The 60948-nt window shown below is 42.0% G+C and overlaps 1 protein-coding gene and 1 pseudogene across 1 annotated transcript; one reads left to right on the top strand and one right to left on the bottom strand.

Moving 5' to 3' along the window:
- The first annotated feature begins 11371 nt into the window (after window positions 1–11371).
- Window positions 11372–29639, top strand: MMGT1 (membrane magnesium transporter 1). Its single transcript, XM_049766642.1, has 4 exons — window positions 11372–11666; window positions 21368–21420; window positions 26205–26308; window positions 29120–29639. The coding sequence occupies exons 1-4, from the start codon at window positions 11588–11590 to the stop codon at window positions 29277–29279; spliced, it is 396 nt and encodes a 131-aa protein (XP_049622599.1). The 5' UTR covers window positions 11372–11587; the 3' UTR covers window positions 29280–29639.
- A 22493-nt stretch (window positions 29640–52132) lies between these two features.
- Window positions 52133–52262, bottom strand: LOC125999667 (uncharacterized; annotated as a pseudogene).
- Between the last annotated feature and the right edge of the window lie 8686 nt (window positions 52263–60948).

The following is a 60948-nucleotide window of genomic DNA, read 5'->3' as shown; positions in this document are numbered from 1 at the left end:
ACCCTCATCCTGCCTTCTTGTAAATTACAGAATGTCTGACATCTGAAACCTCACTCCACAGTATCCACAATGCTTGGGATTTCAGGACCACACAGCCTCATATGTAACCATACGACAATTTCAAACCTTTTAATACTGTTGTCCCAGTAGAAACACACTGATTTAGAGGCAATATGTATTTGAAGTCACTTAATGTTCAGAAACAAAAGAAGTTGCCGGCAAGGTGGCGCTAGAGATAAGGTGTCTGTCTTGCAAGCGCTAGCCAAGGAAGGACCGCGGTTCGATCCCCCGGCATTCCATATGGTCCCCCAAGCCAGGGGCAATTTCTGAGCGCTTAGCCAGAAGTAACCCCTGAGCATCAAATGGGTGTGGCTCGAAAAAAAAAACAAACAGAAACAAAAGAAGTTAACAGAAAGATCAACTAGAAACAAGAGCTTAGTAAACCTTCTGACAATGAGTTAATAACTTCACTGTGAGATGCAATCATTTTCACAAATGTTCCATTGATATACTCTTTTCTTCTTTCTTTTTTTTAAAATTTTATCTTATTGAAACCATTGTGATTTACAAAGTCTTTCATAGTTGGGTATCAGGCATACAATGAATCAGAGCCAATCCCACCATCAGTGTTGGCCTCCCTCCAACATGTTCCCAGAGTATATCCCAACCACTACACTTTGCCCTCCAGCCTGCCCGTATAACAGCCCATTTTAAGTTTAGATTGTCCAAGTTTGGGTCTCTTGATTTCACTGTTGTTGACTTTGTCTTGGATATTTAGTTTTGCTTTTTTTAACACTACCAATGCACCTGAGACCCCTTGGCCCCTGGCCCCCATCCTTTCATATTTGTGTTTCTCCTCTTCCACTCAGTTTCTTTCTTTCTCATCACTATACACTGGGGCCAAAGTTTTTCTTTTAATTTTTTTTTCATTCCACTTACCTGGAAACAAATATATTATGACAACTGTAATGCATGATCCTTAAATAAAGTAATTTACGTATTAAAAATAGGGGCTGGAGAGATGGCCTGGAGGTAAGGCATTTGCCTTGCAATCAGAAGATCGGTGGTTTGAATCCCACATCCCATATGGTACCCTGAGCCTGCCAGGAGTGATTTCTGAACCTGGAGCCAGGAGTAATCCCTGAGAGCTGCCGGGTGTGACCCCAAAATAAAATAAAATAAAATAATAAAATAAAGAGAAATGCTTCATTCCAGCCTGTGACCACAATTCCCTAAAAATTGGGTTGCTGGGGATCAAGTCCTGTGTGACTTTGATCGAGTGTACTCAGGTGTGGCTTAATAGCTGCCTAATAGGGCTGGTGGAATGCTAATGTCCAAGCTGGTCAGGTGTTGCTTATGGCAGATTTAACCTGTCCCCAGGCAAGCCCAGAGGAGAAAAGCGACAGTAGTTGGCAGCCAGTAGCTCTCTCGCTCTCTCTCTGTCTCTTCCCTTATCCTTCTCTCCTTTTCTCTTTCCTTTTCTCCCTTACCACCTCTCAATATCCTTTTTCTCAACTCCATCTCTCTCTCCCTCTTCTATTCTCTCTCTATTCTTCTCTCTCTCTCCTGCCTCTCATGCTTGTCACCTCTCCCAGGACTTTAGCACTAATAACCTTGCCTGATACAGTGGTTCTACAAATCATCCATCTGTAAAATAAATAGATTTATGTGTATATGTATATGTATAATATTATTTAAGGCAGGAGAGCTTGCTCAATGGACAGATGCACAGGCTTGTATGCAGGAAGTTCACATTTGATCCTTGGCACAGCACAGTTCTTTGAGCACTGTCATGTGTGGCCAGAAAACCAAAGAGGAAGAAGGTATCATCTACAAAAGCGTATAATATAAAGTACAGATGGGTCTTGGGATGTGGCTTAGTGGTACAATACATGCCTCACATATGTGAGGTTGTGAGTCCAATTCAGCACTTAAAGAACAGTGGATGGGAATGGAGCAATAGCACAGTGAGTAGGGTGTTTTCCTTGCATGCAGCTATCCTGGGTTCGATTCCTAGCCTCCCTATGGTCTGCCCCCATAGCCTGCCAGAAGTGATTTCTGAGCATAGAGCCTTCAGGACTAGTGCAAATGCTGCTGGGTTTGGCCTCCAAACCAAAAAACTAAAATAAAAGAGCAGTGGTTAAAAATGAAAAATGATTAAAACTGAAGTGAAACTCAGTTAACAAAATAATGCTGCATATGGCTGCCTTTTACTGGATTAAGAAAGGTGTTTGTGGGGCTGACGTGGTGGCGCTAGAGGTAAGGTGCCTGCCTTGCCTGCGCTAGCCTAGGACAAACCGCGGTTCGATCCCCCAGTTTCCCATATGGTCCCCCAAGCCAGGATCGATTTCTGAGCACATAGCCAGGAGTAACTCCTGAGCGTTACCGTTACCGGGTGTGGCCCACCCCCCCAAAAAAAAGGTGTTTGCTAAGGTTGTTTGTTTGTATTTTTGCTTTTTGGGCCACACCCTGTGATGCTCAGGGGTTACTCCTGGCTATGCACTCAGAAATCATTCCTTGCTTTAGGGACCATATGGGACACTGGAGGATTGAACCAAGGTCCATTCTAGATTGGCTGCGTGCAAGGCAAATACCCTACCATTTTGCTATCGCTCAGGTCCCTGCTAAGAGATTTTATACATTTTTCAATTATTACTTAGTCTCACTTATACTGCATGTACTATGTTTTATTAGTTTTTACATACATGGATAATTTTACTGAAATAATTTACTTATTAATGCAGATATTTAAGCATACTTAAGCAGTATCTATGATGTCATTGTTTTTGTTTGTTTTTTGGGGTTACACCCGGCAGTGCTCAGGGGTTACTCCTGGCTCCACGTTCAGAAATTGCTCCTGGCAGGCTCGGGGGACCATATGGGATGCCGGGATTCGAACCAATGACCTTCTGCATGAAAGGCTATCTCTCTGGTCCCTCCCCCCGATGTCATATTTTTAATATAAATCTAATATTCCTTTTCTTGGGATAAAACAAATATTTATACTTCCATAAGTTTCTTTAGGATATCCCATTTCATTTTCTTCTCTTCATACTTAATAAATTTTACATTTGTAGGCTTTACTGATTTAATGGAAACTATATCAGCATGAAATTTCAAAAAAATTATTAATGACAGGGAAGACATAATTACCACAATAATATCCAAGTACAAAATAAAAATTTTTTTACAAAATAAAATGTAATGTAATATATTTTAGATGCAAGAGTTGAAAACTTATTACTGTAAACGATAATAGGCATAGTATATTCAATTTCTGAGTTTATTTACATAGGCTAAATCATAATGCAATAAGTATATATTCACAAATTGACTTCTATTGATTTACTTTCTTTTTTTTTTTTAAAGATTCTTTTTTTTTTTTTTGGTTTTTGGGTCACACCCAGCGTTGCTCAGGGGTTACTCCTGGCTGTCTGCTCAGAAATAGCTCCTGGCAGGCACGGGGGACCATATGGGACACCGGGATTCGAACCAACCACCTTTGGTTGGTTGCTGGATCCTGGATCGGCTGCTTGCAAGGCAAACGTCGCTGTGCTATCTCTCCGGGCCCTTGATTTACTTTCTAATAATTCCACTTTGCATTACTTTAAGTTTAGTTGGCGCAAGCCCTATGAAGTAAATTTGTTTTATGCCTGCTTAGGGGACAGGCTGGGGGGGGTGGGTGGGAACCTGGGGTTGTATGTGGAGGGAAGTTCACATCGGTGGTGGGATTGGTGTTGGAACATTGTAGGCCTGAAACAATTGTATTCTGAACAACTTTGTAAATCACTGTGTTTTAATAAAAATAAATCCTTTACAAAGGCATACGGATGCTGGAGTAATAGTATAGTGGGTAGGGTGTTTGCTTTGTACTTTGTACTTGAGCTCCGTTCAATCTCTGGCATCCCAGGTGGTTTCCCAAGCATGATTCCTAAATGCAGAGCTAGGAAGAACGCCTGAGCACTGCCAGGTGTGGTCTAAAAGTAAAAGGAAAGGTACATGGGTTTGCATGGCAATGGAGCCATAGTAGTTTTTGAGTGGTTCCAAAAAGGGAGGGTAGAGAAAGAATTACCCTTAGGGCAGTAGTTAAGGGAACAGCTATTCTTTTGTATTTTTTGTGGAGTTACTGGAGATAGAACTCAGGGCCTCTTGCAGTCCAAGGGAACAGCTCTTCTGAGTATAGGTCTCAAGCATCAGTTAGACTCTTGTAGGATTATGTCGAACTATTCCATTTGTTTCCTGAACATATGAAACCAATGTGCTTCGGAAAAAAGACAGTTGGATCAGACAGGGCCAATCTCACCACCAGTGTTTACCTCCCTCCACTAAGTTCCCAGAGTGTATCCCAACTACCACCCTTAGCACCTCAGTCTGCTAGTATAACAGGCCCATTTAAAGTTTATATTGTTAGAGTCTGGGTCTCTTGATTCCTTTTTGTTGACTTTGGCTTGGTTATTTAGTACTTTTTTTTTCTGGGGCTAGAAAGATACCTCAATGGGCTGGAGAACATAATTTGCATGCAGGAGGCCCCGTTAGATCTCTGACACAGTATATAGTCCCCTAAGAATAGAAAGGAGTACCCCCTAAACTCAGCACCCAGAGACATCTTTGTGTGAGTGTGGCCCTCTTAACTCGACACACAAATATTTTGCTATCAGTTTTGGTGCTGATTTTTTTTTTAAAAAAAGAATAACTTGTAATAACCTCAGAAAGTCACCTAGGATACTTCATACAGATCTGGTAATAAAACCCCATGAGAGAGATTAATAGATCTGGAAATGAGCCAGAGAGAGCAATTAAAATAAAATAACAACAGCACCTACTGTTTTAGGAAAGACAAAAGGAATAAAGAGTCTCTTTAACTGACAGAAATAGCTGCTAGAGTCAACACAACAATAGCAATAATACAGGCTATACTTAGTGAGTACTCATTCCCTGTTTGCTTGAACCTTCTGCAACAAAGTTCTCTAGTAAACACCATTATCATGCCCACTTTACAGATAAGCAAATGAAAGCATGATAAAGTGCCGTGTCTGGTCTCTCAGACATGGTAATGGGAAGCCAGGAACCAGACCCAATCTGGTTCCGGTGTATATATTTTTGTTCTATGTGCACAGGGGTCCTCTCCTCTCCCCTCCCCTCCCCTCCCCTCCCCTCCCCTCCCCTCCCCTCCCCTCCCCTCCCCTCCCCTCCCCTCCCCTCCCCTCCCCTTGTCCTGGATTGGCTGCTTGCAAGGCAAATGCCGCTGTGCTATTTCTCCAGCCCCGGAGCAGATGTTCTTAAGTGGGAAACAGGTCTTTAAGATTTGACTTCAATGTAGGATATGCACAGAATCCAGGATCTTTAACTACAAAAACCTGACACCAACAACAGCAATTGTGCAAAAAATTTTTTTTACTGGAACCACAGAGAATGACTCAGGGGTTGGACAAACTAGTATGCCCAGATTTGGTCTTATGCCAGAAAACATCAGGGGTAAGATCTCCTTGTATTTAGGCCAAGGCTTTTTCTTTCTATTTCCCCCATATTTGCTGGGCCTATGCAAACAACAATTGCCACTCTCACACCTTTTTTTACTATATTTCTTTAAACTTTATTCTTAAGTAAAAGGAGAGCTCACTAAACCTTCCGCTGGTGTTTTTATGAGTTCATTGGTGATTCGATAATTTTCAAAAATATACTTGCTACTGCACATTTTCTTGTTTCCTTTCTCTTCCATCTCTTTAATTTTTCCTTCTCTTTTCTATATTTTTAAATAACTGTGCCTTTGGTTCCTGAAACAAAAGTATTATGATTAATTGTGCCAACTATGTGATGTATTTTCTTTAAATAAAAAATGATTTGAGTCACATAACCACAATCTTGTTTACTATCTGAAACTTGAAATGCTGTAAAAGAAATACATTGTTTTGGGGCCGGAGAGATAGCACGGAGGTAAAGTGTTTGCCTTGCATGCAGAAGGTCGGTGGTTCAAATCCTGGCATCCCATAAGGTCCCCTGAGCCTGCCAGGAGCGATTTCTGAGCATAGAGCCAGGAGTAACCCCTGAGCACTGCCAGGTGTGACCCCAAAACTAAAAAAAAAGGAAATATATTATTTTGCTGAATGTACTTTTTGTGGGCCATACCTGGCTGTATTTGGGGGATTTCTCAAAGATCACTTCTGGTGGGGTTCAGAGGGCTCTATGGGGTGCTGGGGATAAAATCAAGCAAGGAAAACACCTCACCTGTTGTACTGTATCACCATCCCTTGCTTGAACTTTCCACATTGAGCATATATCACTTCTATAGAGAGAGGAAAAAAAGAGGATACAATTTCAATATAAAAATGGAAAACAGGGGCCTGAGTGAAAGCACAGTGGTAGGGCATTTGGCTTGCATGTAGCTGACCCAGGACAGACCTCGGTTTGATCCCTGGCATCCCATATGGTTCCCCCTAGCCAGGAGCGATTTCTGAGAGCATAGCCAGGAGTAACCCCTGAGCATCACCAGGTGTGGTCCTAAAACAAACAAAACAAAGAAAGGAAACTGTGAGCTTATACAAGAGGTAACAAACTTCTCAAATGTGCTATTCAGGAAGGTTGTAATAAACAGTGAAGAAAGCCTTAGTACCACAAATAAGTGTCCACCTTTACAAAGACATAAAATAGCCAGAAACATGTCCCTAGGGAAAGACATAACTAGGTTGAAAAAAATGAGGGGCCAGAAAGATAATATGGGGGTTAAGGAACTCGCCTTGCACACAGGTGGTTCAATCCCTACACTTCCTGGTACTCCAAGCATCACCAAGAGTGACCACTGAGCACAGAGCCAAGAGTAAGCCTTAGACCTTACGCACAGTTGGGTGAGGCTTAAGCAACAAAAACAAACAAAAGAATGTGATAGAAAAATCTGCAAGAGAAATATACAAGGATGTGTATCATTCTCCTCCTGGAATGAATAGCATGAAACAAACTTAACTAATTGGAAAAAAATTTCTGGAATAACTTCCCTTTTCTAGTCAAAGGACCTTCCTAGGGAGTGCTGAGAGTGTTTGGCTTAGTGATCACAAGTACTTATAATAATTCGCACCATAATCATTGTCATAGCACAATTCCTATAGCCTGGTTTTGTATTTTTAGTCATACTGGCACAATTTATTATTTATTAATTTATTATTTTAAATTTATTAATGTATTATTTATTATTTGGGGGGCACACCCACTGGTATTCAGGGTTTTCTCCTAGCTCATGAATCACTCCTGGTGGGCTTGAGAAGTTATATGAGGTGCTAGAATTAAACTTGAGTTATTTGCATGCACAGCAGGTGCCCTGCTCCCTGTCCTAGCTCTTTGGCCTCTACAGTGCACAAGTTTTTTTTAAAAGCTTCATATCGCAATGTACTTCACTATTTTTTCCAAGATACTGTCAAGGAGTTAAAATGTGGTACCTTGCAAGAATGAGTCTGTAGGCCTGTGCTGTCCATATCTGCTAAGTGCCACATATGTGGCTCTAAGGTCTGTGGTCCCTGGTGAACAGCCAAAATAAAGATGTGTAAGCACACCAAACAGGAGTCCCTATGAGCACTATACCCAGAGTGTGTGAGCACCACAATGAAATGAGCAGATTCCATAGAGAACATTTTGTATACACTGCAACCAGATATGCAGCCCTCAGTCTGCACAACAGAGGGAAAGGACAGGCAAAATAAAAAGACAAACCCATGGACTGGTCCTCCTGGTTCTCCTGGCCCTCATCTCTATTGTCTCTGGCTATTAACATCATACTATCTTTTTATATCCACAAATGAGTTCAACCATTTAATGTCTATCCATCTCTCTCTGGCTCATTTTACTTAGCATAATACTCTCCATATCCATCTACGTATAAGCAAATTTCATGACTTCATTCTTCCTCACAGCTGTATAGTACACTATTGCATAGATGTACCACTGTTTTTTTAGCCACTCATCTGTTCTTGGACACTTGGGATGTTAGGGTGGATAAGGGACCACTAAGACAATGATAATTGGAACTGATCATGTTAGATAAGAACTGGGTAAGGAACAGAGACAAAGTAATAGGCACAGTATCCCTTGATTAACAATAGTGCACATCACAGTGTCTAAAAGAAAAAAAGAAAGTTTGGGGGGAGAGAAAGACAGGAATAAAAATGCCTTGCCTCAGAAGCAGGCAGGGGGGAGGGAAACTGGAGACATTGGTGGCAGGAAATGTGCACTGGTGGTGTACATTAAGAATGAAACCCTATGGGGGCCAGAGAGATAGCATGGATGTAGTGTGTTTGCCTTGCATGGAGAAGAATGGTGGTTGGAATCCCGGCATCCCATATAGTCCCCTGAGCCTGCTGGGGATGATTTCTGAGCGTAGAGCCAGGAGTAACCTCTGAGCGCTGCCAGGTGTGAGCCAAAAACAAAAACAAAAAAAAAAGTACTGAAACCCAATCATGAACAACGTTGACCATGTTGTATAAATAACAAGAGAAAAAAAAAAGGCAAACCAGGTGTTCTGGGTGGGGGAGGATGGGATGTGTCTTCACAAATCACTCCTCAGTAGGAAATGTTCTAGAGATCTCCTTCCCATACCATCCACTCATTGTGCAGAGGCAGCTTTCTGAGGAGAGAGAGCAGACACTCCCAGTGCCTTGGAGCAGTTTACAAGCTAGGTCTCTCAGGGTTGACTATTGTTCTAAGAGCTCATGAAAACACTAACACGCCCCCTTGAGATTAACTGCAATCTAGAGACTGCCAGAGTGGACCCAAAGTGTTTATTTGTCCTTTCAGCTTTGTTTTCCGGATATACTGGGGATCTCACACAAGGGGCCTCAAGCCTGCAAGGCTCGCCCTCTGCACTGAGTCACATCCCTAACCCCCAAGGGTTAACTGATTAATCCATTGATTGGGATACATTCCTTGGCTTCTTCAAATGGAAATCTCAAGAAAGATAAGATTCCACTGGCCCAGAGAGATAGCACAGCAGCGTTTGCCTTGCAAGCAGCCGATCCAGGACCAAAGGTGGTTGGTTCGAATCCCGGTGTACCATATGGTCCCCCGTGCCTGCCAGGAGCTATTTCTGAGCAGACAGTCAGGAGTAACCCCTGAGCATTGCCGGGTGTGGCCCAAAAACCAAAAAAAAATTCCACTAAGAGTTGATCTCTATTTTGAGAGCATCAGGAACTAGCCTCCTTGCTTCTGTACTCAGGACATGGAGGAAGATATTACTACAGCTTTTTAAGGGTGTATATGCATATAAACCCATGGATTTGTGTCTGTGATTCAGTGGAAAATTACATACATGTTAAACTTAGAATTGAGCGACTAGTCTTACCTGACTAGGATTTTTTTTGGTAGGAGGAAGGAAACCACCCCTGCAGTGTTCAGGCTTGGATCTCAGGGTCAATCCTGGCAGTGTTTGGGGGGGGGAAATCATACAGTTTGGGGGATCAAGCATGAATCTCTTTCATGTAAAACGTTCGCTCCAGCCCCTTTTGAGTTATTTCTTTGGACAGGTGTTTTGAACAGGATTTAAAAGAACAGAAACAATCTTTTTAGTGACCCTTACAAAAAAGATGTATTTTTCCTCCCTTCATTTCCAGCAGTTGTTCACTCCCAGTTCAACATCATTCTGCACATGACTGGAAAAAGCTCTAGGCATACATTTTTTTTTCTTTGGGTTTGGGGCCACACCTGGTAATGCTCATGGGTTCCTCCTGGCTCTGCCCTCAGGAATTACTCCTTGTCATGCTCAGGGGACTGTATGGGATACTGGCCGTTGAACTTATATCGACTGCTACAAGGCAAGCACCTTACCCTATGTAGTATCTCTTGAGATCCCTATAGAGATATATTTTTTGTAGCTCTGGGAATCAAATACAGGTAAAATCTGACTCATGCAAAGCAAGTGTTTCATTGCTGTCATCAGTTTTCCGTCCTAGGTATACATCTTTGTGTCCTAGGAACTTAAATTCTAGTGGAAGAAAAGATAAACTAAATAATAATGCAAAACATAATAAACTGGTAAATATGAACTATATTAGTTCTGGAGGAAGAGATCAGGAATGGTAAAAGTCTAAATTTAAAAGAAATGATTTGCTTGTGTGTGCATGAGGCTCTCCGTTCAACCCCTGGGTCCTTTTCACCCCCTTCAACAAGTAAAATCCATTGGTGGTCAGAATAGGCAGCATGGAACAAATGCGAGAGCTGTGAAATCGATGCAGTGAAAATTCAGGAATTCTGATACGGTCGAGGGGAAGGAACTGGTGATCTATTTAGCTTGTGATACAGTTTACAGAGCTGTGCCAAACAATCAAGGGACACTGGTGCAGGGGGGAAAAAGAATTTCATTTTGGCCACAGCAGGTTTGAAATGCCACAGTCTAGAACTAAAATGACGAGCCAGCAGTCTTTGGAAATGCAGGTCTGGAGCTAAGGACATATACTGGAGCTTGAGGTGTTGACTTGGAACGTATGTACGGATGAAAACTGGGAGTGAATAGGTGAGCTTGCGAAAAGAGACAGTAGAGTGACAAGACGTGAAGGGGGAGAACCTCACTATCAAAGTTCTCTGTTTTAGGTGATGGAAGACGAAGAAAAAAAAAAAGAGAAAGCCTTGGCTATTTTATTCTGATCAGACACAGGGTTCAAATCAGACTGGTCGGAAGGGGGAGCGATAGTACAGGAGGAAGGGCGTTTGCCTTGCACGCAGCCAAGTCAAGTTTGATCCTCAGCATCCCAAGGGGTCTTCTGAGCACCAGGAGTCATTCCTAAGTGCAGAGCCAGGAGTAACTCCAGAGCATAGCCAGGGGTCCGTCCCTCCCCCGAAAAAAACCCCTCAAACAGACAGGCTGGATCTATGTGTAAAAGCGCTGCTTCTTCCTTTTTACGTGAGCTCTGCGCTGAGCAGTCAGGACAAAACATCTCCGTCAAGCGACACCCCTCGGGGTGTGCATGTTGCCTAAAAACCTTTGGGAGGTCAGCAGAACCCACATTAACGGGGCAATCCTCCACGTGTCCAACTTTTCTCCCCCCCCCCATCCCCACCGCCTCCACATTTAGCATCCTCGCTTCGTTTCCTGGGGCAGGTTCTCAGCACAGGAAAGGCTGGCAGAAACCCTGAGGAGGTAACAGGAGGACGAAAACAATAGCCGCACTTAAAGCGCCAGATTCGGGGGGGGCCTCTGAGCCCCAGCCGCCCTTAACCGTCCTCTGACAGCACTCCACGCCGCCCCGCCCGAACCTGTCCGAGGGCTCCGCCCAATTCCCCGCCCCTGCCGCCAACTCCCGCGCTGATTGGCCGGATCCCTGCCATCCCATTGATGTGGTCTTAGCTTAGCCCCGCCCACCCTCGCCCGGCTTTGAGGCCTTGAAGCGCTCCGGGACCGGCTTTTAGATCTTGTTCGGTGCGGTTTCCCCCCTCTTCCCGTCATCCCTGTTTCCGCTTTCTCCAGCCTCTGTGGATTCCACCTCTGAAGCATTTCGCGCGGCTGGGGCTCGAGTGACGTCATTTCTCCGCGCCGCGAGGCCACCAGCCGGCGGAGGAAGGAACGGTTTAACCGCCCTTCGCTGCCTTTGTTGGGCTATTGCTCCTCCGGATCATGGCGCCGTCTCTATGGAAGGGGTTGGTGGGCATCGGCCTCTTCGCTCTGGCCCACGCGGCCTTCTCCGCCGCGCAGCGTAAGTGCCTTTGGAACAGGACCCGGAGGCGGTGTGTGGGTGCTCCCGAGTGTCACCCCATCAGAGCTGGTGTCCCGGGAACGATCTCGGAGACCTTAGAGTTTGGGTGACTATTATATTGAAGGCTCGTGGCTGTGGGGCTTGCAGTGTAAGTTTGAGTCAAGTCCAGCAAGCTTGGGAAAAGGGGGTGACTTGGATCCGGCTGGGGTGGAGAAAGATCTGGCCGGAAATCGTGGCTAGAGATGTCAGATCAGGCAAAGTGTCAGATTGAGCACCTCCAGGCACAGGGTCCTAGGACAAGTATATGGACAGCATCTTGGGCATTACGGGGTTGTCTAAAAGAGACAGATACAAGTGAAGTGACCGATTGTCCAGGGCAGACACTGTGGTCCGGAGGAAAGAGCCCTGAACGGGGGGTGGGGGTGAGATCTGACCAGCAGATTCTTAAAAACGTGCTTTGTGACCTTGGGCAAAGCATGGCTCTTTCCCGAGGCCACGTTGAAATGGATTCTAATTACTGCCCTTTCTCTGCCACAAAGCAAAAGTATGGTGCCATGTGCTCATGACAGTCCTGTCAAGACTAGACTGAGTCCAGCCGAAAATTGCAGTACTGTCTTGAGACAAGTGGCCTATTTTGAGATCTTCCTTTTTCTAGACCAAGAGTTAGCAAACTCTGGCAGGTGCTGTAAATGCATTGGCCCTCCTGTTTTGGTCATGATCTAAGAATTTTTGACAGGAGTTAGAGAGATAGTACAGGAAGGATTGGTGCTTGCCTTGCACGAGGCTGGCCAAGTCTGACCCCTTAAGGTCTGTGAGCCCACCAGGATTAATCACTGAGGGTAGGTATCGTTTATCTTTTTTTTTAATTTTTAAATTTGGGATCACACCTGGTTTCTGACTATGCTCAAAGATCACTCTTTTTTTTTTTTTTTTTTTTTTTTGGTTTTTGGGTCACACCTGGCAGTGCTCAGGGGTTATTCCTGGCTCCAGGCTCAGAAATTGCTCCTGGCAGGCACAGGGGACCATATGGGGCGCCGGGATTCGAACCGATGACCTCCTGCATGAAAGGCAAACGCCTTACCTCCATGCTATCTCTCCGGCCCCTCAAAGATCACTCTTGACAATGCTCTAAGAACCCTAAACTGTGTCTGTATCTGATTCAGCTGCTTACTAGTTATGTTTTATTTGTACCTTGATATTTTGTATCATTGTAAGAGCTTTCTTTCTTTTTTTTTTCTTTTTGTCCACTACTTAAATCCAGCATTTAGTGCCAGCCAAGTTTTATTGGCACAGCCACTCCCATTCAATTAGGTAGTGTGGACTATTTTCTAAGGGCAGATGTATACCTCAACTATCTGCAACTTTACAGGACAATCTTGCCGATCCCTGCCTAGTCTCTAGAATCCAGGGACGGTTTGCTCATTGTCATCTTTTGTTTTGTTTGGGAAACAGACACAGTGCAGTTAGGGGCTATTTATTCCGGGTCTGAGCAGTCCCACTTATTGATATAATCTCATACTAGGTCCTTCAACATTTTGTTGAAGAAAATTAACTCAAGTTTGAACTTTGTTCTTTGTTTACTAAATTGTTTTTCTTTCTTTTAGGGGTGGGCACAGTTGGCAGTGCTCAAGGTTTACAACTAGCACTGTATTCAGGGAGCACTCCTAAGCTGTTCAGGGAGCCAGAGATCAAACCCGGGTGGGCTACATGCATGACAAGTGTCCTACCTACTACTCTGGCCATCTTTTTTTTTTTTTTTTTTTGGTTTTTGGGTCACACCCAGCAGTGCTCAGGGGTTACTCCTGGCTTCATGCTCAGAAATCGCTCCTGGCAGGCTCGGGGGACCATATGGGACGCCGGGATTCGAACCGATTACCTTCTGCATGAAAGGCAAATAAATGCCTTATCCTCCATGCTATCTCTCCGGCCCCTGGCCATCTTTTTTTGCAGTGTGGGGGGCATCATACCTGGCAGTACTCAGGGTTGACTCTGATTCTGCACTCAGGGATAACTTCTAGTTGTGCTTGGAGGCCTATCAATGTGAGATCTGGGTATCAAACCCAGGTTTGCCACATGCATAGCAACACTTACCCACTGGGTTTCCTCACCGTCCTGCTAATTTGCTTTTCAAATCACTTTTTTTTTTTTGGTTTTTGGGTCACACCCGGCAGCGCTCAGGTGTTACTCCTGGCTCCACGCTCAGAAATCACTACTGGCAGGCTCAGGGATGCCAGGATTCGAACCACCGACCTTCTGCATGCAAGGCAAACGCATTACCTCCGTGCTGTCTCTCCAGCCCCTCAAATCACTTTCTTGTTGAGGAGTAAGAAAATTCAATTGTGGATTCCTTTAAAATTTATATTTTTTGTCAAAACAACACTGCTCCACTAATATTGAATATTGACTATAAAATTAACATGATACAATTATTTTAACTACTTTTTAGATGAGCTATATTTGTCTAAAAGAAATTCAGCTTTATATTTTTTGGTTTTTGGACCACACCCAGTGACATTCAGGGGTTACTCCTGGCTATGCACGCAGAAATCTCTCCTGGCTTGGGGGGCCATATGGGGGATCGAACCATGGTCCATCCTATGTCAGCTGTGTGCAAGCAGTTTATTTATTGATTGATTGGTCTTTGGGCCACATCCAGCGATGCTCAGGGGTCACTCCTGGCTCTGTGCTCACAAATCGCTCCTGGAAAGCTTGGGAGACTGTATGGGATGCTGGGAATTGAAACAGGTTCATCCCGGGTTGGCCACATGCAAGGCAAGTGCCCTACCACTGTGCTAGCTCTCCGGTTCCCTCAGCTTTCTTTTTAAAGTTTTTATTTTATTTTATTTTATTTCATTTATTTATTTATTTATTTTTTGCTTTTTGGGTCACACCCGGCAGCGCTCAGGGGTTACTCCTGCCACTATGCTCAGAAATCGCTCCTGGCAAGCACGGGGGACCATGTGGGATGCCGGGATTCGAACCACTGTCCTTCTGCACGGAAGGCAAATGCCTTACCTCCATGCTATCTCACTGGCCCCCCTTTTTAAAATTTTAAATTGAGTATTTTAGAAAAGGTGTAGTTTGATAAGGTTGAATTACTTTAAGCAACGTCACTCACTCCCCCACCTGTACATCTTCCATTACACTAAGGTCTACTGTTTCACTGAACTTGATCTTGGTATGTTACTGTTAGCAGAGTGTAGGTACAGAGAGGTAGCACAGTGGGCTGAGCACTTGCTTTGCATGTAGGAGGCCTGGGTTAGATCCCAATACTACATGATTTTCCTAGCACAGAGCCAGGAGAACCTCCACACACTGTTAGTGTGGCCCCCAAACAAAACGAAAGAACTGGCCAAAGAGATAGTATAGTAAGTGCTTGTCTTTTATGTGGCTGACCAGATTCTATTTTGACACCTTGTGGTCAGTCCCTGGAACATCTCTGGCAAGTGTGTCTCCCCAAAAAACCCTACAAAAATGATAAGTCTAGCTCTTATCTGGATTTCACCAATGTTATTTTGTTTTGTTTTGTTTTGTTTTTTTTGGGTCACACCCAGCAGCGCTCAGGGGCTACTTACTCCTGGCTCTATGCACAGAAATCTCTCCTGGCAAGCTCGGAGGACCATATGGGATGCTGGGATTTGAACCACTGTCCTTCTGCATGCAAGGCAAACATCTTACCTCCACGCTATCTCTCCGGCCCTGGATTTCACCAATTTTCTTGTTAATGTCTTCATTTCTTTCTTTCTTTTTTTTTTTTTTTTGGTTTTTGGGCCACACCTGGCAGTGCTCAGGGGTTACTCCTGGCTGTCTGCTCAGAAATAGCTCCTGGCAGGCACGGGGGACCATATGGGACACCGGGATTCGAACCAACCACCTTTGGTCCTGGATTGGCTGCTTGCAAAGGCAAACGCCGCTGTGCTATCTCTCTGGGCCCAATGTCTTCATTTCTTACAGGAAATCAGTTCCCCACTTTAGACCAGTGCTTCTCAATTATTTTCTGTCATGCCCCCCTAGGAAGAAGAAAACATTTTTCATACTCCCCCGCCTGACTGTAAATAGTATATCAAAAAAACTTTAACCTACAAAACAAAAATATATAAAATAATTTGAGCTGATTTTTTAATCAGAGGTGATGTCTGGATTAATGGCTACAATGAGCACATTTTGCAATGCATAGCCTTTTGAAGCAGGATTTGAAGCAGGATACAGCAACTCTCAGCTCCAGAGACATACAGAGACATAAACATGGGGCTTAGTTTGTTATGACAGTATTTGCCGAGGTCAAACACGCCCCCCCTTTATGGAGCTTCACGCCCCCCGGGGGTGTGCCCCATTATTTGAGAACCACTGCTTTAGACTGAGATGACTGGCTTCCACAGGCCCCTCTGTTCTGTTCGTTTTTCCACAACTCCTATCTTTCATGGTAGCAACAGCAGCTCAGTTATCAAGTGTTTGCCATGTTCCAGGAGCATTTTAAGTGACTTGTATAATCCGGTCCTACCGAAAGTCCAGTGATGTAGCTATTCTTGGCATTATTGCTGCTTTTGAAGGATGACAAAATCGAGACATATAGGCAGCTGGGGAACTTGCACAAATTTACAGAAATGATAAATGGTAGAGCTCGGGCCCGGATTCAAAGATAAGCAGTTCAACTCTAGAGTCTGCTTTTAAAATAACCGTCTTGGGTAATTGATTGAAATTATTTTGTGTAGGTGCTAGAGGTACAGTGATACCCCGAGGGAGTTTCAAGTCTAGTAGAGAAATGATAGAATAAAAAAATAATTACAATGTAATAGATATGCCATGATCAGAGTTTCTAAGGGTACATAGAAATGAAGCCAAATGAAAGAAATCTTCTAGAAGGATATTCAGTGAGCTAATACTTGAACTATACTGTACCCCAGATCTGTTAGATGCTATTTCCATTTTCTCAAGCTTCTCATGTGTTTTGCTTGGACATTTGAGGACAGTCCTTGAACAAGATCTCTGAAGTCCAACCCTTTCATTTCACAGACGAGGTTAAAGTTAGAGTTAAAGTAAGATTAGGTTTCCAAGCAGAAAACTAGTGGTGAGTTGAACAGAGTAGGAAGTCAGACCAAAGTGATTTCCAGCACTAAGTTTGATTTGTCCCTTAGACCTGTCTTTGTCAGGTACCCTGGGAAACTAAACATCAGAAAAGTCTTTGGACATGTTCTTTAAGAATCAGCATATGGGGCCGGGCGGTGGCGCTATAGGTAAGGAGCCTGCCTTGCCTGCGCTAGCCTTGGACGGACCGTGGTTCGATCCCCCGGTGTCCCATATGGTCCCCCAAGCCAGGAGCAACTTCTGAGTGCATAGCCAGGAGTAACCCCTGAGCGTTACTGGGTGTGGCCCAAAAACCAAAAAAAAAAAAAAAAAAAGAATCAGCATATGTTCATTTAAAAAAATCTGTATTTTTTACAGGGCCAGAAAGATAGCACAGTGGTAGGGCATTTGCCTTGCATGCAGGACAGATTGTGGTTCGAACCCCGGCATCCCATATGGTCCCCTGACCCTGCCAGGAGCAATTTCTGAGCACAGAGCCAGGAGTAACCCCTGAGCACTGCTGGGTGTGACCCAAAAACCAAAAAATATCTGTATTTTGGGGAGGCTGGGGGAGAGAGCTCAAAGGAATGGAGCACTTGATTTGCCTGTGGGAAACTGGGCTTCATTCCTGGGCACTGTGTAACCCCCCCCAGTACTGCTAGGCAATGCTTACTGGCTACCTTGGACATGTCCCCCAATACTGTGGTGCAATATTAAGGGATTGTATCAAGTTTTTTGTTTGCTTGTTTTTTTTTGGGGGGGGGGGGATCCACACCCAGTGATGCTCAGGGGTTACTCCTGGCTATGTGCTCAGAAATCACTCCTGGCAACCATATGGGACGTCGGGGGATTGAACTATGGTCCGTCCTAGGTTAGTGTGTACAAGGCAGACACCCTACTGCTTGCGCTACCACTCCGGCCCATGTGTCAAGTTTTCTATTCCAGAATGAGGATTTTGTGTTTCCAGTGGGATACCAGTGCCTTGTGGATTTGGCCACTGTGCTGAGACCTATTTCTAATGCTCCTATGGCAGAGAGACTAGTATTAACCTGTCGCTGATTGTGTAAGATCAGACGTGGCAGCACTAGCATACACTGGTGCTCTGAAGGCCCACCTTGGCTATTGTGCAGAGTTTCTTAAGCTGGTTCTACTTGTAATCCCTTTTTACCTAGGAATTTTTGGTTTTGGTTTTGAGCCACACCTGGTGGTGCCGAGGGCATTCTCCCAGCTCTCTACTCCAAGATCTCTCCAGCCAGTGCTCCTGCCGGTGCTCGGGGGACTGTAGGCAGTGCTGTCCTCGGCAATGCATCAGGATCAGCCACATGCAAGGCACACAATTTACCTACTGTCTGTCTCTCCATGACCCTGAGCATATAAAATAGGTAATACTATTCATTATTCAAGCATTTACTGATTATCACTCTTTTTGTTTGATTTTGGGCCACACCTGACAGCGCTCAGGGGTTACTCCTGGCTCTGAGCACAGAAATCGCCCTTGGCAGGCTTGGGGGGACCACATAGGATGCTGGGGATTGAACCCTGGTCCATCCTGGGTCAGCCGCGTACAAGGCAAATGCCCTACTGCTGTGCTATCTCTCCAGCCCTCTACTGATAATCACTCTGAACTTCATCTTTTTTATTTATTTTTTATTTTTGGGTCACACCCAGCAGCACTCAGGAATTACTCCTGGCTCTATGCTCAGAAATCGCTCCTGGTAGGCTCAGGGGACCATATGGCAAGCTGGGATTCGAACCACTGTCCTTCGGCATGCAAGGCAAACACCCTACCTCCATGCTATCTCTCCGGCCCCTCTTAACTTCATCTTAATATTATTATTTTTATTTTGTTTTTTTGGGTCACACCCGGCAGTGCTCAGGGGTTACTCCTGGCTCTACGCTCAAAAATCACTCCTGGCAGGCTCAGGGGACCATGTGGGATGCCGCGATTCAAACCACCGACCTTCTGCAAACGCCTTACCTCCATGCTATCTCTCCGGCCCCTTAATTATTTTCTTTTGGTTTGGGGGACATGTCTAGTGGTGCTTACGGGCTACTTCTAGCATGGTGTTTGGGACTCCACATGGTGCTGGGGACTAAACTCAGGGTTTCCATATAAAAGGCATGCAGGGACCGGAGCAATAGCATAGCAAGTAGGATGTTTCCTTTGTATGTGGCCAACCTGAGTTCTATCCCTGGCATCCCATACAGTTCTTCAAGCACTGCCAGGAATGACCCCAGTGCAGAGACAACAGTGACTCCAAGATCCACCAGGTGTGGCCCAAAAACAAAAAGAAAGAAAGAAAGGAAGGAAGCCAGGAAAGCATACATACCAGCCCTTTGAGCATTGTCCCAACCCATCCATTAATTGTATTCTTTTTTGTAGTCCTTTTTTTTCTGTGGGAGCCACACCCAGCAGTGCTCAGGGCTTATGCCTGGTTTTGCATTCAGGGACCACTCCTGATGGGGTCAAGGGCCCATAGAAGTGCCAGTGATAGAAACTGGGTCAAACACGTGCAAGGAAAGCACTCTACCCGTGATACTATCTTTCCAGCCCATGCATTTTTAGAACAAAAATTTGGTGACCTGCCACTTTCAGTTAAGTGACCCCATCCAGTCTCCCTCTTCAAGTTAAGTTCCTCCTTATTTTCGAAGTGAGGCTGCAGTGAACTCGGTTATGCAGTGGGCCTGGCATACATCTCGTTCAATCCTTACTTCCTTCCTACTTTTCCGTTCTAAGTAAAAAGAGAAATAGTTTTTTATTTGAAGACACTCTGTCTTCCACCAAGGGGTTTTACAAGCTGTATTATTTTTGGGTTTGTGGTGCCTGGGATTTCACACTGAACATGTGAAGCAAACACTGCCAGTGAACGACCATCCCAGCTCTACCTTTATCATTTTAAAAGATGGGAGGGGTTTCAGGTGTTGAACCCAAGGCCTCATACTTAAAAAGCAGATGCTCTGCCATATTCTCAGACCTCACTTTTGCTGTTGTGTTTTTTGTTTGTTTTTTTGATCCACACCTGGTGGTACTCAGGGGTTATTACTGGCTCTGCACTCAAGAATTATTCCTGTTGCTCCTGTCGGTATTTGAGGGACCTATGGGATGTTAGGGGATCAAACTCAGATTTGCTGCCTACAAGGCAAACAGTCTACTCACTGTGCTATCCTTCCAGTCTCCTCAGCCCTCACTTTTTTTTTTCGTTTTTGGGCCACAGCCGGCAGTGCTCAGGGGTTACTCCTGGCTGTCTGCTCAGAAATAGCTCCTGGCAGGCACAGGGGACCATATGGGATACCGGGATTCGAACCAAGCACCTTTGGTCCTGGATTGGCTGCTTGCAAGGCAAACACCGCTGTGCTATCTCTCCGGGCCCACTTTTATTTTAACTCTGAAACTGAGATACACTTTATGATTCATCAGGATGCCTTTTTTCCCTCTTATTTTTTTCTGATACTGGGGATCGAACCCAGGGCTTTCCAGATGCAAAGCAAATGCTCTGCCACTGAGCTGCATCCCCAGTGTTCATAAGTATGTCTTCAGTCTAATGTAGTCAGTGATAGTGAGTTAAAGAGTTGGTATTATAGTCGAGGTTCATCAGCTACCAAATGTTCACCCTTTGCCTTCATGCTTTGCTGCCTTTTGAGGCCAAGGCAATTGCAAAAGAAATGTTAAATGAATCATGAACACAGAATCTAGTGTCCTGGAATTTCTCCTATTCCACCATAGCTCCAGGGTATGCTTTCAGGCAACACTTTTCTGTACTGTTACTTTGACCTTACTGTGTGATCTGGTATTATTCTAGAGATGAGAGTTCTAGGGACTTGTTTGTTACTCATTTATTTAATTTTTTGGCAGGCCCTGGGATAAAGCATCACACATGCAAAGGAAATACTCTACCACTGAGCTACATCCCAGGCCCTTATTAATTTTAAGACTTTTTGGGGGAGGGGCAAAGAGATAACACAGTGGTAGGGCATTTGCCTTACATGTGGCCAACATAAGACGGACCCCGGTTTGATTTCCAGCATTCCATATGGTCCCCTGAGCCTACCAGGAATGATTTCTGAGCACAGAGCCAGTAGTAACCCCTGAGCGCCACCGGGTGTGACTCAAACTCCCTCCCCCCCCCCAAAAAAAAGATTTTTTTTTTAATTTGGAACCACACCTGGCAGTGCTCAGGTTTCACTCCTAGCTCTGTGCTCCGGGATCATTCCTTGCAGGCCCAGGGGACCATATAAGTTGCCGAGAAAGAATCAGGGAGGACTACATGCAAAACAGGTGTCCTCCCTACTGTACAATCGCTCCTGCCTTCCCTGATTAATTTTAAAATAATTATGGTTTCTTTAACCCATGAGTAAGAAAAAAAAGTTTAGTTTTAGAGGAGTCTAAGTTTTCTATAGTAATTTAAAAATATGGCAAAGTGCTTCTTCTCCTAACTTGCTCGTCCTTTCTTTCAGATAAGAATAAAACAGTTCAGGATCAGCCCCAGTGCCTCAGAAGATAGGTTTTTGAGGAATGGGATATTAGCATTACTTTATGTCACATATAAGTCAGCTGATTTTTGGTATACTGATTTCCTTGCAATTTGAGGAAGAAAAATGGGCTACAATTTCCCTAATGGTATGCTTCTGGTTTCTAGATCGTTCTTATATGAGATTAACAGAAAAGGAAGATGAATCACTGCCAATAGATGTAAGTTGGTCATTTATATGCCATTAAATATGTTAAAAATATAGCTGCATTGCTTAAAGTGATTTCCTTTACTGCTTTTATTCTTTGAAAAATTCCCAGACACGACATGACATCTGTTCTCTACTTTTTGTCACTTGTTATAAAATCCAACAATTTGGAAACAAGATTTCTCTGTTTGATTTCTGAAATTTTAATTTAAATAGTTAAAAAGTAGTTTATATATATAGAAGCTGCTCTGTTCTTAGTCAGAACAGTTCTGAAAATTGATTACTTGACTTATTTTTTAGAAGTCTTTTTTTAATACAAAGTTTAAAATAAGGCAAACTAAACAAATTAGGGTGTATGTACACAAATAGATATGTGGCAAAACCAAAACTAACTCAGAGTGGTCATTTTTTTGGGGGGGGCATACCTGGTGACACTCAGGGGTTAACCCTGGCTATACGCTCAGATCTCGCTCCTGGCTTCAGGGACCATATGGAATGCCGGGGATCGAACCCAGGTTTGTACTGGGTTAGCCACGTGTAAGGCAAATGCCCTTCTACTGTGCTATTGCTTTGACCCTAGGGAGGTAATTCTTTTTTCTTTTAATATTTTTAATTTAAACACCTTGGTTATAAACATGATTGTGGTTGGGGGGAGGTCATTCTTTTTTTTTTTAATTTTTTTTTATTTTTAATTATGAGAACAAAGATGCAAAGAAAGAGGACAAGGTAAAGTTACAGTGGAAGGATAATCACCCATACCCAGAATTCTCAGAAGAAGTCCCTTTGCTGATATCTTAACTTTGAACTTTCAGCCAAAGAACATTAAGATAAATAAAACAGAATCCATGTACAATTATTTTGTCCTTCAAGTCCCCAGATTGTAACACATTATAATATTTCTTAACAGCACACAAGGCAATCTAAAGCCATAAAGCTTATGTAACTCCTTAACCATTAGAGGTATAGTATTTTTTACATCTTGGGAGGTCATTTTTAAGCTAAAATAATATTGGAGCTTGAGCTTGACTCATGTGGAGTGAACATTTTGTTTTGCCATTAAAACAATTTAAATCACAAAAGCCTAAATTCTTTTTTTTTTTTTTTTTGGTTTTTGGTTTTTGGGTCACACCCAGTGACACTCAGGGGTTACTCCTGGCTATGCGCTCAGAAGTCGCTCCTGGCTTGGGGGACCATATGGGATGCCGGGGGATCGAACCGCGGTCCGTCCTAGGCTAGCGCAGGCAAGGCAGGCACCTTACTTCTAGCGCCACCGCCCGGCCCTTTTTTTTTTTTTTTTTTTTTTTTTTTGGTTTTTGGGTCACATTCGGCAGCACTTAGGGATTACTCCTGGCTCCACGCTCAGAAATCACTTCTGGCGGGCTCAGGGGACCATATGGGATGCCGGGATTTGAACCATGACCTTCTGCATGAAAGGCCTTACCTCCATGCTATCTCTCCGGTCCCCAAAAGCCTAAATTCTTTGTAATACATTTAAATAGTAAGTGTACCAAGTAAAACTAACCCCATACAATTAAAAAAAAACCTACCTCATTGCTTAGTAATTCTGCTTCTGCTGTGGATATTGTGGAGTATGCCCATCATTCCATTTTTGTCCTTTTTTTATTTTTAACATTTTTTCTTTTTTTTTTTTTTTTTTTTTTTGGTTTTTGGGCCACACCCGGTGACGCTCAGGGGTTACTCCTGGCTATGCGCTCAGAAGTCGCTCCTGGCTTGGGGGACCATATGGGACACCGGGGGATCGAACCGCGGTCCATCCTAGGCTAGTGAAGGCAAGGCAGGCACCTTACCTCTAGCGCCACTGCCCAGCCCCTATTTTTAACATTTTTTAAACATTTTAAAACATTTTTATTTATAATGTCTAAATTTTGCTAAGTCAAAAGTTTTTTCTTTACATACACACACACACAATATTCTGATGAGCTTTGGATGACTTAATCATTTATCTTGAATAGAGTTTAATGGTACCCTATAAATGGTCCACATTGTCCTTCACTGTAATGGGTACATCAACTGGAATACCATGAAATTAGGATTTAATTGAGAACAACTAATACCTTGTGGCTAATTTTGGCTTCAGTTGTTTCTAAGGCTACAGCATATAAGACTCTTCCATCACCACACCTTCCTCAGTTGATATCAATTTAAAATCACTTTGATTCACAAATGGAAATTTGTAAGAAAACAGATTCACACTGTCTTGCAATCCCATGTTGCCCGATGTCAAATGCTGTAATTTGCCTTGCATAATAACCTCTTTGGAAAGCAGTTTGGTCTTGGCTAAGAAAATTTCATGGCTGAACACTGTTCATGAGCAAGCATACCACGCCTACTCACCAGGAAACACACATAGGAAAGGGACACAGAACTGTGAAAGGAACACACAGGATCGGGGCCAGAAAGATGGTACAGTGGGGAGGGGGTTTGCCTTGCCAGCTTCAATCCCCGCCATCTCATCTGGTCTTCTGAGTGTCACCTGAAGTAACCACTGGGCTTCACCAGGTATGGCCACCCCCCAAATAAAAAGGAAGTAACGGGCTGCAGCGAGAGCACAGTGGTAAGGCATTTGCCTTGCACGTGGCCAACACAGGATGGACCCCGGTTCGAATCCTGGCATCCCATATGATCCCCGAGCCTGCCTGGAGAGACTTCTGAGCGCAGAACCAGGAGTAACTCCTGAGTGTCCCCAGGTGTAACCCAAAAACAAACAAAAAGAAAGTAACACACATAGCCCACAGAATGATCATTAGCCACAAAACAGTTGTGCCATCTCTCTTATGAGGAGACACAAGACAAATGACACTAGACTTCAAGCATATACTATACAATGGCTGGCTCTCACAGAAAAGTTAAAAAGGGGCAAAAGTAAGCTGTCTATACCAATATATAGATCAATATTTCAATATATATTCCCATTTGGGGACCATGTCTAGCTGCGCTCAAGCCATCGCTCCTGGTGGGTGCTCAGGATACTGTCTGGTGTCAGGGATTTGAACCCGGGTCAGCCACACTGCAAGGCATGCACCTTAAGCCCCACGCAATTCTTTCTGGCCTGTATTTTAAAGATACATACCAAGCTGGCAAAATTAGAGTGAAAATCAAGTGAGTTTTGAATACACAATTCAGGACAATAGTTTTGAGCAAAAAAGTGAAGTAAAATAGTCGGAAACAGACACACAGGACCTGAAAAGGACACGTAATGTTCTGTTTCTTTACATGTTAAAACACTGATGAGCACCACCAGTGGCTCACACTTGGAATATGCCTTCATTAACACAAATTGCAGTGTCATTGTGTTAAGCTAGGTGGTGGCTATGGGGTATTCATTTTTGCTTTGGGGGGGCCACACCTAATGGTATTCAGGACTTACTCCTGGCTCTGTGCTCTGAGATCACCAGCCCTGGAAGAGCTTTGAGGGACCATATGCCAGGGGATTAAACTAGGGCTGGGAATGCGAAAGGCAAGCACCTTTACCTGTTCTCCTGTCTCTGGCCCCCAGAGTCCTGTCTTAGACTGCAGTGTTTAACAATAAAATACAGAAACGAGAAGTTGATAGGTGAGTTCAAAAGAGCTCAGGGTTTCTGCAGTTTGAACAAAACCAGGAACTTTTTTTTTTCTTCTTTTTTTGGGTCACACCCAGCAGTGCTCAGGGATTACTCCTGGCTCCATGCTCAGAAATTGCTCCTGGCAGGCTCGGGGACCATATGAGATGCTGGAATTCGAACCAATTACCCCGAGTTTTTCTTTTTCTTTTCTTCTTTTGTTTTTTATCTTTTTTTCTTTAGTATTATCTTGTTGTTTTGTTTTTTTTTTTGTTTGTGGTTTTTGGGCCTAACCTGGTGATGCTCAGGGGTTACTCCTGGCTAGCCGTTCATGCAATGTACTCAGAAATCGCTCCTTGGGGCCAGAGAGATAGCATGGAGGTAAGGCGTTTGCCTTGCATGCAGAAGGATGGTGGTTCAAATCCCGGCATCCCATTTGGTCCCCTAAGCCTGCCAGGAGCGATTTCTGAGCATAGAGCTAGGAGTAACCCCTGAGCGCTGCTGGGTGTGACCCAAAAACCAAAAAGAAATCACTCCTTGGGGCTGGAGCAATAGCACAGCAGTAGGGCATTTGCCTTGCACGCTGCTGATCCAGGATGGACCTTGGTTCAATCCCTGGCGTTCCATCTGGTCCCCCAAGCCAGGAGCAATTTCTGAGCGCATAGCCAGGAGTAACCCCTGAGCATCACCGGGTGTGGCCCCCCCAAAAAAAACAAACAAAAAAAGGAAATCGCTCCTGGCTTGGGGACTGGGGGATCGAACCTTGGTCCATACTAGGTAGTGTGTGCAAGGCAAATGCCCTATCGCTTGTGCAACAGATCCAGCCTGGAACTTCTTCTTTTCTTTATTTTTTTTTTTGGTTTCTAGTCCACACCTGGTGACTGACGCTCAGGGGTTACTCCTGGCTATGCGCCCAGAAATCACTCCTGGCTTGGGGGACTATATGGGACACGTGGGGATTGAACCACGGTCCGTCCTAGGCTAGCGTGGGCAAGGCAGACGCCTTACCACTTGAGCCACAACACTCTGGCCCCGGAACTTTGTTATTCTATCTCTATAAATTGTAGAGATGTTATTGTGTTTACATTCAAGTACTTAAAAATAAAACTTATACCTTGATAAGATCTGGGAGAAGTAACTTACTGGAGGTTAAGGATAGATGAAGAGGAAATTGCCCATAATTAATAACCGTATTTGTATGTTACTTGGTCATCTCAACCTTTGTACTTATCCACAGATAGTTCTTCAGACACTTCTGGCCTTTGCAGTTACCTGTTATGGTATAGTTCATATTGCAGGGGAATTTAAAGACATGGATGCCACTTCAGAGCTAAAAAATAAGTAAGTTTTCTTCTTTTTGTAGATTGGAATTTCATCCCAGTTTTGGGGTCTCCTATATAACGTTGGGTTTCTGCTCCATTAAAGTTGGTGTTGCTTTCAAATATTTCTTAAGTAGCTGGTAGAGCAGTGAGGTAAAGAAAAATTGGGGGACAGAGTTTCATGTGATAGGAAAAATGGAAGTTGAATGGCAGTTTACCGACACTTAAATAAGAGGTTATTACTAGGGTGCTTAAAATTATTTGTTGCTTGGATGGATGAATGGGAAGATAATACTGATCAATACTTCCTCAGTAGTTTTTCTTTTTTTTTTTTGTTTTTTTTTTTTTTTTTTGGTTTTTGGGCCACACCCGGTGACGCTCAGGGGTTACTCCTGGCTATGCGCTCAGAAGTCGCTCCTGGCTTGGGGGACCATATGGGACGCCGGGGGATCGAACCGCGGTCCGTCTCCTAGGCTAGCGCAGGTAAGGCAGGCACCTTACCTCCAGCGCCACCGCCCGGCCCCTCCTCAGTAGTTTTTCATCTGTCCCTTTTTTGGGGGTGTCACACCTGGCGGCGCTCAGGGGTTACTCCTGGCTCTATGCTCAGAAATCAATCCTGGGAGGCTCTGGGGACCATTTGGGATGCCGGGATTCAAACCAATGACCTTCTGCATGAAAGGCAAATGCCTTACCTCCATGCTATCTCTCCAGCCCCTCATCTGTCCCTTCTTATTTTCTTCTTAGTAACCTCCTGTCCTAGTTTAGTAATCACTTGAACCTTGCCTGCAACAAAAGCTCTGTCCTCAGGCTCCTTTTCATCCCTGGGTTAAATTACACTTTTTTATTCTTTCTAAGTTATGCTCATAAGATTACCCATTTTTATTTTCCTTATTTCTTACTCTTTATAGCCTTTTGATTTCTTGAATTCTGTCTCTGGACTTTACCCACCTTTTTGATATTAGAAGTAGGAATTCTTTACAATATTTCCTTCGAAGGATTCACCATACATTTATGTAATAGAGAAAGAATGACTTTTTATCTTGCTTTTCCCGGGGGAGAGGGTTTGGGCCTCATCCAGAAGTGCTTCAGGATTACTCCTGGTTTTACACACAAGAATCCCTCCTGGTATCCTCGGAGGACCATATGGTGTGCTCAGGATTGAACAGGGTCAGCTGAATGCAAAGCAAGTGCCCTCCCAAATGGCCTCCTCCCATTTTGACTTTTTAATTTACCCTTAAAAGTCCTTGTACCTCAGACTTCCTGCTCTGTGTTTGTGTGTGAGTTTAGATTTCTAGGAGTGTAGTCTTTGACATTTGAAGAGTGATTACTTTGTCCCTGGGAAATACTTATTTATGACTTTGGCATCATCCCCAGTGGTACTTGGGGGCTGCTTCCAGCTTTGTGCTGGGGGGGTCACTACTGATGGTGAGGTTCAGAGATCATGCAGTCTGGAGCTCAAAGCCAGATCTCCCACATGGAAAGCACACACTCAGCTCCTGGACAGGTTCTCCAGTACTAGGAAGTAATACTTTAAAAAACAAACTAACCTAGTCCATACAGGTGTTTATAAACTTTAACAAACACTGTCACTCAAAAAAAAAACCCAAACCTGTCTCACTAGAAAAGAAGGAAGTGGGCTGGACAGATAGTACAAGGAGTAAGGCCCTTGACTGTTTCGAATCCCTAGTATTACGTATGTGAGGTCCCTGAGCATCACCAGCAGGGGTCACTCCCAAGCACAGAACCAAGCCCCTTCCCCAATCCCCACACCCATTTATTTGGGTATGGCCCCCAAACCAGAGAAGATGATGGTATTCTTCCTTGACCACCCACTACTGTTTCTATAGAGAGAAGACCTAGAAGGAAGAAAGGAAAACAATATGGCATTAAGTAGGTTGGTAACAGGATGAGAGTAAGAAGGAAGGAATGAGGGAGAGAGAGAAAGAGGGGGGAGAAAGGATGGAGGTTGGATAAGGGGAGAGAGAGGGAGAGGGAAAGGTAGAAGAGAGAGGAGAGAGAACAGCGGGTAAAGGATTTGCCTTCCATGCAGCTGACCTGAATTCAATCTTGGCATTGTGTATGGTCCCCTGACCCCTGCCCGGAGTGCTCCCCGAACACAGAGCACAGTCAGGTGTGCTCCTTCACCACCCCAAAAAAACTAGGTCATAGGAAAATATATATGTTTGGATGTGACAGGTACTAAATTGCCAGATAGGGTTATTTTTGGTTATAAATGGAAGATTCCTGGAAAACATCAGTGAATAGATTATGTAGCTTGGCTAATGAGGGCCAAATGCGAATCAGCAAAGGTACAATCTGTTTTCTAGTTTTCTTAAAAAGACTCTTTGGCCTGGTCTAATTTTAGATTTATTTAAAGTTAAGATTTACATTTGTGGGGCCGGGCGGTGGCGCTAAAGGTAAGGTGCCTGCCTTGCCTGTGCTAGCCTTGGACAGACCGCGGTTCGATCCCCCGGTGTCCCATATGGTCCCCCAAGCCAGGAGCAACTTCTGAGCACATAGCCAGGAGTAACCCCTGAGCATTACCGGGTGTGGCCCAAAAACAAAACAAAACAAAAAAACAAAAAAAAAAGATTTACATTTGTATTAATGTTCTGCAAGGAATGGTGCCATTAAAAATTTGAGGACTTTGTGTTTTTCCCCCATGTTTCCTATTCTTTTTTGTATGGGGGGATATGATTTAATTACCAATTATAGCCTGATTTCCTATACTTAAATATGTTAAAAACAGAACCCATAGCAAATTCATACTTCCTTTGAAGCCTATTTTTATTGTCAAACAGACTTGTATATAATGAATGCTTTTTTTTTAAAGGACATTTGACACATTAAGGAATCACCCCTCATTTTATGTATTTAATCACCGCGGTCGAGTACTATTCCGGCCTTCAGATCCAGTAAACTCTTCAAATCAAGATGCGTTGTCGTCCAGTACATCATTGAAATTACGGAAACTCGAATCACTGCGTCGTTAAGATATCTGACAGATTGCGGTATCAGGACAGGACACGGAGCTGGAATATTGGAGTTTGGGGTATAAAACTCCCCCATCAGTATTTATAATGAAATTGCAAAACTAATTTAAAAAAAAAACACAACAAAAAGTCCAGGGCCCTTGTTTGTACACTGTCAATCCAATTATTAATATGATGTCAGTTATCTGTGAAAGGGATCTGATCTTTCTGAGGAAACTCTCCAAACAAAGCCACAGCACTTCTGGGGCTGTGGGTGGGTGGGGAGCTTTTAAGTGCTAGAGTATGGCCTAAGGTATAAGTCAGCCCTTCACCAGCTTAACTTGCCCTTAGCCAAAGTTTGATCCCCACTAATCTCCCCCAGTTCCCAGTCCCCCCACCCCGGGTACTGCATGGCCCTTCCGAGCACTGCTGGGTATGGTTCCTCTATCAAGAAAAATCAAAGTCATATCTTTTGTAAAAGTCACTGTTTTGAACATATTTCTTTTGAAAAAAAAAAAGTTAAGGACTTTCATGACTATTTATTTTCTTAGGTCTTTTGCACTTGTTTTTAGGATCCTTTTGGCAATATGACTACTGCATTTTGCAGCACGAATGACAATGAAATGGTCATCAGCTTTTAACTGCAAATGGACTTGTCCAATTAGACCAAAATGGTGACTTACCTGGTTTTTCTTATGCCCCTCCCCCAAAGTGGTTCAGGCTCTGCTTCCGCAGATCCTTGCCAGTTTTTAATTATCATAACCTTTCACCCTACCCTGACAACATAGCCCTTCTCACGTTGACTGTCTTGTTTTATCACTGATGAGATTCTGTGTGCAGTGAGCAATTTTTGCATCAGAGATTCTTTGTCATAACAAATGTATTTAATGAACTCAACTTGTTATAAAGGCCCCTGAGCTTTCTCCGTTTCCATGTAAACTGTTCCTTAAATGATTATATAGTATAACAATAGTTGGAGATAGACCAAAAGGATTATTATGATTTAATTATCCTGCCTATGTAAAAGAATAATAATCGCTATGAAAACCTGATTACTTGCCCGTAGCCAGTTTAACTTATTCAGAATTCATTCTTTTATGGCATAATAAATTAATGAATTACTAAAAATTAAAGGACACTTTTCATGCAAAGGTAAACCTCAAAGGAGTTGAGCCAAATATGTTAATATTTGGTATTTTAAATACTTAGAATATTGATAGCTTTTAAACACTGAAAGTTATGTAGAGGCTGGAGCCTCAGCGGGTATGGTGTTGGCCTTGCAGGCAGTCAATCTGGGTCCGATCCCTGGCACCACATTGTGGTCTCCCAAGTCTGTCAGGAATTAATTCCTGAGTGTAGGGCCAGGAGTAAGTTAAACATTACTAGATGTGGCCCCCAAACTATTAAAAAATTCAAAGTCAATTAAAAATGATTTATATGTAGCTTCTGATTTATAGGTAGCAGATTTAAAGTTTTCCTTTTTTGTTGTATGTTGCAGAAGGTGAGGACGAGGCAACAGAGCAGAAAATGTTTAGAAACAATCATTTTAGTTTAAGAAATCCAGCCGGCTCTCTGATATGCAGGCAGCTTAAGGTTTATTTGTAGAGGACATTTTATAGAACTATGGGGTATAAAAATACTGCTTTTGTTGAACTGTGTAGGTGTCAAGGGAATATTTATGCAGATATGCTAAGAAAAAGAATCATAAGATATCCTGACACTTGATGCTATTTCCCCCTTAAATGAATGAAGCAAGAGCTTTTCATTCTGTCTGCTAAGGCACAGCCCAAAAGCCTGAATTATTTGGCTGTTGGGATTTTTATTGTTATCTATCTATCTATCTATCATCATCATCATCTATCTTTCCTCTTTCTTCTTTGTTTCTTTCTCTCTTTCATTCTTCCTTCTTTCTTTTCTTTTCTTTTCTTTCCTCTTTTTTAACCAATCCAGTTTGTTTGGAACACTGACTTTTCTGAGGATAAGAAAATTGCTAATTGTCTAAAAATAATTTGTGAAATGAATTAAAATGTGAAGTTGGGGGAAAAGAATAGCAAGTATTAAATCTAATGGTATGCAAGAAACATGCTCCTTACATCAACCTGTCGACTTCACTATATCTTGATTTGCAAGAGTGTCTTGTTTTTTGCACTCCGGAGCAGTGTTTGTTCTGTCATCAGCTCTATTAAGATAGAATTGATCTACTTAACAATTCACCCACTCATGACCACAAACAATTTCAGAATATATGATCACCCCCAAAAGAAACCTGGGGATGGGGAAGGGGTTGGAGGATGTGGCTCAAATGGCACCTTACATGCTTTGCATGTTAAGTTCTGCTTCGATACCACATGCTTCCCCATAGCACCTTTACAACAGTGACCTTCCCATCCCTAATTCAAACTATAAAACCTCACACCCTTCAGCAGTAACCTCATTCTTCCCTCTCAATGCCCCACAGCTTAGGGTACTCACTAATTTTTCTCTCTCCATAGAGTTGCCTGCTCTTGTCAGTTATTTCAGTTATTGTAAATGAATTGGTAGACTGTCTGGCATCCAAGTGACTGGCCACCCAAATAGTGATTTTGTTCAGTGTGGATTGAGAACTCTTTCTTGGTTGCTGCACATGGAAGGGATTCCTACAATCTGGTCTGCTGATCTTAAAATTGGGCTTTCATGATATCCTACTACTTAGAATATCTTGCCTAGTCTCTAGAGTGGATCTTGACCTCAATGCCTGCTCAGTCAGGAAAATCCTGCAATAGCGATGCCAAATAATTTGGCAGATAAATGAGATAGCACCTTTAAGGTATGTTTAACTTTGCTAGCAGTGTGTATACCTCAGACCAGGTGAGCTTCCCAAGTACCTTTTAAAATTTCCTCCAGTGCATTTCTGCTGTCTTTTTCAAAGTTTGTACTATAGGACTAATGGTGATGTGGGTGCATCGTAACAATGCTAAATGGATTAAGGGCAGACTTTTATTTATAATACTGAGACAGTCTCAAACTATTATGGGCAGTCCAAAAACAATGTGATGTGAGCTAGTGAATTAAGCCTGCAGTTGTTTATAATTTATTTCTGTGATATTCAGAAATATGTACTATTGAAGGTTTTAATGACTAAGTAGGACTCATTTTTTTGTTACTTCATAACCAGGGAATTAGCCAAATGCTGTATGTTAGTGGGCTGCAGAAAATGCAGAGTGGTAAACCAGAGCGTGATATTCTTTAACGCCATGATTGTGGCTTATATCTGAGCGGCATGGCAGCACCTTCTCGGTTGTATGTGGCCTGTTTCCATTATGTACTGAGCAATGTTGTTTGTTGTAAGCCTTGATGCCTGTAACACCAAGCTAAACACATTCTTTTGGATATGTTTCCTCTCTTTAAATGACCTTGCCCCGTCCAATAAATAAATGATTGTCTCAGCCCGTTTGGTAGTGGTTGTTTTTGTATTTTACAAATGACATTTTCTTTTGTTTCTCTGTCCCAGGAAAAATGTGAACAGCTAATATTTTTATTGACTGTGAGGCTGGTTTTTTTGTATTTAGTCCAGTGGATAATTTATATTTAATCACACATGTAAAGTCTTACATTTTTATGTTTTCAGTCTAAATTGAATGTGTAGTTTCATTTATACTAACATTTATAAATTATCCAATTCTTTCCAAGTACAAGAATTTTGGGCCTTACAGTAATGGCTAATCTTGCCATCACAAATTTGTTATACAGCCAAGCCAGACTGCCATTAAAATGTCACTTTATATTGAACAAGAAATGTTTGTGTTTAAAGTACCAATGGGTGGGAAATCTAAGTTTCAATAAAAATCTAAGGTTGCAAAACTTGCAATTTAGTATTATACAAACCAGCACAGTGAACATTCAAATGTACCTAGGAACAGCTCAAACTGACAAAAACAAGCATTCTCTAAAAAGGATAAAAAAAGAATATACATATGGCAAAAGAGTGTGTTGGCAGGAAGAAGGATGGAATTATAATTTACCTTTTCTCCCTAACATCACTCTCTTGAGCTATTGGAAACCAGCTTAAGGTGTCTTGCATATTCTTTCAGGAAAAAATTACTTAGCAGAAAATATATACTTAGAAAACTTCATGTTAATCTGACTGTATACACTCTGTACCATGATTCCTGTTGCTACCCATGTCTTATAGTAATTTTGTATGTCAATATATACAAAAGTACATTGTTCTTTTTTCACAACTGCATGGTATTCCAATATATGAATGTCTTATGAATGTCCAAACATTGGTGTGCAAAATTTAACTATTAATATACCATTTTTGGTAAACATGTTTATACATAGAATGAGATTATACCTATGGGAACAATTCTAGCACTAGTATTGCTTTTTAAAAGAGGATATTTTTCATTTTCAATTCAGTAGTTACTGCCAAATTGTTCAGAAAAGTCTAATTCTACTTCCTTGTATGTATGATAATAATTATTTACCATGTCCGTAACAATACAGGGTGCTAACCTTAAAAAATCAATAATCTGAAATTATATAACATCTTGCAACTTTTGAGGATACAATGAAATAGATGGAACACATTTTTATGTTATTGACTATTTAGATTCCATGTTCTGTGAACTGTATGGTCATGTTTTCTATTATATGGTTTATTTTTTATTGATTTGTACAAGCTCTTTGTAAGCTAAGAAAATTGGCCCACTGTCATGTGTAATATTTTCCTGAATTTTATTAATTTATGCAGTCAAATTTATCAGTCTTTATGGCTTCTGGGATTTGTACTTGCTTATTAGAAAGGCCCTTTTTACGATTAAGAATAAATTTTATACATTTCTAGTCCTTTTTAAGTTTATTTTTAACCTTTAAAACTTTGATTCATTTGCAATTTATTTACAATAAAATATATGGGGTAAGGATTTAACAATATCTGTCCTAAATGGAGATCTAGTTATCCCAAACCAGTTTATTAAATTCTTCCCATACTGATCTGAAAATCCAACCTCATTCATACATTTAATGTTCCATGTATATTTGCTTTTTTGTTTTGGGACCACAGCCATGATGCTTAGGATTTATTCCTGACTCTGGGCTCAGAGATCTCTCTTGGTGGTGAGATAGAAATAGAACTTAGGTTGGCCATATGCAAGGCAAGCATGCACCTTACCTTACTATCAATCATTGTGGTCACAGTCTATGTATATGTAGAGATATTTCTGAGGTTTTGTGGGGGTTGTCTGTTTTGGGGCCACAACCTGCTGTGCTCAGGGCTTACTACTGGCTATGCTCAGGGATCACTCCTGACACTGTAGAAGAAAACATCTGCACTACTGGGAATTAAATTGGAGTTGGACACATACACACATGCATTTTATTTTTATTTATTTATTTATTTATTTATTTATTTATTTTGGTTTTTGGGCCACACCCGGCATTGCTTAGGGGTTACTCTTGGCTGTCTGCTCAGAAATAGTTCCTGGCAGGCACGGGGCACCATATGGGACACCAGGATTCAAACCAACCACCTTTGGTCCTGGATTGGCTGCTTGCAAGGTGAACGCCACTGTGCTATCTCTCCGGGCCCAACACATGCATTTTAACCTCTGTGTTGTCACTCCAGCCCCTGATTTTGCATTTTACTGTGAACATTACCTACCAGTCTAAATTATAATTTTTCTTTTCTTTCTTTTTTTTTTTTTTTTGATTTTTGGGCCACACTAGGTGATGCTCAGGGGTTACTCCTGGCTATGCGCTCAGAAATCACTCCTGGCTTGGGGGACCATATGGGACACTGGAGAATCGAACCGTGGTCTGTCCTAGGCTAGCATGGGCAAGGCAGATGCCTTACCACTTGCGCTACTGGCCCCAAATTATATATTTTCATATTAGGCACTGCTTACCCATGCCTCACTCATGTTTAGAATCTTTATTTTAGAGGGTTTTTGTTGTTTATTTTTCCAACAACTTAAGTATTACCCTTTTGTCAGATTCTAAAATCCTATTGATACTGTTCCTGAAAATTTCACTGAGGTGAGAGGGACTGAACCAATGACCTCATTCATTTGAAAAGTTTGCTTTACTACAAAGCTACATTCCTCTGCACCAACATTTTATCTTGAAAAATGTCATATGCAAAGCAAATGCCCTACCGCTGTGCTATCTCTCCAGCCCCACTGTGACATCCTTAATTATATCAGCATGGCCCTCTAGTAATGATGATTCCCCTATATAACCACAATCATCATTCTCACACTTATGATAATAGCCAATCGTCCAATATTATTTCATATTCAAATGTCCCATGTGTCACTCATTGTGTTCCCATGAGTGTAATACAATCTACTGTATTGTGTGTATATCTCATTAATGTCTTTACATTTATTTTAATTAAATCACTGTGAGATTCAGAGTTATTGTTCATTTCCCACCACCTGTTTCCTCAGTTTCCATCCTGTCCCCCAAATGTAACCCAACCCGCCTCTATGGGAGGCACTCTATGGCAGACACTTATGTCTTAAATGGTCCCTCTATCTCTTTGATAAAGAGGAAGGATTTTTAGTGGTGGAGTGGGGTGGGTGGCTAAGCGTAAGTAAAGAACACGCAAGGAGAGGAGCACCTCTGGGCTTTCCTGAGTGCAGTACCCACAACTTGCCCAGAGACCTCACGCGACAGAGGTAGGCCATACGGCTATACTTCTCTATCTCTAATATATGTCCCAGCAGGGCTGTAGATATAGAAAAGTGGTTTTGATCCCTGATAGCCCATATGTTCTCCTTAGCACTCCAGGAGCAATTTCTGAATGTGGAGCCAGGAGTAACCCCTGAGCATAGCCCCCAAATAAGTAAAAATTTCCTAGTCCAAAGTGATAGCACAGTGGGGGTACCACTTGTGGTGTCAGTTCCAAGCCACACAAGTGACTTAACTTCCGCCCTGGCCATCATTTCCTGTTACTTGGAATGAATGGAATCCATTTCTTAGGATGCTACCAGGGGCCAGAAGCTGGCTACAAAGACAAGAAAAAAAAACGTGGTGTGAAGTTTGAACAGGGATGGAGAGGAGCACCTCTGAGGCACTCCTGATTGTGGTACCCAAAACTTGCCAGAGACCCATGATTAAGGTTGTATTTCACCCCACAGTCATCTGGCATAAGCAGTATTTCAGTCATCTTGTTTTAAAATGCATCTATAATAACCACACTTCTTGGAGACCTAGAATTTCTGGGCTCCAGGAAATTTGAACTTGGCCCTGGCTAGCTCAGAGCCTTAATCACATGGTCTTGATACTGTCCTTTTGTTGAACATGATGACTTGGCCAATATAAAACTGTTTCAAAGACACCTTCATGGCAGCTTGAAACCTCACAGGAAGAGCATTAGGCAGATATGAACATCTATTGCTAAGAATTCTCTCCAAAGTTAAGTGAAATGACCATTACCAGCAATGGGCTTCTGGTTCTACTTGGAGTCCATTTGCTGTTTGCAGCATCTGCACACCGTACCTCACGGGACAGAGGTGGGCCTTAAGGCTGCACTTCTCTAGCTCTTAAATATATCCAGGAGGACTGATCCCTGAGAGCCCATATGTTCTTCCAAGCTTGGCAGGAGCAATTCTTGAATGCAGAATCAGGAGTAACCCCTGAGCCTGGCCCCCAAACAAGCTAAAAATGTCCCCAGGCCAAAGTGATAGCATAGTGGATAGAATGTTCGCTTTGTTTGTGACTGACCTGGGTTAGATTCCTTAAGCACCACATACGGTTCGCAGAGTCTGCCAGAAGTAATCCCTCCATGCAGAGCCAGGACGAAGCCCAAAGCTCTGCCAGGCTTAGCACTACCGCCCCCAAATATGTCCTAAACAAAGTTTTAAAAAGTTTAGGAGCCCGAAGAGATAGCACAGCGGCGTTTGCCTTGCAAGCAGCTGATCCAGGACCAAAGGTGGTTGGTTCGAATCCCAGTGTCCCATATGGTCCCCCGTGCCTGCCAGGAACTATTTCTGAGCAGACAGCCAGGAATAACCCCTGAGCAATGCCGGGTGTGGCCCAAAAACCAAAAACCAAAAAAAAAGTTTTAAAAAGTTTAAAGAAAGTTTAAAAGAACAGTTATGCACAGGTCACACCCTGTGGTGCTATGGGCTACCCCCATCTCTTTGTATGAGGTTTCTGGTTGGAACTCTGGAAACATGTGGTGCTGGGGATCAAACCTGGATCTTCTGTGTGCAAAATGCTTTGCAAGCACTCAGCCTACTAAGTTAACTACAGTCCAGAACTATTTTGTTTCTTGAAAAACTGGAAGGATAGTACTCAGATTTCCTATGAAACTCTCTCAATTTTCCCGTGCTATTGTCAAGTAAACGTGATGAATATACTTGATACACTTCAGGAACCCACATAGATACAGGTGCTAACTTTTTGCATTGCTTTCATTTTTATGCAGCAGCTTCTCTGGCCCCTGGCCTGTTTTTGTTGGTCTGTTTACTGAAGAACAGTAGTCAAAATTGCTATCTGGGGCAGTTGTTTGTTAGTTGCTAGGGTTTTCTTGCTTCAGGGCCCTTTCAGCTATAGTGCAGAGTAAATATTTTGTGTGTTCAGCTGTGTATATACATATATATTACTTTTTATTTCCTTTTCCTTGGTTGTGTTTTGGGGCTGACAGTGTTGGGGACTCTGCACAGCTCTGTGCTCAGATGCTGCTCCCTAAATTTCTGGAAACTAACCAGAACCACCTTTGTGATAATCAAGGAGTGTACTCCATAGTGCTCAGGGCGTGCCAAGGCCACACATAGATTTGTTCAGGAGAGACTGACTAGGTGATGCCATGGATGAATCTGGGTTGGAGTATGTGCTGAGTATTCGTCCTAACCACTGTATGATCTCCTGGCCCTTCACACTCTTTTTTTTTTTTTTTTTTTTTGGTTTTTGGTCATAGCCGGCAGTACTCAGGGGTTACTCCTGGTTCTACGCTCAGAAATCACTCCTGACAGGTTCGGGGGGGGGGGGGACCATATGTGATGCTGGGATTTGAACCCAGCAAAAAACTCCTTACCTCTATGCTATCTCTCCGGCCCCACCCTGTTCTTTACATATATAACATCTTCATTGAGTTAAATGCATGCTGATGCTCAGTCCTCCTCCACATTACAATGATCTTCCCTGCTTATGTGTAAACTCCCACTTACACTGAGAAACCTGCTTTCCTCTATCTGCTGCCCATGTCCAAGCATCATTGCATCCCAGTACATAAGAAGAGTGGTGGTCTACTTCCAAGGGAAATAACTTGATCAACTAGAGCAGTTATTGTATAGATATTTTGCCATTAGATTTAGACTTTAATTCCAGTACCTTGTTATCTCCATTAAATTTATTTTATAAATTTGTAAGATAGATTGTCACATTCTATGCTCTATCCTAAGGTTTGATCAAACTCTTCAATGATTTTAATAAGGTATGTTTTGTGTTCTAAAATTGAATGGGTTTTGATAGTGTTAGGTGTTAGGTATCCAGACTTGAATTGTTACACAGAATAATTTTATAGCCCTTGCAGTTCTTCTGTTTAAATCTACCCTCTAGTAAATGAATCATCTTTTCATGTTACCATAACTTGACCTTTTCCAGAATATTCTATGCTGGAACCCATACAGTATGCATGTTGCCCCTTTTATTGGGTCATTGGGCCACATATAGCTGTACAGCTGTATTCAGGGCTTACTCATAGCTTACTCCTAGAGAATCAGGGATCACTCTAGGCAATGTTCTGGAGACCATATAGGGGAATGCTGATCAAAGCTAGGTCGGCCATGTGGAAGGCCTTACCTATTGTAATATCTATCTCTTTGACCCAGTATGTATCTATTTTGTTTAATTTTAATTTTGGAAGTTCCAGGAAAAATTCCAGGGCCTCACACATGCAAGACAAACCTCATACAACTCTTCTGTTGAGTCACACTCCCAGCCCCAGTATCCCCTTTTAGATTGACTTATTTCACTTAGTCACAGGATATGAAGTTTCCTTCATATCTGTGTCTTGACAAGTCTTTTTTATTTTATGCCCTGCAGTACTCAGGGGTTACATCTGACTCTGAGCTCAGAAATCAGGTCTGGCAGGTCTGCTGGGCTATATGGGATTCTGGGGATTGAATCTAGGTTGTTGCATGCAAGGCAAACACCCTTACCCACTGTGCTATTGCTCCAGCCCCAAGTCTTTTGAAAATTGTCTGATTACAGTTAAGTTAGACTGTTTATCCATCCCATTTGGCAGTGCATCTTGGTCTTTTTCAGTTTTGGACAATTGTGAACAAAGTCGCTTTGTACATTCACATACGGACTTCTTAATGGACATATTTTTTTTTAATCTGCTTGTTATTTTTGCACCATCCCTGGTGTTACTCCTGGTTCTGCACTCAGAAATAACTCCTGGGAAGCGTGGGAGACCATATGGGATGCATTGGATTGAATTTACGTTGGCGGTGTGCTAGGAAAGTGTTCTACCTGCAGGACTATGTCTTATACCATGATGGACATGGTTTTTCAAATTTCTTGGATAACTACAAAGGAGCATGAGTACTGAGTTCATGAGTACAATGTTAAGCACATTTTGATACCCAGCACTACAGACCTCCAAGTACCTCCTTGAGTGACCTTGAGCACCATAGTGCTCAAAAAGCAAAACCAGAATAAATTGTTAAACTGTCTTCTAAAGTTACAGTATCATTTAGCATTCCATAAGCAAGAAATTAGAGTTCTTTTTTAAAAATATTTTAAGGGCAGGAGTGATAGCACAATGGTAAGATGTTTGTCTTGCACGTGGCCAATACAGGACAGATGTTGATTCAAATTCCTGCATCCCATATGGTCCCCAAGCCTGCCAGGAGTGACTTCTGAGTGTAGAGCCAGGATTAACCCCCAAGCACTGTGGTGTGACCCACAAAAAAGCAAACAAAAAAATCTTTTTTAAAAATTCCCTAAGGGAAGACAACATTGGTGGTGGAAATGCCCCTGATTCAATGTCACTATGTACCTAAAATATTACTGTGAAAGATTTGTAATGCACTTTGGTCAAAATAAAAATTATATTTATAAATTCCATGCTATAATATATCTTTTATAAAAATTTAAATTAGACCACCATGACATACAGTTAAAATTTTGTTTACAGTCGAGTTTCAGTCATATAGTGTTCCAACACACATCCATTCACCAATGCTCACTTCCCACCACGAGTTTTCTCAATTACCCTGTGCATGCCCCAAATTCTACCCCTATCCTGCTTGTATGCAATGAAAATAGAAAGCAAAGACAGTAGAAATGATGGTGTGGGCCTGAGAAATAGCATGCCTTGCATGCAGAAGGTTGATGGTTCGAATCCCGGCATCCCATATGGTCCCCCGAGCCTGCCAGGAGTAACCCCTGAGTGCTGCTGGGTGTTATCCCAAAACAAAAACAAACACAACAAAAAAAAAACAGAAATGATGGGTGAAGTGCAGTTAATAGTATATCTTTGTGTATATATACTTCCTTATATTTTCAAATTTGGGGATGATTATGCTCCCTTTTATACACAAATCTTTTTCTTTCTGTCCCCTCATATCTTTCTTTTTTTACTTTTTTGTTTTTGTTTTTGTTTTTTTGGGCCACACTCGTTTGATGCTCAGGGGTTACTCCTGGCTAAGTGCTCAGAAATTGCCCCTGGCTTGGGGGGACCATATGGGACACCGGGGGGTCTAACTGCAGTCCTGGTCCTTCCTTGGCTAGCACTTGCAAGGCAGAAACCTTACCTCTAGCGCCACCTCACCAGCCTCCCCCCCCTTTTTTTTTTACTTTTTTTTAAATGAGAGCTCTTGATGCTTTACATTCTTTCTAGAAATTGATATTTACATTTTAATTGGTATTTCAGCCTCTATCAATTTTACATTTCATGTATTCTAACATATATAAAGTGATATGTCATTAACTTATTTTTTAATATCTTTATTTAAACACCTTGATTACAAACATGATTGTGGTTGGGTTTCAGTCATGTAAAAAACACCCCTCTTCACCAGTGCAACGTTCCCATCACCAATGTCCCAAATCTCCCTCCTCCCCACCCCACTGCGCCTGTGCTCTAGACAGGCTTTCTACTTCCTTCCTTCATTCACATTGTTTTGATAGTTTTCAATGTAGTTATTTTTCTAACTGCACTCACCACTCTTTGTGATCAGTGCTCGTGATCACAACCAGCAATGTTTGAGAGACCATGCATTTTGGGCAATTGAACCTGAGACTTTGGAATGCAAACCATGAAGACTAGTCCTCTGAGCTACCTCCCCAGACCCTTATATCACATTTTTTTTTTCATTTTGAAGACACACATGAAAATGCTCAGTGGGTTATTCCTGGCAGGCTTGGGGATCATATGAGATGTTGCAGAACAAAGCATGTTTGCTATGTGCATGGTAAACACCCTACCTGCTGTACTATTACTCTGACCCTTATATCTATTTTAATTTAATTTATTTTGTTTTTTGGGGGGAAGCCACACCTGAGAGCACTTGGTGGATACTACTGGCACTGTGCTCAGCAATCACCCCTGGCGGACTTGGGGGTCATATGGATGCTGAAGATAGAACTCGGGTCAGCCATGTCCAAGTATTATCTGTGCTATCACTATGATCCCAATTTTATTTTATTTTTATTTTTCTATTTTTATTTTTAAGAAAACTATTATAACAATGTGAATGAATGAGGGAAGTAGAAAGCCTGTCTCAAATACAGGCAAGGGTGGAGTGGGGAGGTGGGAGACTTGGGACATTGGTAATGGGAATGTTGCACTAGTGAAGGTGAGTGTTCTTTATATAACTGAAACCCAACTACAATCATATTTGTAATAGAAGTGTTTAAATAAAGATATTAAAAGAAATAAAATATGTATGTCTTAACCCAAAATCCATTTATGATAAATACTCTCAATAAAATTGGGGTAGATGTATGTTCCTCAAGATATAAATGAACATATATAACAAACCCATAATCAATGGCAAAAAAGCTGAAATTCTTCCCCCAAGATTAGGTGGTGCAAGACAGGGATGTTTCCTTTTACCTCTACTATTTAATATGTTATTGGAGTCTCCACGACAACTAGGTAAAGAAAAAACTTAAAGAGATTCAAATTGAGGCCCCGAGAGATAGCACAGCGGCGCTGCCGATCCAGGACCAAAGGTGGTTGGTTCGAATCCCGGTGTCCCATATGGTCCCCCGTGCCTGCCAGGAGCTATTTCTGAGCAGACAGCCAGGAGTAACCCCTGAGCAACACCGGGTGTGGCCCAAAAACCAAAAAAAGAAAGAGAGATTCAAATTGGAAAAGAAGTCTATGCGCAGATGATATGATAATATACCATAAAGGTGCCACTAAAAACTTGTAGAAACACCAGAAAATAACAATTTACAAATTCAATACACTTCTATATACAAACAATAAACTAGAAGAAATAGAGATTAAAAAACTACTCTGTTTCTAAAAAGTGCCCAGAAATAAAATACTTAAGGAATAAACTCAGCAAAGGTTCTATAAAACCTATGCAACAAAGTCTCAGTCACTTATGAAAGAAATACATCAGGAAATGAAAAGCTTTCCTTGCTTATGGATTGGAAAAATAATTTTTGCCAAAATGTATATCCCACCCAAAGCACTATTATATAAACTTATGCAGTCCCCATCAATGGACTCCGTCAGGAATTAGAATGAACTAAATAAAAACTGGAAATCGAGCTCCCATCCGACCCAGCTTTACCACTCCTAGGAATATACCCTAGGAACACAAAAATACAATAAAAAACCCCTTCCTTACATTGCAGCACATATTCATTGCAGCACTATTTACCATAGCAAGACTCTGGAAACAGCCAAGATACCCTTCAACAGATGAATAGCTAAAGAAACTGTGGTACATATACACAATGGAATATTATGCAGCTGTCAGGAGAGATGAAGTCATAAAATTTTCCTATACATGGATGGACATGGAATCTATTATGCAGAGTGAAATAAATCAGAGAGCGAGCGAGAGAGATGGAGAGAGAGAGAGAGACGCAAAATGGTCTCACTCATCTATGGGTTTTAAGAAAAATGAAAGACATTCCTGCAATAATAATTTTCAGGCACAAAAGAGAAAAAAGCTGGAAGTTACAGCTCACCTCATGAAGCTCACCGCAAACAGGGATGAGTTTAGTTAGAGAAATAACTACGTTTTGAACTGTCCTAATAATGAGAATGTACGAGGGAAATAGAAAGCCTGTCTAGAGTACAGGCGGGGATTGGGTGGGGAGGAGGGAGATTTGGGACATTGGTGATGGGAATGTTGAACTGGTGATGGGTGGTGTTCTTTACATGACTGAAACCCAAATACAATCATGTATGTAATAAAGTTGATTAAATAAAAAATAAAATAAAAAAAGATAAGATGAAATCATATAAAAAAAGAATGAACTAAAATTTGAATGGAAGCAAACACACACACACAAATAAATAGCTAAAGCCATTCTGGAAAAAAACAGAGAGGTATAACACTCCTACACTTTAAAATATAGAGCTATTTTAATAAAAACAACATGGTAGATGGCAGAGTGCCAGCACAGCAGCAGTAGGGTGTTTGCCCTGTACATGGCTGACCCAGGACAGACAAGGGTTCAATCCCTGCATCCCTTATGGTCCCCTGAGCCAGGAGCGATTTCTGAGCACAGAGCCAGGTGAGCACTGCTGGGTGTGGCCCCAAAAACAAAAAAGAAAACAAACAAACAAAAAACTCCAAACAACATGATACTAGAACGATGACAAGCTGAGAGACTAATTGATTAGAATTGAGGTCTCAGTGATACATCACAACTATATGGAATATTATAAAGAATAGAGTGCATCAAGTGTACCAATGAAATCTTCAACAAGTGGTACTGAGACAACTGGATAACTATGCCTGAAGAATCAAATGATCCATATCTTACACCAAACATAGTAATTATTTCAAAGTGGACCAAAGATCTAGAGATTGTATCAAAAAACATAAAATACATTGAGAAAACACAAAAGTCTCCAGGATCTGGACATCTAAGTGATTCTTAATGACCTGATTCCATTGGAAAGTATAATAAAAAATTAAAAAATATAAAAATGGGAATATAAGAAGTTGAAAAGTTCTGTATGACAAAGAAACCTAGGCTAAAATAAAGTACATCCAACTGATAATAGAGAAGACATTTTCAAAACACAGTATTTCAGCAAAAGGGCTAGTATCTAAATTCTATAAAGCACTCACAAGCTCAGCAACAACAAAAAAAAAACCTCATTTTACCATTATATATGGTAAAAAGAGATGCATATACTTCTACAAAGAAAATATATGAATGGCCCAAAATCATGAAAAGGTAATTACAAATTAATTACAAATAATTATATTACAAATAATTATGAAATAGTAATTATGAAACCCTCAAAAGACTAGAAGGAGCATACTTCAAGATAATAACAACCATCTACAACAAATCTACAGCCATTATCATACTCAGCGTTAAAATCTGAAAGCCTTCCCTTTGAGATAAGGCACAATCTACAGTCATCATCCTTATTCAACATTGTTTTATAAGTCCTCACCACAGCAATCAGGTTAAAAAAAGATATGAAAGGGAACAAAATTTTGAAAACCCTAAAGACACCAAAACTCACATAAATAATAAACAAGTACAGTAAGGTAGCAGGTTATAAAATTACTCTCAGAAAATCAGTGGCATTCTTGTACACAAACAAGTAAAGAAAAACATAAAAAAAGAAAAATATAAAAAGACTGTGGAGCCAGAGTGATAGCACAGCTGTAGGGCATTTACCTTGCACACAGATGATCTGGGATGGACCCAGGTTCAATCCCTGGCATCCTAGATGGTCCCCTTGCCAGGAGCGATTTCTGAGCACAAGGCCAGTAGTAACCCCTGAGCAAACAAAACAAACCAAAAAAACCTTTGCACATTGGAAAACAGTACCCAAAAATATCAAAGTATCTAGGAATTAACAATTGAAGTAAAATATGTATACAGTGAAATTATTATTCAGAAGAAAGATATAAAAATGTCCCATGCAAAATAGTGACCCTAAACATCTGAAGCATGCTGTGCTTAAAAGGATAGTAGTAGGCAACAAAACCACAGTTGTCAATTAGTAACTCGAGGATGGGTCAGGTGAAGGATGGTCACACTAGATATGATGTAGGTCCATGGGCACTCTGGCGTTGGTCGACAGTAGTAAATTTGTACATCAATCTCATCAACTCAGGACACTACCATACACTATTATTGAAGCTATAATAACAATTTTAATTATTTAAATTTGATTTCAGTATTTTACACAAGCATTTATAATTTAAAGAAGCCATGTCTTTAAATAATATGTTATTTGATAGCGGCCAATAAATGTCATACATTTAATTTAGCCCCTTTAATTGTTGTTTTTGTCAGGGGTCTTACCTGCCAATTCTATGGGGGTCCAGGAGGTACCAAGAATAAAACTAGGGTCTCTTACATATAAGGCATGTGCTTTGACCTTTTAAAAAATTAGGCAGTGGGACAGAGAGATAGCACAGTGGTGGGGCATTTGCCTTGCACTTTGCTGATGTGGAAAAGACACGTGTTCAATCCTCAGCATCCCCTATGGTCTCCGAGCCTGACAGGAGCGATTTCTGAGCACAGAGCCAGGACTAACCCCTGAGTACCTCTGAGTGTGACTCCCAAACCAAAAAGAATAAAGTTAAAACAAATTAGGCATCATAATTTACAAAACTGTTGATAACAGAGTCTAAGTTACTCATTGATTCAACACTAATCCTTAAGCCATGTCCCCAGATCTATAATTTGCAGTTCCCTTATGACAAATGCTGTTTATGCAATCTGTCACAGGCTTTTCTTTTGTTTATTCTTCTTTTCCACTGCTTTTCTCTTCTTAGTTGATATTAAAAAACACCAAAATCGAATTCCAGATCTCACAAATGCGAGCCAAATACATTATCATTTAGCCCTTTCTCAGTCCCTGCACTGTATTTTACTTTTGGTGAAGGATTTGTTTATTTTTGGTTTTTGTTTTGTTTTGTTTTTGCAAGTTTTCAAACTGAGCTGTTTGGTTTTTTTTCTTTCTTTTTTTTCTTTTTATTTTGAAAGCAATGCCTAGTGATGCTCAGGGCTTACTCCTGTCTATGTGCACAGGAGTCAACCTCAGTGGTGTTCAGAGCATCATATCTGGTGTCAGGGCTTCGAAACAAGATTGGCTACATGCAAGGCAAGCAATATTATGTACCCAATCTCCACACTCCTGTTTTGTTTCTTTGGTCCAAACCTGTTCCTGCTCAATGACTACTCCTACTCCTACTCTGCTTGGGGGTTGCTCTCAGGGGTGCAGAGTTTCAAACCTGAGCTAGAATGCAAAATAAGGGCTCCAACCTGAGCTAGAATGCAAACTGAGGGCTCAGCCCACTATGGTCCTTCCTCATTCCTTATTATTGGGTTTTAAGTTAGTCTCTGGAGATTTAAACTGCCTGACTAGAATTAATGCTTCTTTCTCTCATTTTCTTTTTTTTTTTTTTGGAGGGGACACACCAGAGATGCTCAGGGGTGACTCCTGACAATGTGCACATCCTAGGAATGCTCAGACATCATATATGATGTCAGAGATTGAATTTGGGTCAGTCACATGCAAGGCAAATGCATTTCCCCCTCATTTTTCTTTGCCATCTGCCCTGGCCATTGTGTTCTTCCCAGTACTTATACTCCAGCAAAATTGATCAAATAATGGTTTATAGGCTCTTTTCTGCATCTCTCCCATGTGTACAGGAAGTATATTAATAAATCTCTCCTTCCCTTTTCATTCACTAATCTGCCTGATGCTTGTTTATTTATCTATATTGTTTAACCCCTAAATGCTAAGGCATAATCTTGGCACAGTTCTTAGGGGGACCTCTGGTGCCAAAAATTAAACCTGGGGCTGCCCACATGCAAAAAGTGAGTTTATGTAGATGGAACTGGAGGATATTGTGCTGAATGAAGTCAGAAGGATAGATACAGAACTATCTCTCTCACATATGGGATATAAAATACACAAAATGGGAATAAGAAGTGGCCAATGGCTCTTGGGTCCAGGATTCAGGTCAGAGTTCAGGTGCCAGTATGTTGCAAGTCAGCCCCTGAAGAGGTTGACTGATGGAGGGATGGAGGATGAGGTCTTTCCCCTCCAGCTCGGAGCACGCATCTGCCACCCTGTTCAGCCGGCGGTTCTGAGGTGAAGCGGCGAGTAAACAGTTCGCAGACAGTCAGGCTTGTGGAAATATTAGCTTTATTCGGTGGACAAGACTGAAGTCCAAAGTCTCAGCATCAGTTCCAGCCAAAAAGCCCCTCGCCTTCCACAGACCCTTGTTTTTATCCCCCAGAATCAGGTACCACCCAATGGTGGGATCAGATACCACCCAATGGTGGAAGCAGAATCAGGTACCACCTAGGGTGGGGACAGAATGCCAGATCACACCCTAGGGTAGGGCACAATCACTGATCAGGGTAGGGTCAGTAACATAATAATCCCATAAAATGTTTACATTCGCAACAATTTCCCCATTTGTTTTTAGTAACAATATTGTCTACAATTATTAAAGGAAAAACTAGTCAATAATAAAAGTGGGGGCCGGGCGGTGGCGCTGGAGGTAAGGTGCCTGCCTTGCCTGCGCTAGCCTAGGACGGACCGCGGTTCGATCCCCCGGTGTCCCATATGGTCCCCCAAGAAGCCAGGAGCAACTTCTGAGGGCATAGCCAGGAGTAACCCCTGAGCGTCACAGGGTGTGGCCCAAAAACCAAAAAAAAAAAAAAATAAAAGTGGCTGTTTGCATAAGCATATCATAGGAAAATGTAAAGAAAAACTTCTAACCTAAACACAGGGTGTCTAAAACCAGAAACATGTATCAAGGAATCAACTACAAGCTCCTGAGAAGATAAATCTAAGATGTACATAGATCCTTGTTGGTGTTGGTTTTTGGTATTAGGTTTTTGGGTCACATCTGGCAGCGCTCAGGAGTTACTCCTGGCTCCACGCTCAGAAATCGCTCCTGGCAGATACCGGGATTCGAACCAATGACCTTCTGCATGAAAGGCAAATGCCTTATCTTCATGCTATCTCTCCGGACCCATTTTCATTCAAGTCCAGGTAGACCAGAAAGCCCATCTTTGAGGGCATTGAATTAGGCCCTTATTTTGGAGGAAGAAGCATATACCCCCTGCACAGTGGGGGGCCACTGCAATGATGATCAATAGGCTTCTGAACTTAATCCAAGTTCTTAATACAGGTTGAAGTCCATATGATGTCCGAAATTGATGTACCAATATGGTTGACTATTTATAGATGGGAGCTTAAGTCACAAACCAAAACAAAATGTTTAAGGCAGAGACCCTCCGTGTGTAAGTAAACAACTTGAGGATCCATCCAAAATGGATGTATTTTGCCTATGATGCGCCCACGCAAAAAAAATTACAATAGTCAAAAGAAGTGTAGTACCAAATATAAATTAAAAGGATTACAATTATAAGAAAAATACAAAAGGTGAAATTTCTACAGAGTCCAATACCAGTCTGTAAAGATGAGGGGTCTGGAACTCCTAAAAGACTGGCAAAAGACACTTGATGGGTGTGGAAAAGCGGGTTGAAGCCTGGTACAGAAGATAACATCAAGCTGAATGAAGAAGGAAGGCCAGTACAGTCATCCATGTGTTGGGGCATCCCCAAGCGTTACATCATTACCATCATGAGTTGGTTGGGCTTCTACATTTCCTTTGGGATCGGTGCAATCTTAGGGTAGTCATTGTACAAATGGTCAACAATAGCACTGTGTATGTGGATGGCGCCTGGACAGGCTGGACCTGGACCCTCAATAACTGTAAGCAACAACGTAATAAAGTGAAAATTAACATACCAGCCCTTTTCAAAAACATAACATTTCTGCAAAATATACCATACACCTGTAACTTAAAATTTTCTTAATGCTTTTTTACCAAGCACTATCCCGGAACTTTCATGTTCCTATACCTTATAATACTACAATTTCTCTAGCTTGCTTCCATGGAATTTTGGTAATTCACATGTAAACGGTGAGCATTTACGTTGTTGCTTTAAAAATATTACCTGCCTTTGGCTATAGGAGGGGTCAGGATTACAAAGGTTTCATTTATTTTTCAGAGAATGGGGAAATGTAACTCCACTCTGGATTTAGGTGTATCTACCTGAGACCCGCCCATTCCTGGGAGGGGTCTTGAGGAGCGGATGTTACATGTAACCTTACCTCCCTGGGAGTGTTCTTGGGAATAGATAAGGCCTTTGGGCCAAGGGATTAGGGTCTTTTGGGCTTTGCCAGCATGGAGGTCAGAAGGAAGATGGCTGAAAGGAGTTAAGATGCAGGGCAAGCTAAGAATAGATGAATGCTTAAATAGGTTTATGATATAGGCCACACACGTGAGCCAAGGCCAATAAAGATGTTATCTCCCTGAAGTCTGTCTGAGTGAGTCTGATTTCTGTGGCAATCACCTGAAGTTGCTGACCCGACGGTTAATGGGGGATGGAGCTACGTGGCTGGGGCCTAAGAACAAAGGCCTCCGTCCACCATCCAAGTTCATCATAAGGGCTTAATGCAACAAATGGCAAGAGATCTGTTTCACAGAACTGGATTTACCAATTGTTGGGATTGGAGAAGCAAAGGGGCTGAGAGTGGACCCTGAGACATAGTTGGAGGGAAACGGATACTATGATGGAGAATGTGATGTCCTAAAATTGTATTCTTGAAATTCCATCATTAACAGTATTATAAATTATGGTGCTTCAATTTTTTTAAAAACAAACAAAAATTAAAATATAACAGCTAAAACCAAACCATGAACTCTAGTCCATCTCCCAGGATCCTCTACTGTTTGTTTATTTTTACATCAGTTTTCTATTTGGAATTAAAAAAAGTTTAAAAGTGTATTTGTGCAACCATGATTGAAGTATCATGATATAGTCTTCCATCTTTCCTCAATGGAAAAGTGGTAGGGTGGATGCCTGACAAATTTGATGCTTGAGTTCATATTCTGACTCCCCATCCCTTATGATAAAGGAATCAGTTTGCCTATCTGTACAAATTAACATTGTTGGACTCTAGGTTATTTTTGTAGGAGGGGGACCCAGTCAGCGGTGCTCAGGGACTACTTGTGACTCAATCCTGGGAAGTCCCTTGGAAAACTGATTTATGGGAAAATTTTTGGAGGATGAATTTTTTCAGGGGGATTTTTTTGGCTTTTAATTGGGACTGATTCAAGTCTATAAGATTACATTGGGATGAACTGACATCTAAATGACATTAGGACTTCCATTCTGTGAACTTGTTTTCTACATAAGTATTCTATACACATTTTTATTTTACATTTTAGTTTTGGAACTACATCCAGTACACTTTTGGGGATAGTCCTGGCTCCATGCTTGGGGCTAATCTTTCTTGGTCATGTTTTGGGGACCAGAAATGGTCCTGGGACTCAAACTTTGGCCACCATGCAAAGCACGTACTCAGTCCATTGAGTTATCATTTTAATCCCTAAATATATATATATATATATATATTTTAAATTATGTGTGTTTCATTAGTTGGGTACTATTGTAAATGGGTATTGTTCATTACATTTCAAATTACATTTAATACTTATATTTAAGAATGTAATGAACTTTAATATATTAGCCTTGTGTCCTTCCTGTTATTTTTTTCAAACTCTGGAATGAATCTGAAATTTTGCCAAATATATTTTTTGGTGTCTACAATAATTATATGCTTTTTTATTTTGCAAATAACAATGAAGAATGATGAAAATAAAATGTTTCAAACATTGAGTTATCTTGGAATTCATCAGATTAGGCAAGCTTTCATTAAGATTAACAGCTTAGAGGGACCTGAGAACAGTGTGTAAGGCACTTACCTTGCATGCTGCCGATACAAGTTCAATCCTTGGCACTATATTTGGTCCCCTAAGTCCCTCTAGGAGTGATCCCTGAATGGTGAGGCAGGAGTAATCCCTGAGTATCAATGGATGGAGCCTATAAATAGAAATAAAAAATAAAGAACATTTATTAAAATTTCTGGCTAAATATTCTTAAAATTTGGATAACTTCTTTTTTTTTTACTACCATTACTCACCCAGCACCTCAGCTGTTCACGATACTTTGATGAGAGGGAGGAATAAAATTTTATTCTTTTTGTTTTGGGTCCATACCTAGGAGTGATTAGGGCTTATTCCTATCTCTATGCTCATGAATATCTACTTATGGTACTTGGGGTACCACTTGTGGTGTCACTGAGGGAATGGAGCTAGTTCCACGTCTGACAAATGACTTAACCCCCACCCTGGCACTCATTTCCTATTAGTTGGAATGAATGGAATCAGTTCAGCAGGATGCTACCAGGGGCTAGAAGCTGGCTACAAAGACAAGAAGAAACCATGGTGTGAAGGTTGACTCACAGCTTACCTGGGGCAGAACAGGGATGGAGAGGAGTACCTCTGAGGCTTTCCTGTGGGCAGGACCCACAACATGCCCAAAGGATTAAGTTTGTATTTCATCCGACAGTCATTTGGCATGAGCAGTTTTTCAGTCACCAGGTAATCAGATACATCTATATGAACGCCACTTCTTGGACACCTAGAACTTATGGGTGCCAGGGATGTTGAAATTGGCTCTGGCTGGCTCAGAGCCTTAATCACATGCTCTTGATTCTGTCCTTTGGTTGGACATGATGATTTGGCCAATGAGAAACTGTTTCCAAAGGCACTTAGTGCCAGTTTGGATCTTCAGACAAGAAGAGCATTAGGCAGATATGAACGTCAATTGCTAAGGACTGTCTCCAAAGTTAAGCGAAATGACCCATACCAGCAATGGGCATCTGGTGCTACTTGGAGTCCGTTTGCTGTTTGCAACCTCTGCACACCCTACCTCATGGTACAGAGGTAGGCTTTAAGGCTGCAGTACTGTAGATATAGACTAGTGGGCTTGATTCCTGACAGTCCATATGTTCTCCCAAGCCTGCAAGGAACTATTCCTGAATACAAAGCCAGGATAATTCCTGAGCATAGCCCCCAAACAAGAAAAAAGTGTCCCCAGGTCAAAGTGATAGAACAGTGGATAGGATGGTACTTGGATAAAAATTGTGGTTTCAGGGATGGATTGGAGCTAATTCCAAGCCAGATAAGTGACTTAACTACCACCCTGGCCCTCAAATATATTTCATGCTCCAGCTTTATTTTATTTTTGGTTTGGATTTTGGGCCACACCCAGCAATGCTTAGAAATTACTCCTGGCTCTGCGCTCACGAATTATTTCTGGCAGTTCTCAGGGGACCATATGGGATGCTAAGAATCAAACTGTGTCAGCCATATGTCAAGAAAATGCCCTCCCCACTCCATTATTACTCTGGCCCAATGTTTCAGTTTTTGATGTCTTGCATTTGTTTATTTTTATTTTATTTTATTTTATTTTATTTTGGTTTTTTGGGTCACACCCGGTGACGCTCAGGGGTTACTCCTGGCTATGCGCTCAGAAGTCGCTCCTGGCTTCTTGGGGGACCATATGGGACGCCGGGGGATCGAACCGCGGTCCGTCCTAGGCTAGCGCAGGCAAGGCAGGCAAGGCAGGCACCTTACCTCCAGCGCCACCGCCTGGCCCTGCATTTGTTTATTATTGCAACTAGTCATTCATTGTACTCCAGTGTTCTTGATGCATAATTTAAGTTACTTAAAATGAAGACATGATCATTTGATATACCAACAATATTGATCCAAATATAAAACTTGGGAGTACTGTATATATAACAGACACATTTCCTCCTAGGCCTCTTTGCAGTTGGGACTCATTCTGCCATTGATAATCACATTCATTCACCTCAGTCAGTAAAGTCTTTGTGGAGCATACTCAGCATTGTACGGGGTCTATAACTATCTCAAAGCTCACTTCTAGGAATATAACCTAGAAAGACAAAAACACAATACAAAACTGCTATCTGCATTTCTATTTTCTTTGTAGCACTATTTACAATGGTCAGAATCTGGAAACAACACAAAAGCTAAAGAAATGGTCGTTGGGCCCGGAGAGATAGCACAGTGGTGTTTGCCTTGCAAGCAGCCGATCCAGGACCAAAGGTGGTTGGTTCGAATCCCGGTGTCCCATATGGTCCCCCGTGCCTTCCAGAAGCTATTTCTGAGCAGACAGCCAGGAGTAACCCCTGAGCACCGCTGGGTGTGGCCCAAAAACAAACAAACAAAAAAAAAGAAATGGTTGTACATCTACTTAATGGAATACTATGCAGCTGTTAGGAAAAATGAAGTCATGAAATTTGCTTATATATGGATGGACAGGTAAACTATCATGATGAGTGATATGAGTCAGAGAGAGGAAGAGGTAGACAAAGAATAATCTCATTCATCTGTGAGCTTTAAGAAAAATAAAAGACAGTATGGTAAAAATACCCAGGACTATAGAGATGAGGCCTGGGAGGACCATTCTATGATATGAAGCTTAACACAAAGATTGGTGAGTGCAGTTAGAAAAATAACTGCACTGAGAATTACTATGACAATGTTAGTGAGAGAGAAATAATAAGTGTGTCCTGAAGACAGGCTAGTGATGAGGGAGAAGGGAAACAAAGAAAATTGGTTTAGGGGAACAGCTACTCTAGTAAAGGGTGGTGTACATTCGATGACAGGAACCTAACTACAAAGACTTTTGTAACCACTGTGCTTAAATAAATTTTTTTTAAAAATTCAAAATATATCTACTTGAGATACATATGTCTATATTTTACTTCACGGTTCTGGGAGCGGAAACCAGGTATCTCAGATGCAGGACATGTGCTTCAATACTAAGCCACATTCCTAACTCTTATATAAAGTTTGTAAAAGTCAACTTAGAGTCGGGGCAGGAGTGATATCACAGAAGGGAGGGTGTCTGCCTTACATGCAGCTCATTCAGGTTCTATCCCCAGTATTCCCATAACCCACTCCAAAACAAAAAACAACAGCAGCAACAAAAAAATCCCCAAAGATCACTCCTGTCAGCCTTGGGTGACTATATCGTACCATAGTCATAACTCAGTCACAGGCAAGCCAAGTTCCCGATCCACTATATGTGCCCTTTAATAGTCTTCCTTTGCCAGCTGAGTGAGAATGAAGGGGAAACTAAAGTTATCAGTGTTGCCCCATTTGTTGGGTCCCGTTTACACCTTGTTGGTTGTTTGAGTATCCGCAGAGAGCTCCCGGAATGAGAAATTGATTCCCATCCCCTTGTCCCCTTTTGGGGGAGATCTTGGTAATGTTTATCTGCGCAAATAATCCACACAGCCAGGAGGGTTAAGGGTTAATAGGTTGGGAGAAGAGAGTCCTTTGTCAGCCTCCTACTAGCTCCAAAACACACCTTGAGCCAGCCAGCCAACTCTGGCAAAAGACCTGGAAAACTTTGTTTCCAAACTATTCTGCTCTCAACAGCACCCCCACCTGATCTTATGGAAATATTTTCATATACAACAATCAGCTGGAAGTTTCAACTTCCTATTCCATTACTGTCATTAATGTACTCCTAGTGAAAAATATTTTAGCTGTCATTCATAAAATATAATATTGGGGGGAAACAGCACAGATTATGCATATGATCTGTTAATATCTGGGGGTAGTCTTCAAGTTACTGACATCTAGCAGGAACCATAAGTGAATTTTCAAAGTCATTGCCTTTCAGAATGAGAGGATACATAATAGGATGAGTGGATTCTAGAATTTCTTCAATGCTGTTGAAAAGTGATTCTGCTTGGGATATAATGAGAAGAAATAAGATATTTTTTCAAATGTGCAATTATAGTTATTTAATAAACAGGTACATAAAAACTATCTATTGAATATGATTAAAGCATAACCCCTCTTTGAATGTGAACCAGTGTTATCACCAGTTAACAGATCTATCACTCCGGAGGTTCATAATCTTATTGGGACTCAGTATAGGTTTGATCTTAGATGTTGTGCAATTATCAATTATTGTGGGAGACTGCTCTAGCCTGCACAAATATGGATGCTATCAACCTTAGCCTCTATCTCTGTGTATAGTTCCACTGAGCTGCATACGTGACTGCCGGCAGGTTCCTAGCCCATGAGCAAATAGGAAATCTTGCTATAACATAGCCCCTTGTACTAACCACAGGGCCATGAGACCAGAGACAAGATAATATTTCCTTATATGTCTCTGATTCCGGTCAAGCTAAAGGTTACTAGGATCAGTCATTCAGTCATTGAGTCATGCCTCCCCCTTTTCCTTTTCCCACCTCCTTTGGGCTGTGCTTAACAAGGCACACTCTATCCTTTTTCCCTTTTTGGCCAAAATACCTGTAGTAAGCATATAATTGGTGAGAAGCTTGTTTGAATTGACCAATGCTTGTATGCCCCATAAGTTTAATGTTTAGTACCTTTACTCATTTTTGGTTATGTGCCTATGCTTGGAATATAATTGGATAAGAGATGGTTTGAAATGGCCAATAGTTTTTGAGACATACTTCCCCTTGTGTAAAAAATATATATAAGTGCTTGCCTGCTTAATAAATTGCCTTTGATCAGATAAAAGACTTAGGCCTTCTTTCTAACCTCTACAGATTTTTCCCATAGATATTTCGGATCGGGTCGGCTTCAGTGAACCCACGAATAAGTTGCGGCATTCATCCCCTTCACCCTGCTGGCTGGGGTCCCCAGAAAGCCGCAAATTATCAACCAGGATAATCTCCATCCTACTCTCTGGGCCAACTTGTTCCTGAGATACAGTGCTGAGGAAGGAGTTTTATTGATGTTTAAGGTCATCAGCAGCCTATACATTGGATTATTGGCAGCTGGTAATATAAGATACAAGGTAAGGCACATGTCTTCTCCAGTTCAGTCTCTGCCTCTGACACTGAATACAGTCCTCCAATTACTGACAAGGGGTCAACACCCAAGACAAGGCAGGAGATGGTCCCTGAGCAACACCAGGGTTGGTCCCAACACCCCCTAACCTAGAGGATTAATTTAACATATTGATAATCATATGTGCATTAAAATGGGGTTCACACTTGAATGTGGCTTAATTAACACAAATGACAGCTTCAGGGTCAATATATTACATTCTACTCCATTACATTTGGGCAGGTGTATTCACATACCTCTTCCAAGAGTCCTTGATAAGAATTACATTTATCCGAAACAACCATAACCAGTTAGTCAATTAACTGGACTTTTGCAAGGATATTTATTTATATCTCTATCCATCTCTCCTCTGAGCAGAATGAATAATGATGCATGCTTCTTTGGGAAGATTATAATTATTGTCTCTCTGCCCTAATATTCCATTATTCTAATTATTCAAATAATATTCCTGCTATAGATTAATATTTTAATAGTATTAAATGGAAAACTATTGAGACAGTGGTTTAGATGCTTGCCTTCCTAAGGCTGCAGCTGTGACTCTGATTTGAATCATGGAACTGCACATGGTCCCCTGAGCACTGCCAGGATTGGACCCTCAGCATAAGATCCCTTTGTATCCCAAGAAAACCAACATCTACAGGATGTGACCCCAGAAGCAAAACTAGGAAAAGAAAAATTCTCAAAACTTATATATTTATATTGAGGTGAAATAAATGTTTCCATTTTAATCAATTAAATTTACTCCAATCATAAGTATATTTTTGGATGATTATGTAGTATTTCTTTGTTGTTGGTTTGGTCAGGGTACCATGAGGTGTCAGAGAATGAATATGGGGCTCTTACATGCAAATCTTGTCAATATAGTATATTTTGTTCCCCTTTTTTTCTGACTCACTACTTCACTAGTTGACAACATTATAGAATTTGAGGGAGATAATTTAAAACCTCCAAATGTGAATAGGATCCACTACATCCTTAAAGAAGTTCCAGTGACATTCTACCACCAGAAAGATCCCTATGTCTATTCTTCCCACTCATCTCCCTAGGTAAGGTCCACTTTGCCCTCAAATTCAATTGGTCCCTCAGGTAAGGAGCAATTTTAGTAGGATCATTTATCAGAGAGGGGGCAGGATGTTTGCATGACTTTATTCATATTTCACACATGAGTGAAATCAGTTGTTGCTTTTCACATTCTTATTTTATTTAGCATAATCTCCTCAAGCTTTATAATTTTATCCCAAATGGTAGCACAGCAGATTATGTTTTAAGAAGGTTCCAAAGCACAGGCAGATTTTAAGTCAATAGTGTGGAATCTGTAATTCTGAAAATAAGTTTCTTTTGGAGGGCTGTTTAGCAAACATGTTTTCTGAATTACAAAAGTAGTGAAACAATATCTTCCAAATAACTGTCAAAAGGAAATGACTGGTTGCATTCCTGCTCTGACAATTTCAATGCAATGCTATTTACTGCTATGACATTTTTTGAGGCACACCAGTGGTGTTCAGGGGTCGCTCCTGGCTCTGCATTCTGCAATTAATCCTTGTGGGCTCAGAAGACCATACAGGATGCCTGGGATGGCAAGTACCTTACCTGATGTACTATTGCTCCTGCCCCTGTTATGAAAAATTTAATGTTTGTTGTGCTCGGGCCTGAGAGATAGCACAGCAGTAGGGCATTTGCCCTGCTCGCAGCCGATTCAGGACGGATAGAGGTTCGAATTTCAGCATCCCATATGGTCCCCCATGCCTCCCAGAAGCGATTTCTGAGCTCTGAGCCAGGAGTAACCCCCTGAGTGCCACCAGTTTTGTTTTCAAAACACTGGAATCCATGTTTTTAGAACTTTGGAAGTCAAGCAACAGAATAAAAGCGAAGAGACAGAATAAAAGACAGGAGAGGCAGCTTAACAGACTAAAATATTGTACACATAGAATATCCAACTTTGATCCGTGGCACAGCAAACATAGTTCTCAAGCACGCCTGGGTCACTCCAGAAAGAACTCCCAAGCATCCCTAGCTGTGGTCTACAAAATAAAAATGGAAGATTTCAGTCCCAAGTACATTACTTCAATACAAAAATTGCCTGTGAATTCAATCAGCTTCTAGAAAACACCAGGATGAGCGAAAGAGTGAAAAACAGACTACAATTTTTTCTGGAGCTGTCTATGAGCTTCTTGAACATAAGCAAATCTCAAACTCTGCAGTTGAAAAACTTGACAATATGATATCAGCAATTGTAAAAATTAGTGACAAGGACATCACTGATATTAAAATGTGTAAAAATGTCTGAGGGGTATTGAAGGGATCTGATTCCTGTATGAATCATGTGATATAAGAATGTGTGGATCTGGAATGAGTCAATGAAGGAACAATAGTGGCATAGAAATAAGTAGGAGGAAAAGTGTTATCATGCTGGAAGCTTTGGGATGTCAGTTGATTCCACATCCCCTTTCCACAGCATCATTTGTTCTATACTTGCTTCATTTTCTCCCTTATTCCCTTTCTTCATTCTTTCCTTCTTTTCCTTCCTTCCTTCCTTCCTTCCTTCCTTCCTTCCTTCCTTCCTTCCTTCCTTCCTTCCTTCCTTCCTTCCTTCCTTCCTTCCTTCCTTCCTTCCTTCCTTCCTTCCTTCCTTCAGTCCTTGCTTCCTTCCATCCTTCCTTCTTCCTTTTCCTTCTCTTTCTACCTTTGCTTCTTTTCTTCCTCTGCCCTTCCCTCCCTCTCTACCTCCCTCCCTCCCTTCCTTCCTTCCTCCCTCCCTCCCTCCTCCCTCCCTCCCTCCCTCCCTTCTTTCCTCCGTCCCTCCGTCCCTCCCTCCGTCCCTCCCTCCCTCTCTCCATCCCTCCCTCCCTTCCTTCCTTCCTTTCGTTCCTCCCTCCCTCCCTCCCTCCCTCCCTCTCTCCCTCCCTCCCTCCCTCCCTCCCTCCCTTCCTTCCTTCCTTCCTTCCTTCCTTCCTTCCTTCCTTCCTTCCTTCCTTCCTTCCTTCCTTCCTTCCTTCCTTCCTTCCTTCCTTCCTTCCTTCCTTCCTTCCTTCCCTCCTTCCTTCCTTCTTGGCTTTTTTCCCCTGCCACATTGGGCAGTACTCAGGGGTTCCTCCTAGCTCTTTGCTCAGGAACCACACCTGGTGGTGTTAGAGGGCCATATGGGATGCCAGGTACTGAACCTGGATCAGTTGTATGCAAGGCCAATGACCTACCTGCTATACCACCACTCCAGCCCACACTTGGCTTTTGTTTATTCTTGTCTCTGCTTTTATTTTTTTTTTTTGGTTTTGGGGCCACACCCAGTGACATTCAGGGGTTACGCTCAGAAATCACTCCTGATTTGGGGGACTATATGGGACGCCGGGAACCGAAGCAAGGTCTGTTCTAAACTGGGTCAGCCACGTGCAAGGCAAACACCCTACCGCTGCTCTATCGCTCAAACCCCTCCTGTCTCTGTTCTTGCAGATCCTTCCTGGTGGTCCTTAGGGAACCATATGCTATGATAGGGATCGAACGATTTCAGCCACAAGCAAGCAAGCACCTCACACGATATTAGAGGTCCAGTCATTTTTTCCTTTGTTGATAGTTTAGGGAGCCACACTAGTTCGTGCTTGGAGAAAGTGGGGTCACCATGCACACACCCCAAAGTAGATGTGGGGCAGCCTCATCCAGGCAGTGCTCAGGGTCCCGTGCAGTACCAAGAAGTGAATGCAAGCAATGTTCCCACTTGAGTCACATCTTTGGCCCTGGTACATACTTTCATTTCTTTTCTTTTCTTCAGAGTGGGGAATACACCTTGTGGAGCTCAGCTGGGCTTTGTGCTCAAAAGTCATTGCTGTGGTGCTAGGAATTAAATCAGTCAGCTGTGTGCAAAACAAATAAATGCCTGACACATCTCGAACTCAAGAGGTTTGTCTCTTAAGATCATTCGAGACAGGTAAGGAAAGATAAAAATATGAGGAATTATTTTGCCATTTGCTGCTGTGGTTTTAACGTGCCTAGTTTTCCACAGAAGCAGTATCATTAAAACCTTCCAATGTGGGGGCCAGCTCGATAGTACAGTGGTAGGATGTTTACCTTGCACGTGGCCAACCTTGGATGAACCAGGGTTCTATTACCGGCATCCCATATAGGTATCCCAGAGCCTGCCATGAGCGATTTCTGAGCACAGACACAGGAGTATTCCCTGAGAGCTGCTGGGTATGACCCAATTCCCCCCCCAAAATAAAACACCTTCCAATGGAACCCAATTAAAGGTGAATTCCATAAAATAAAGAACAATTTAATAGAATGTATAAGACTTGGTTCCACTGGACCCACTCTGTAGAAAAATTCTTTTTTTTTTTTTTTTTTTTTTGGTTTTTGGGCCACACCCGTTTGACGCTCAGGGGTTACTCCTGGCTATGTGCTCAGAAATCGCCCCTGGCTTGGGTGGACCATATGGGACGCCGGGGGATCGAACCGAGGTCCTTCCTTGGCTAGCGCTTGCAAGGCAGACACCTTACCTCCAGCGCCACCTACCCGGCCCCAGAAAAATTCTTAATACCAGAGAAATTTATCTTTTCTTTTCTTTTCTTTTTTTTTTTTTTTTTTTTTTTTTTTTTTGGTTTTTGGGTCACATCCGGCGGTGCTCAGGGGTTACTCCTGGCTGTCTACTCAGAAATAGCTCCTGGCAGGCATGGGGGACCATATGGGACACTGGGATTCGAACCAACCATCTTTGGTCCTGGATCGGCTGCTTG

Source organism: Suncus etruscus, chromosome X (assembly GCF_024139225.1).
Source record: "Suncus etruscus isolate mSunEtr1 chromosome X, mSunEtr1.pri.cur, whole genome shotgun sequence".
In the NCBI taxonomy this organism is placed as follows: Eukaryota; Metazoa; Chordata; class Mammalia; order Eulipotyphla; family Soricidae; genus Suncus; species Suncus etruscus.
The sequence above is the reverse complement of the archived record's forward strand: the minus strand, read 5'-3'. Positions and strand labels throughout refer to the sequence as shown.

Bases quoted from the DNA above. Each gene is read 5' to 3' on its own strand.
- MMGT1 (XM_049766642.1), top strand. From the start codon at position 11,588: ATGGCGCCGTCTCTATGGAAGGGGTTGGTGGGCATCGGCCTCTTCGCT. The intron at 11,667-21,367 runs GTAAGTGCCTTT...TCTGGTTTCTAG, and splicing joins GGCCTTCTCCGCCGCGCAGC to ATCGTTCTTATATGAGATTA. The intron at 21,421-26,204 runs GTAAGTTGGTCA...ACTTATCCACAG, and splicing joins ATGAATCACTGCCAATAGAT to ATAGTTCTTCAGACACTTCT.